At 40.5% G+C, this 72,089-nt stretch overlaps 3 protein-coding genes across 5 annotated transcripts in view; 2 read left to right on the top strand and 1 right to left on the bottom strand.

Moving 5' to 3' along the window:
• Positions 1-1,362, top strand: part of LOC129361190 (uncharacterized) — a 3,784-nt gene extending 2,422 nt beyond the window's left edge. Inside the window, exons 5-6 of the mRNA XM_055031920.1 lie at positions 166-292; positions 600-1,362. Coding sequence (XP_054887895.1) covers positions 166-292; positions 600-753 — 281 coding nt within the window. The 3' untranslated portion in view covers positions 754-1,362. The remainder of the gene's footprint in view (positions 1-165; positions 293-599) is intronic.
• Positions 1,363-12,799: 11,437 nt separating this feature from the next.
• On the top strand, positions 12,800-25,243 carry LOC129361435 (endoribonuclease ZC3H12A-like). Its single transcript, XM_055032278.1, has 6 exons — positions 12,800-12,983; positions 19,028-19,882; positions 21,873-22,012; positions 22,149-22,383; positions 22,633-22,739; positions 23,480-25,243. The coding sequence occupies exons 2-6, from the start codon at positions 19,128-19,130 to the stop codon at positions 24,937-24,939; spliced, it is 2,697 nt and encodes an 898-aa protein (XP_054888253.1). The 5' UTR covers positions 12,800-12,983; positions 19,028-19,127; the 3' UTR covers positions 24,940-25,243.
• Positions 25,244-28,853: 3,610 nt separating this feature from the next.
• LOC129361310 (radixin) lies at positions 28,854-66,062 on the bottom strand. Of its 3 annotated transcripts, XM_055032080.1 has the most exons (16): positions 65,812-66,062; positions 65,568-65,696; positions 56,227-56,324; positions 44,656-44,739; positions 40,758-40,853; positions 39,718-39,840; positions 37,862-38,013; positions 37,195-37,278; positions 36,926-37,072; positions 35,506-35,602; positions 35,243-35,406; positions 34,250-34,380; positions 33,265-33,425; positions 32,475-32,567; positions 31,984-32,193; positions 28,854-29,814 (listed from the first exon to the last, which is right to left on the bottom strand). In XM_055032080.1, the coding sequence occupies exons 3-16, from the start codon at positions 56,236-56,238 to the stop codon at positions 29,650-29,652; spliced, it is 1,719 nt and encodes a 572-aa protein (XP_054888055.1). In that variant the 5' UTR covers positions 56,239-56,324; positions 65,568-65,696; positions 65,812-66,062; the 3' UTR covers positions 28,854-29,649. The 3 variants fall into 3 exon arrangements, with proteins under 3 accessions (XP_054888055.1, XP_054888054.1, XP_054888057.1); XM_055032079.1 differs by lacking the exon at positions 65,568-65,696; XM_055032082.1 differs by lacking the exon at positions 65,568-65,696 and having other exon boundaries at positions 65,918-66,062.
• Positions 66,063-72,089: the final 6,027 nt, after the last annotated feature.

Here is a 72,089-nt window from a genome sequence, read left to right as displayed (position 1 = left end):
AATTATAAATATAAAAATTAGTTGTTTTTTTTGGTGTGAAATGCATTCATCTGGCTGCAGATGAATGCAAATAACTCTTCAGTAGAAGTGAAACATTGCTATGAAACACAGAGACAGTGAATGGAAACTATATTTCAATGTAACAAACCATCATGTGTTCAACAGGCTCCAGCATGAAGCTGAACTGCACTGTTGACTGTGGGATCAATGCAGAACGGGAGTGTGAGGCCACCTGGTTGATCAATGGAAGCCCAGCAAAGCAGATGAACGGATACAACGAAACCACCAAGTTGTAAGTCTGAACATTATGTTAACTATTCTGAGGTAAATTTAGATTATAATTCTGAATTTGAACTTTTTCCACCCGACGCTGTCCGATTTCCTAATGGAATATTTAGTAATAATCTATTAGAAAAGTTGAATGAAGTTATTTAAAATGAAAATTGACATTTAAGTTGGTCTCGTAGCAGTTTTGTGGCATAACAATTTAGTCAAATGCTTACATCAACACACTAATGTTAAAGCAAATCGTTTTTCTCTGTTTGTTTACCAGTGATGTTCCAACGTCTTAATGAAGTACATTTTATTTTTCTTCTCAGAGAGATAGAGGATCCTTCAAAGAAAACCTTCTTCACAGCGACTCTGACCATCGCAAAGGTTTCAGCAGAAGATTTCCAGCATGAGTTTAAGTGTCAGGGTTCAGGCTTTTATACGGCAGCCTTTTCAACTCTGACTCTGAAGAACGATGGTTAGTGTCAGGATGCGTTCCTAAACTTTACAGCCTCTGCTTCTGCAAATGTGATATTTGTAGAAGCAACTGTTAATGTTGCTGGCGATATTACGCTGACCCAAACGAACAACCATCATCATCCTGGCATATCCATGTTTATTTGGTTTGGTTTGTGCATGTTTGATTGCGTACCTTGTGTTACTTATATTAAATTTTTCTTGGCAAATTCTGTTGATTTTTCTGTCGTTAAGTTGTTACCATATAAGTTAATTCCTCTGCGTTTGCTTATTTTTGTTTTGATCTGCATCCTGTAATGGAGGGTTTTCACATGTGGGCCTTAAAATTCATTCAGACAGCTTTTTAGTTCTCATTAGTAGCTTCATCTTTCTTGAGCTAGAAAGATGAAGCTCTAAACTTCTTACACCGGCTCCTTGAAGTGAACACAGCAGATTGTTCACACTGAAGTCACCCAATTCCGATTTCTTTGACGTAGTGCGACCTTTATCCGATCTTTTCATGAAAATCTGTACAGCACAGGTCGGATTCTTTTCGAATGCGACCCAGGCCACTTGCATATCCAATTCATTGCATATCCGAACTGAACGTCACTGATACTCAACAAATCTCACTGTTCTGCGTCCTGATACAAGCACCTTTAGCAACCACGTTTACTTCTACAAACACTTTCAGGTCGTTTGCCTGTTCAGGCTTACAGGTCGTCTATTTGTGGCAGTGAACGGCCCTGGCAAAAAAAAAAAAATCGTAATTGGGTCACTTCAGGCTGCAGTGTGAACGCAGCCAAAATCGCTTTTGTTAGCTTGTAAATCACTTTACAGCTAAGTCCAAGACACACTAAAGATGCGTTACAGAAAACTGCAAAAATGCTGAAACACTGAGTTTCTTTAAATTAAGGATGACATTTTATTTGGTATATTTCTTTTTGATGTATCTTTAATAACTCCTGGGACATCACAAAGTGTAGCCTGGGTTTCAAACTGGCATCACTGTCCCTTCCTTTGCTACGACAACGTAATGCTTTATGCTTGTTTGTTGTTGTATTTTATTTCTAGTCACGTAAAAAACGCTTCTGAATTACTTTGTTGCTGAAAATGCTCCATTTCAAATAAAATTGCCTTCCCTTCCCTTGCATGAATATTATTTCCTTTAAACTTTTGCCAAGTTTTGTACTTTGGGTTTCAGATCTTTATAGTTCAGAAACTATAAAGACGGGAAACTTATCTTCAACATTTGTTTTTTTTGTTTTTCCTTTTGAGTTGTTTATGACTTTACTACCCGGCTCCAGTGGCCCAGGAGGGTCACACAACACAACAGTAAAAACGACAGGAGTTATGCTAAAACTATTAAGTTCCATATTATTATTTGTCCACATTTTGTTGTAAGACATATATGTTAGGTTTTTTTTTCTTCACTAAATCTTGTTCTCTCACTTTGGTGTGGCTGACATTTTTTTAACATTGTGTAAATCAATTGGATATTATTTACATTTGTTAGAACAGCACAAAGGTAAACAAATAGATTTTCCTGATTTCTCAAAATCTTTTTTGTTTTGTTTTATAAAAACAAAAAAAAGGCTTTTCTGATTTCTAGTGGGTGGCCTAGACATGCTGACCCACTGGAGGTATTCTGGTGTCTCTGCGTTGGAAGCCGGTGGCTTAAACTGAACAATAAATTGCTGTTCTTAGATGAGTTTTGTTGCATTTGTCATGAATCCTACTCAAAAACTCATTTGTATTTGTCTTCCAGAGTCCTTCACGCTCATCGTCGTGTTCCTCGTTGTGGGAGTGGGTCTGGTTTTGTTCGCCGCTGTGGTGGTGAAACATTTTGTCACTAAGTTCGCTCATTTGATGAGGCTCTACTGCACTCCAAGAAGACGCAATGAAGGCACAATATGTTAAAGGTTTTGCTTCCTCAGATGAAACCCGTGGGTCACTCTCAATTTAGAAGGAAGGCTAAATAAATGAGCTGCAATCATTTAACGATTCAGAGACATGAACAATGCGAAATAATGTTTTTTCAAATGAGAAAATTGGTGTTTAGTGAGCTCTAATGTCAGCACTTTTCTTCTACCACCATTGAAATAAACAGTACATTGTTGTGGAGCAAGATGACACCTGGGAGCAAAGGCATATAACGACCAATGAAGAATGTGATGTAGAAATTCGCAACCAATCACTGTAAAAGGTGCCACCTGGTGTACGTTCATACTAAACATAGTGCAGTACTTTTAGAACAGGCTATACCATCTTAACGATGGTCTGGACCCTATTCTACTCAGAATCGACTGGATCTGATTTTACCCTGCATTGGAAACATTGGCAGAGTCCAACTCGGCGAATCAGACCCAATCATATTCAACAAACTCCACGCCTCCAATAAATAAATTGATAACGTCCAGAACGTTTGTATGAAGCCAAGAGTGGAACAAGGGACTGATTTTCACCAAGTGATATACATGTCATAATTCTGCACCACATGAAGACAGTTGTGGTAAATCAGTCCAGATGTGAATAAAGGCAACCAGAGTCAACATTTTGGATGGAGTCAACCAATGGAAAGACAACAAAGTCTTTGATTGATTCTTAAAATCAATAATTCTGACATTTGAAGAGCTGTTGGAATTTAAAATGGCTCAAATTATATTTAAGGCATCTAATAAACCACTACCTAACTCGTTTCATGAAAGGGGACGGGGATATAACTTAAGGATTCATAGTTTATGAACAAACAGACTTTTGTATTTCAATTCATGGTGTGAAATTATGGAGCAAGTGAAATGAGGAGGTAAAAAGTCACATTTTAATACAAGATATAGAATCATGGGTGGGAGATAGCGTTATGTGTTTATGTAAATTGAGGCTGTCGCATATGAGTGTGTGTTGGTATGGATGCACATATTTAGACATCTGTAAACCCAGATTGAAAAGGAAAATTTGTCAGCCTGTGTTTATTTGTTATTTTTCTATTTAATAATGCGGATCCATCTGAAAATGTTGTACGAGTTTATGGGGTAGTTGATCGGTTTCTTACTTGTTCCTGCTCCTTTTCGAGCCTGTTGAATATGTGTCTTTCCATTCCTTGTTCATGTGTGTGATTTCTGTGACTTCTGTCATGTTCAAAATAAATAAATTCAAAATTGTGACGATACTGTCTGTTCCCATTGCTCAACTATTCTGTACATGTGGAGGAACCACTGTGGTAGAGGTGTGATTGATTAGTACAATAGAATAGAATAGAATTTATTAATCCCCAAGGGGATTAGCTATTCCAGCTGTGTATTTTTATTATTTAAAATAAAAATATATTTAAAAGATGCTTCATAATATGAATACAAAGCTGCCAGAAAGTGGTGTATTTCTCTGAAATACCGCACATGCGCAGTGCTATCCTCCTCCGCGTCCAGCAGATGGCGGTAAACCTCTTGCATCCACAAATAAACCCTATAAAAGAAATACAGCAGATTTAATAAAAAGTAACAATTCAGTTGAGTCTCATGTAAAATTAACCTACACTTTGATGAACTTCTTGAGTTTATCCCACGCTACCATTTTGAAGCGTGGGATATTGTGCGCTAAATGAGTAAAATACATCAGTGTCATTCACTTAGTGCTAACTAGGCTAACTAGGCTAATTTGGGGCCGTTTCGGAGAGCGTAACATAATGTACAAATCAGACGTGTCGTTACCGTTTGCGGCCGCTAGATGGAGACATTACAGCAGGCTCGGTGAGGAGGTCAGGAGGGGACACTTCCTCCTCTGTCAGCGCGCGCCGTATTTTAGATGTGACACAGCATGAAGAGACAGCTGAGTGTTGTGACTCCAGCCTGTGCAGTCATGGAGGAGAAGTGTAATACATGATGGAGGGTTGAGTCAAGACGCCTGTGAAGGTAGGTGGAGACCCGTTACTAGCAGGTTCATCCAGGACATAGAAAGTGTTTTAAGTTTTCCTGACAGGGGGGCAGTTTCCTCTCCTGTCACTTCACAGTCAGAGCCGACATGATCTTCAATGGGGAAAAAGCCAGAATACAAAATAAAAGAGCCTGCTGGCATTGTCTTCTTTTTAGATTCTAAACAGCACAATAATAAACTGGAGAACAACCAGTAATTAATGAGTGTCTGCTTGAAGACATGCAGGCGACTGGTTACCAAGTGAAGGTTAAAAACAGAAATCCCTTAAAAAGAGTAATGGGTCCCTCTTTCTACCTCATCTGCAATAAAAATAACATATATGCACATTTTGAACCAGCACCAAACATGCTATTTGATATCGTCACATTTCTGCATCAAAATATTTATTATTATCTTATTGTATTGGGCTAATGTCGTTTTTTGCATTTAAATCTGATGGTTTTTATTAGCTGTAAGCGAAAAAATAACAAAAATAAAGGAAAGGCAAATGTCAGCCTGTGTGACATTTGCACATAATTTGTTTCACTTAGTGAACCAAGTGGAATCAATTAACGATATTTTTGTTTGTTTGTTTTGAATGGGTCTGTATTTCACATGGGCCACATTTCTGTGAAGGAGGATTTCTGACCCACTGAACTGCTCTTCTATTTTTAAGCTCATCCTATTGATATGCACATTCTCACCGTTGCCTGGCTGCTAATAAACAAGATCTTTGTGGTTTATGGCCGTCACAAATTTACTATTCTCATGTGATTCTTTTTTCTTTTCCTTTTTATCAATTTAGATATTTTCCCATTACCCAAGATGCAGAGCAACAGTATAATGCGGGGGAAAAAAGAAGATAAAAGTCGAAGCACTGGGGTTACGTGGGTGGCTGTTTATATTGTCAGCTTTTTAATAATAATAAAAAAATCAGCTGAAAATGATTTCTTCACTCATGAATTTGTTAGCTTTTTAATCCTTGCAGTATCATAAAGTGAGTTGTTTTTTTCAAATATGATTTGCTCTTAGGCATAAATTCAGCCTGCTTCTCCTTTTGACTCTGTGCATGCTCTGCACATGTCCCCATGTGCCCTTCTACCTCTCTCTCTCTCTTTTTTTTTTTTTTGCAAGCTGCTGGTCAGACTGAGATGCGTGTGTGTGCGTGTGTCAGTGATCAGCAGGAGCAGCACCATGGCACACTCCTAAAGAAAAGGCGGGGGGATGGAAGGGGCTGAATGACGTTTGGCCTGGCAGCTGGGAGCTGCTCCACGCCATTGTTCCCCTCTGACCCCCTGACCCGGCACTCGCCCCGATGACACTCACACACGCACACGTTCACACACCTGCAGATAGGCAGACACATGACCTCGCAGGCACACACACGCACACAGAAGGATGCAGGAGCATATATGTAAACGTGGATCTGTGCTGAAGTGCACTGGAGACACATATGCACTCTGTGTTCAATGAGCCTGCAGGGAGGGGAAGCCGGAGGGCCGAGGGTCGACCATCTATCATGACTTAATGAGAAAGCTGTGAGCGTAAGTGTGTGTGAGGCTGATGTATTAGATGTAAAATAGAGAAAATTTGGTATTAAAATGACAAAAACTTGATTTTATTACTTTCCATAACTACACTGAAGTCTCTTGATGACAAAAAATAAATATATTTCACTTAGTTTTATTGTTATCCTGCTTAAAACTGGTTTTACTCACTTGCGGGGCATAATGCAGATGAGGTGTTATCAGTCCGGCTGAAAGAATAAGTAATTATGATTTTACTTTTTCAACTACCGGTATATGTGAGGAACTTACTGCATTTAGAAAATATCTGCCTTTTCAAAAAACCCTAACCAGGTTGATTTGGTACTTACTTGCAGTTCGAGGAATCTGAAAGAAAATAAAGCAGCTACCAAACACAGGATGATGCACAAGAGAAATTAGCTTTGACAGGATGCACAAAATTCCGACGTTGGAGTATAAATCAATTTTATCGATTAATCAAATTTTCTTGATATTAAATTATTTGAAAATGTGGTATTTTTCTTTTTTTCCTGAGCTGTCAGCTCACCGTCGCCTACCATCTTGTTTTGCTGCTTGTATTTATTATTAAAATATATTTTTACAGTCGATGTGTTGAGCCGTGCGCCGTCCACGCGGCGCCAGGTCTGAGTATTTGTAGCTCATGAGCGCCGGCCAGAACGACTCAGAAGGTCTTATAGAGCAAGTTATCAAATCCGCGTGAGTGGGCACTGATATAATCTCTGTGTGAGGGTTCGGTTTGGGAGAACACCGCACCGAGGTACGCTTCAAGTACAGGAGGGAAGGGAGAGAAGGCAAAGTTGCAAAATGAAAACAATTTTTTCGAAGATGTTTTCTGTACTTTACTTTTAAGAAAAGAAGAAAAAACCTGAGTAAAATCAGAGATCGGATTAAGTGATGAATGGAGAGTTGAGCAGTAACCAGTTGTTGCATTTACTTGAGTAAAAAAAATAAATACTTCTTGGAGCGGTTTTATTAATGCATTTCACTTTTGGCAAGTAATAATAAGGTATCATCAAATTCTGGATAATCTACCTACTCTGAGCAGCTTCAGAAAATAAAGAATAAACGTGTTTTAACAAAAAAATAAATAAAAATGCACCAGATACCGACCCCCAGCTACAGTTCAATTGTCAAGGTTACAATTCTGGTTTGATGTTCTGATGTTTGTTTCTATCTGCAGAAACATTTTTAATACATTTTATAGGAAAAAATCGTTTTTCTTACCTTAATTTTTTGAATTTGTTATTCATTCTTGTTTTTCTTTTGTTTTTGCAAATAACATCAAACTTTGTTCCTGTCTGACGACAATTTTTTTAAGTAATACCAGCTGTATGCAACTTCAGCCTTTGCATTAAACAACACCAGGGTCAAACTCCGTTCTTCTGCATCTTCACTGTCCTGCAGGACATCTGTCCCAGAAGGCTAAAATGTCTCCTTGGCAGGCCATCGTGATCTTGAAGGACTCCATTTTTATTGTCAAATTTGGATTTAAGTACATGTGAAAACTTGTACTGTGAGGTCAGTAGCTTCATTTGACCAACTCAATGAGCAGAGATTTCTGAAAGAACACTTTGCTTCCTGCATGTTCCAGTCATCTTAATTTGGACATTTCTGCTTCCAGTACAATATTATACACTAAATATTTGATGTTGTAAAATGTTGTGAACAGAGTTCCCTCTGTGATCTTGGGTTGGAAATTTTTATTTTCCTCCCATTCCCTGCCCTGATAAATAAGACGAGAGAACTACGGCTCTTTTACTCTGAAGGCTTCCAAGCGCGTTGCCGTGGAGTTTAATTGGTCTGAGTTATGTGGTAAATCCCAGCAATGTGTCTTTCTTTGTGGAGACGCTGAAACACTCCATCTCCATTACACCAAACACAAGCCTGTAAGAAACAGCAGGTGGTGTGTGTGCGCGTGTGTGCGTGTGTTTGTATGTTTTCATGCTGCCTCCTTATGTGACCCCGAGGCCACCGGCCCTAAAGCCAAACTTTTGTCCCTTCAAAGTCCTAAGTGACCCCGTTCCAGCCCCCTCTACACACACACACACACACACACACACACACACACACACACACACACACACACACACACACACACACACCCTCCTGTGGTCTGGTTGGTTTATTTTCCCTCATCATAGGTAGGAGCATATGTAGAGGCTGTTAGTATAGTATTTTGTGACGTGTGTGTGTGTGTGTGTGGGTGTGTGTGTGTGTGTGTGTGTGTGGCTGACACCAGCTGGACTGCCTCTTGGTCTCCCTGTGTCCAGCCCTCAGGCCTTGTTAAGGGGCCGGTATAATCCCTGATCATCGGCTCCGTGTTTATCCAGTGGGCTGAAAGAAGGCCTGCTGCATCTCCTGACGTTTCACTCAGGGTTGATTTTATCATCAGGTGTTTGTTCTTAGTGACTGTATGAGGTGTTAGACAGCTGGAGAATCATTTGTATCAAAGTATATTCATATCTAAAAATGGCCCAGTCAAAGTCCAGCCCTGCATCTCTTTGGGAATCTGTGTCGAACCACAAAATTGAGATCTACAGATGCTAATGGAGACACTGCAGCAAAAGACAGAGGGGCTCAACAATTTGTTGCTTTTCCTTCCATTTCAGAGTTATGCTCTACTTTGTGTTGGCCCAACACGTACAACCCCAATGCAATATATTAAAGTTTGTGGTTGTAGCTGTGATGTATGTAAACATCGGCTGGGATGTCGCATCAGTTCTGGGACTGTAAATCCAATTTGTCGGTGAGAGGAAGATCAAAGTTCTTCCTCACAAGACAACATCGGTATAAATCTTAAAGACGTAGGCTTTGTGTGGCCGGGAGGGAAAACGCAAAGAGACGGCCAGCCAGCGGGCTAGAAAATTTGTTAGCGAGAACTCACTATGCTGAAGTAAGTGTAAAGAAGTTGGGATTGACATTTTGTTCAACTTCACCTGTTAGAAAACATTTCCATTCAGAACTATTGAATTTAGTAAAGGTTAAAACTTGAATTGCCTACATAATGTTCGACGTCATTACACAGTCTAAAGGTTTCATATATAAATAGGCGAAATATTTTTCAAATCTCTTTGGCGCAGACATAGACAAACAAATTTGGAGTTGAGGTGACGCAGAAAAACAATACCAGGTATTTTTTTCCCCCATCTGCCTCATCGCCATGTTGGAAGGACAGACTTTGTGCAGGTCAAGGGGAAGCTGCTTTTATTTATCCAGCGTAAACAGCAGCTAGCTCCGCGCTGGCCTGGTAAGGTGCAGGCAGGCGGCTGAGAGCGGGACACCTGTTCATCCTGCGACTACAAGCAGATGGTCCACATGGCTCCGGCTCCCCAAGGGGAAAACCTGTCAGCTGAGCCCCAATTAGGGAGTCCGAGTCAGAGAAGAGCTGGGGGTGGAGATGGTGGTGGACGCGAGGCTCCGCAGGAAATTACCCTGATTGGGAAATGATGTGAGAAAGACGTGGATTTAGAGAAACGTTTTGGTTTGGTGTTGATTTTCTCTTTCAGTTTTATGTGTGCACCTGACTCCACTCGCTGGTTTCAGAACACCTCAGGTGTTTCCATTGAGCCATTGATGTGGCTTGAAATCATTGAAAGAAATGCAAGCGAGCGTGCCAGAGAGTTGCTGGACTTTTCTTTCGAGAAACAAATTCTCTGGACCAAAACAAACAAAAAAATATTCAACCACCGTGACCTGGAAAGTAAAGAAGTTCTACTGAGTTAAATTTTATTAAAGCAACTTTAGTAACTAAAGTAACTTTAATTTCTTTTTTTTTTTTAGTTTAGTTTTTACATATTTCTTAAAACTAACTATGTTGTGAGATTATAAGACAGATAATTTACGTCCATCAGAAGCAACCAATCAGAGCTAGGACGAGGGTCTTAGCGCTGTCAATCATCCTCGTGTACACAAGCTCCCCCTTTCTCTGCTAAGTTACAGCTGGTTCAGCTCAGCCTAGGTAGCATAGCCACCGACGAATAAACAGCTGTTGTGTAACGGTAAGTTGTTTCGTTGCTGTTAGCACATTTAGCAGCGCACACACCAGCATCACTGACACGGCTATGGCCCTCCTCCGAGCTCTGATTGGTTGTTTGTGACAGAGAGTGAAGCATTTCTGCAGCGTTCATTTGAATACCAAGCAAACAAACTTAATGAAAGCCTAAATATTGTGTCCATAAATAAATGTGTAAATTTAACAAACATTTGTAAATTTGCACCTTATTCTCTTGTCAGTTATACCCAGCTCATCGCCGTGCTGCAGCTGTGTTTAAGGCAGAAGCAGGTCGAGCCACTTGATGCAGTTAACAGATTTGCATAGTAAACAGATTTGCATAGTAAACCTTCTGGCATTTACCGTGAAAACTTTTGAGTGCTCCGCCACAAAGAAAAAGAAAACAGTAATAATAACCTGTAACCTGGCCCTACATGTGACTGATTTGCATAACCCGGGCTTCCCAGGCAGGAAACACTTGGCAGAGCTGAAAGTTGCCCCACAACAATACAGTTTCAGAACGCAGAGACAATAACAGACTGGCAAGTGAGGAAAACGTCAACGGGGAAGTGAAAAATGCTGAGCAGCTTGTAGGTGGTGTTGGTGCGACCATTTTGTTCAAATGGAAGAGGTGGAGCAGATCGAAGGGAAAGGAGTAAAATAACTGGGAAGCAATGAAAGAAATATGTTGAGTTTAAGGTTAAACCTGATTACTGTTGATGTAGTAAAAACTGTTTTCTATAGAACGTATTATTGACTTAACTGGGCATGTCTGTAAGCACTTCACCCCGAGGCATGTCTTTTTTTTTTTTTTAGATATTTGTTACACTAGTCATGTTGTGACAGTGTGATTTGAGACAGATAATCATAAAAAATACTAATAATTGAGCTCCTCTTCCTTCTCCCAGTGCAAACTGGAAACTAGAGGCGGGTCATAGCGTTGTCCGATACATCATGTACAAGCTGCTCACAATGTGTCAGTTTATCAAATACATAAAAAGGTTTATTACATACTGCAGCTTTAAGAAGACAAAAATGACATCTTAAATTCAATATTACATGAGACCGATGATGCAGAAATAAATGGTCATCTGGAACCAACATACAATGTGAAATAGAATAACTTTGACATTAAATTAAAGTTATTTCTTTTTTAGGCTCGCTGTGCTTGCTAAAATGACGGGGAAAAAATTGTTATCATACAATTATTTTTAAAAGTATATTTCATAAAAATTGTCTTCTTAGTTAATTTGTAAAAACATTTTCAGTGTTAATTTTCTTCCAATGTTGACATGTAACCTGTATGTCAAAAACTGAGAGCAAAGATAGTCAGACATCAAAACTGGTTTAACTTGACAGATTAAAGGTGCAATGTGGAGAATAGCCTGACATCTAGTGGTGAAGCTGAATACTGCAACCAAAGCAAAAAAAATCAATGTTCGAGGAGCATTGATGTATTGGGAACATAGACAATGAAAATATGGTTGACGCTTTAGTCCAATCTGACTATTTCTTTTCTAAAATTGATAGCATATTTTCTTTTTCTTTAGCAAGCTGTACACATTTTATGCATAAATAACTTTTTCCCTTTCAATACTTTTTCCATTTTCTTCCATTGGACGCAGACTCACATCCTAGCATCTAATCTGGAATCAAACACCACATTTAGTATAATTTGCGTCATTATCCGAGTCGACCCCGTCCCACAGACAAAGGAGTTGAAGGCAGCAGCCGTCCTCACTGGACCAGGTGTTCCACAGAGCTCTGAGCTGGGTCCTCAGTATTTTGTTTTTCAACTCATGCTTTCTGCTGTGTACACGCGTCTTTGATGCCTCTAAATAAGGTGCATCTCTGTGCAGCTGCCCGCTGAGGGCTCTCCATTTCACCCCCTCCCCAGCATTGTCAACTCACCCCCTCTAGTCCATTCATGGGTTCAGCCGGCGGTGTGTGTGTGTGTGTGTGTGTGTGTGTGTGTGTGTGTGTGTGTGTGTGTGTGTGTGTGTGTGTGTGTGTGTGTGTGTGTGTGTTTTAGCATTTTTCACCATGTAAGACCCATTTTTCCAAAAACATACTACATTGTATGTTTTGGAAATACAACAAGAAGTGCAGTTTTTGGGTTAAGGGTTAGGTTTAGGACTAAGGTTTCAATTGAGTTTTAGGGTTAGGCCTGTACTGGTAATGGTTTGGTTTAATATAATGGGCTGTAGAGATGAATGGTAGTCAATGCAAAGTCCCTGTGATGATAGAAAGACATGGTGTGTGTGTCTGTGTGTGTGTGTGTGAGGTTAAAAAAGGAGAGAGCCGAAAAGGGGTGGAGCTATTTTACCATATCTTAGTGGTCTCTTTTTATTGGTAGATGGACGGGGGATGTTTGGAGAGTGTTGAGAGGAAGCTTTGCTCAAGTCTTGGAGTGAGAGATGTTAGCTAGTTGTCAGATAAGCTGTCGTGGTTTGGGGAGACGGAGCAGCCTCAGTGCAGGGAGGGGACGGTAGATGAGTTACACTCCATCTGTTGTCAGTCACATTGATGAACCTGCCACTTCAGGACATTTTGCACTGAGTTTCCTGATCAAAAAAAGGAGAATGAAACAGGTTGATCTCAGCTTCATTTTCTCAGGTGGATCCCATTGCACTTTTCTCTTTTAAAAAAAAAAAAGAAGGAAATTGCCAATAACTTTGCATACTGGGCTTATTTCGCCACTATCAATACTGGGAAGTCCCCTTCTTTAGACTGTCAGCCTTGCTCCTGAATTGACCAAAGGTTGCGTTTCGTGACAGAACTTTTCTCCAGTTTGGTTTTGGATCTTAGTGGTAAGTTTGTTTCTCCGATTTTCTTTTGGCTTGACTTTATGCACGTTTTTTGCATGATTTGTTGCAGGTTGCAGCATTTTAATCAATGCACACAAACTGAAACCTCCCTATATTACCAATGCCTTCCACTCCGTGTCACAAATGTGTGTCTATGTATTGCAACACGCTGTTGTGTTGCACCCTATTTTCTATTATTCAATAGACCTTGAAATTGTTGAGAGACACACAGTTTGCTGAACTTAACATTTAAATAAAAACTTATTTGTGGGAGTCTAAACTAGACTTTGTACAATTAAAGTACATAAAAATTGGTAAGAGTTGTATTTAGCTGTGTATTTTATTTCTTTTTGATAGTTTTACTGCAGTTGCACGGTTTTCACAGGACTTTATGTGGGAGAAAATCAGTTTCTGCTCTAAACCTGAAATGAGTTTTTTCTCTACTGTCACATTCTACTTTAAGGTAATTTAATGTTGTTGTCACTCATAATAAATTTTGTTAAATATTGTCACCTTCCTAAAAAGTCAAGTCATTATTTTTTTGCCTCTTAAATCAAATGATTTAGAATGTTTAGAGAAAGAAAAAATGTTGCCAAAAGTGTTTTTTAGGCTAATCTGATTACTTATGGGATTTTTTAATTTTTACCTTAATCAGATGTGGGGTTCACTTTTGAGGATGTCCCATTAGGAAGGTGACAATATCACACACACATTTTGTAAAACTTATTTTAAGCAAGGAAAACTAAACGTCCAAATTTTATGCAGCATCTGTGATTCTGGTTTGAGTTAGAAGTGTAGAGGCAATCTCAGTCAGCAAAACTTCAGGATTTACCCCAACCCCTCCCCACACACCCACCCCGCTCAGAGGCAACAGAACAGACAGACAGTGGTGATATTTATCATGGAAGATGAATCTGCGCACCACCAGTTGCGGGAAAGAAGCAAAGGTGGGTAGAAAAGAAGAAGGAGGAGGATGCTTTTAGGGAGGTCCCTTGTGGCTTCAGTAGGCATCTGTTCCCCCAGCTCCAGCCCGTATACCCCCTCTCTCTTGCCCCCCTGGTCCCTCCATCCAGCCGGTCGCTGACGTGACGGACCGGCTCACGGCCGGGCTTAGCCGGCAAATGGCAGCCGGGCGGCGCTGGGCCCTGAGGGAGCGGTCAGGGTCTGATCTCAGGGGAGCTCATCCACCCCACAAACCCCCCTGGGGAGGCCTAACCCCGGACCAGCGCAGACACAGAGCAGCATGCAGGGCACCGGCAGCGCAGGCAGGGTGGAGGCTGCTGCATCTGCTCACTGTGGAGAAACTTAAGAGAATTTGATCAGAAAAGCTACGTTTTCTGTATTGTCACTTTCCTAAAGTAAAGGCCTAGAAGTGATTTTGGTCAAATAAATAAATTACCACTTCTTTTGGTTAAATAAAAATAGGCTATTATTTTAGGAAGGTGATGATATGATGTTTGTGTTGTAATGTTTTATTTCAGATCTTCATTCATGTCCTATTGGGGACATGAATTAACATGCTAATAATAATTAGCTTAATAATTAGCTAGTTAGTGTGACTGCATTCCACTGCTTCAAGTAATCAAGGTTAAAACAAACAAAAGATGAACAATAAGAAATAAATACATATTAAAAAAACAATTAAATTCCTTAATAAGAAAAGCGATTATCAGGTATCATCATCATAACATAAATGTTCTTGATTATGATGTTGAGCAAGGATTTTTTAAATCAGAATCTTTGAAGGTTCCAGAAGTTCATTCTGCTCAACTAATAAAAACATGCAGTAATTTTGACTCAAATCCATTAATATAATGCAACACAACACAGTTCTGCTAGATTTTTTATTTGTCAGACGTTGACAGCTCAGCACAGAAAGGTTGACATTTTAGGTCTGTTATGAAAATGAGAACCAGATTAAATAAGGAAAGTTACTAATTTGAGAGTCCAATTTTGTTCAAGACAAAATTATACCATCAAATTTCCTATATCTAAATAATAGTCCATTTAGTGAACAACAGGCGTTCACTAAAGCCTGCTCTTTTGGAGCTTTAGCAACATGTGAATCAAAACGTTGTCTTTACATATATGTACAAAATTTAATGTAAAAATAAAATAATTATTAATTTCCAGAATTTCTAAATTTAGGAGCCATAAGAGTCGTTTGTTGTCTTGGTTGTGTTAGTCAACACGTTCACAGTCACAGCAGTTTTTTCGTCTTTTTCTCAGCTTTCATTTTTGCTGACTCCTCAAAGATCTTATCTGCAGCTGATGCATCACCAGCTGTGTTTTGCAAGTATTTGTGTTTGTGTGTGTGTGTTTTTTCTTTTTTTTTTTGGGTGGAGGGTGGTTGGGGGTGATCAGGTTTAAAGCCCGCCTCCCCCCACCGCCACCTCCGTCTGTGCATGCTGCTCCGGCCCGAGAGAACAATAGTGCCGTCACAGGGGGACAGATTGGGTGGCAGCTGCATTGTTAAAGGACAGCAAGCCAGACACACTTCTCCCCCCCGCCCCACCCAACACACACAGGCTCACTCTCGCTCCTTCCCTTTGTACTCCTTTTGTTGTCGGCGGTCTAAATTATTCCGGCTCTCTTGTGGCATTCAGGATGACAAACAGCGCCACGGCAGATTAGACGTCGGGGTCGAGACACGAGGAGGCCCCTGCTTTCCGGTGCCTTAGTCTGCAATTTTAGGTATTACTCATTAGGGCTCAAATGGAACCACAGGCACGCTTTCTGATCTTTTGAACTGGCTCGTATCGGTTGGCGGGCAGACAAAATGTGATATATATGTGTTTATATGACTCATGGCAAAAAGCAAAAAAGAGATAGTTTTGATTTTCTCTTTTTTTTTCTTTAAACTGAGACTCTTCACTGCTGTCGGGTTTGTTGCCGAGTGCTTAACCACACAACTTCCAACCAGAAGCTGCGTTCGCTGAGGCTGATCAGTGTCTGTCTGATCAACTACAGAACCAGGAAAAACACAGAAAATGGCAGCAAACGCTCTCATTCAAAAATGGAAACATTTCATATTTGTAAATATGACCCTGCATGTCAGGTTTTGTACTGATGATAAACTTAGTAAAACTGATGGTATGTCTTTCAGGAACTACTTTGTGCAAACATGGCTTTGTATTGACAAAGCCAGAGATTTGACCAAGTTCAGTTTGAAAGCGTGGCGCATTCAGTTCGCACTTTGATGCAAGAATTCCCACGGTCTCAGTCGGAAAACCAAAAAGAATAATTTATAGAGTCAGATTTGAAAACCTGGAGATCTTCAAGGAGCCCCGAGTTCAAATTCCAAGATGGCCGTTTGACGTATAACATGGTGGTTAATAAAAAAGTTGCAGGTTTATAATCCGTTTCTTGAAACTTCTCAAGCTTTTTCTCAAGAAACTAGTTTCAAATATAATCTGTGAAACTGAAATTGTGAAAAATAAAATAATTATTGCTTTGATAAAAGACATAGTTTTATTATGGTGCATTTTATTTATATTTGGTTGTAAAAATTTGTTACTTCATAGTTAGAAATACAACAGGAATATCACCTGAAGTCAAAATTCCCACATGGGTCTTCGACTCCCATAACCAATATGTTGCAGATATAAACTATTTTTTGACACTGGTCAATGAATCGAAACCCGTAGAAAGAAATACATAGTGGCGTAAGATTATGTGTTATTTCAGAATAAATAAAAATGGTGCAAACTCTCGTATTAGCTTGCATAGCTACTTGCTCAGCTCCTTTCTGCTCCTTCACAATTCACCGTCGAAGCTTCAGAGGAAGTGTGGTAGTTTTCTGAAAATGAACTCGAGCTGCTCCACGTTCTGAAAAGCAGGTCAGGTACGGCTGAACCTCCTCGGGAGGAAAACTGATTTATTGCCTGTGAATACCACCAGATTTGTTTTCTCAACCTTGAGCAAAATGACTAAAATGCAATTTGCAGTCTAAATTTTCACTTCTTGCGGTATTTTCAAGTCGTTTATCAGTCCTACTTTAATTTTTTTTATTTATTTTGCTTTGTCAGCCACCTCTCGTCTCTTCAGTCTCGAGCACATCCGCGAGCGTCTGATACAATCAGAGAAATTTTAAGACAAACCACTGCGATGGTTCGGAAGTACCCTATAAACTCAAGGGTATTTCCAAACAGCAGCAAAAACCTACGCAGCAAACAGGCTTTTTGTTGGTATAAAAAGCGACAGAAAGAAGAAAAAAAAAGGGGGCCACAGTCAAAATAGGCGCAGTTATCGAATGACTCGTCTGCAACCGTCAGCTTCTTTGTGACTGAATCACGACCAACAGACGCAGGTTTGTTAAGCGTGGAGCGAATAAAAGGCTGACCCAAATCCAGGGAATTATAGTAACAGAAAGAGCCATTATTTAAATCCTTAAGGATTTTTTTTTTAAATATGTGGTCTGGACACATGCGAACAAAACACTGTGCTACTTTTTTCCCCAGAGTGCTACAAAGTAGTTCAACAAAGCGGTTGGCTCAAAAAGCAGTTCATAAAACATCCTCTTGTCTTACTATCAGGATAACTCTTGGAGTCCTTGCATTTCTTCACTAACTTATCAAATCATAACTCAGAAAAATCTTTTATTTATGTCAACTTCTTCTTTTCTGCTACTTTGTCATTGCCTGTGTCCCACGTTGGAGGAACGCAGTGAAATAAACTACAATATCAAGATGGAAGTTGCTCAAACTAACATTTACATATGTTGTTGCTTATTAAGAAACCAAAATCACAATTATCGTGACGTGTTGGAGACAAACGGGGGAATCGGGGGATTTTTAGTGAAATCCAACATGCGACGGACAACAGTCTGGAGTTTTATGCAAAGCCACCTTTTGGGTTGACAGAGAATTGTTTGAAAAGAAGAAAACAGTCGATGAGGGACAACCAGAGCAGGATGTGGAGAAACGCTGGATATCAAGTGGCCCAAATAACCACAGGGCATCAGGACAACCGACTCTGAGCGCACAGCCTGTCCAAGCATAAAGCAGTTGGTCTGCAGTCACAGATTAAAGAGACGTTCTTCTGAAGTTTTGGGCCTTATAACAAACCTACGAGTTGCGGTTTTGATTTCAGTCAGATGCAGCTCAACCCTTCGGCTGCTCTGTGGTCTGGATACATTTCAGATTTAAGAATTGAAATGTGAAGCGACGAAGGTGTGCTCAGTTTATTGAGTTAAAGATGAAAACTTGAGCCTGGGCTTTGACACATCAAAGAAACAAATGCTTGAGCCAAATTTGCCGTGGGCTTTTTTTTTTTTTTTTTAATTACTTGCATCACTGACACACATTTGACTTTAGTTCAAAGGTCGATCTTTCTGTCTGGTGGTTTCACTTGTCGACACAGAACATTACTTCATGTCCTTTATGAAAACGAGAACAAGCTGTGACTTAAAGTTGTTTTTGTTTTTTGCTTTCAGAGAAACTATTTGAATAATTTGGAGGTGGAAGATAAATTTTCATGTTTTTTCTTTTTTTCTAATCCTTACAGTGGAGGAGTTTGGTATCGTTACTTTTAATTTCGCTATGTGACTTCATAGTTTTCTACTTAATCGTTCCCAATGATGCCTGAAAAAAATAGTTAGAAAATTACATCTACAGGTTCAGACTGGTTTATTATCATAATTACTAACCTGTCTGTGTTTGTGACACAGGTCTTCAGGAACCCAAAGGGATCAAACAAATCCTTCTTGAAGAACGTCTCATGCTCCCTGCGCTGATTTGACTTCAGATTAAGTTTCCGTTGCCATGTTAGTTTTATACGCCGTCTGAGTTTACGCTGACTTCTTGTTATGACCGGCAGATTACATTTTGTGCTAATCTGTTTGCTTTGGTAGCAGAGCTCATCAGTACAAATTTGACAATGATAAAGAAGATTTAACAGCCAGTAAATGATCACCTGGAATGTTTGCCCTCCTTTTCATTGCAGTTTAAACATGCACAGTTTGCTTTTGCAAGATAGTGTCACACATTCCTGCATTTTCTTTAAAACTAACTGACAATTTGTTTTGTTCCTCCTTGCTTCCCCTGCAGGGCCTGACTGTGAGCAGCTAGATACCAGACACTGGTGTGGACTCGATCCGGTGGCTGGGAGCTCACAGAGGAAGAGGAGCTGGATGTATGAAGAGGCTTCATGGGCCTGAAGGACCATCTGGAGGATGGAACTGGCCACATGCTCAGCCTGGGGCTGGATCTGGACTATCTCCATGTGGATGGTGCTGAGAAGCAGACGCCAACAAACACACTGAAGGCCTCTGACGTCTTGCAGGTCCGAGGCGGCGCCCAAACCCGGAGCGGCTACAGCATCGGCGGGAGCACAAACAGCCTCAGCACAAATCTGAGTTACAGCAGCAGCAGCAGCAGCAATTTTTCAGAGGAGAGCGCCATTTCCGACAATGAGGAAGAGCAGCATCAGGTTGGCTCCGACTCCGGACTCGACATCTCCCACCGAGATCAGCTGGGCTTACCTCGGAGCGCCTCTCTGCAGTGGAAGCAGGTCAGGCTGGACCTGGCGCCACACCTGTCCACAGGAGATCTAACGCGGTCGAAAGAGCTAGCGCCTGCGGGCCTCGCTTCGGACTGCCGCGCCAAGGTCGAGTTCGCTCTGAAGCTGGGCTACGCTGAGGATCTGGTGCTGCTGGTCCTGAGGAAGCTGGGCCCAGACGCACTTATCAACGACATGCTGGGAGAGCTGGTCAAGCTGGGGACAAAGACGGAGATGGAGCAGCAGAAAGGTCCAGCTGTGTCCCAGTCTCCTTCCTCCTCTTTGTCTTCTTTGGCCTCCAGCTCGTCCCTGGAGTCCTGCCGGCTGCCGTCCCCTTCGCCCCTGCTGGAAGACAAAGACAATTTTCGGCCCGTCGTCGTAGACGGCAGCAACGTAGCCATGAGGTGAGGAGCAAAGCTCTTCTTTCTCCGCAAACAGAGGACAGCAGAACAGATTCATTTCAAAAAGGCGATGATCAGGTTTTTTCATAATAGGAGAACCTACTGAATTTTGACATTGGCAAACACTTTTGACATTTTTTTAGGGTTGTGATGTGATCTTAAATCTACATATTTGGATATATTTTCTGATCCGAAATCTTTTACCAAAAGGTGTAGCGCTTCTAGCAGGCTATTTTAAACACTGAATCTACTTTAATATGCATTAATATGCACAGTGGACGACCACAGAAGCTAACATCTACACGACTCTCTGTTGTTGGAGGCTTAGCCAATCAGGAGCAAGGAAAATTAACGGCGCCGATGTTGCGTCAAGCAGCATTAGATTTTTCTTGAATGCTGTCCACTCTAGAAACTTGGCAGAAAAACATTGACAAGAGAAGTAAAACCAAACAGCATAAGGCAGAGGTTCCACCAAATTATCCCCACAAAGGCAAGAAAATAAAAATGATACAAAAAATCTTCTAGATCTTTAGCATAACACTGATTGCAGCAGGAGTATCTTTTTGTATTTTCTAGTCTGTAAAGATTCATAGCTTAAGTCAATGTCTTCCAAGATGGCTGCTAGCATTTCCAAAAACATGCGTCCTCCAAGACACACTGAGCTAAAATGTGCTCAAAAATGTAAAACCAGGTATTTTCCTCTTCTTGTTTTATGACTGTTTATATATTTGCTTTGATTGGAAGAAAACCTGACAGTTTTTTTAGGGTTGTTGATTTTCTCAGCTCTGAAAGTGGACCAAACAAGATCACAGAGTTGAACAGCCGTTTGTCAGCAGTGCTGTCAGGATGAGCAACAGGTGAAGCAGCAAGTTGTTCTGCATGCATGAGAGGAATCCTGCAGAAAATAGAGCAGAGAGGGAGAGCGCATGGCGTCCTGCTGGGGTCACAGAGACACCGAGCCATGGCGTTAGAAGGATTTCAAGCTTTGACATCAGAGATATATTCAGAAATAATGCATTTGTATATGTATTGTATTTCTTTCTGTCTTTAGTTTGCTTGATAATACAGTTGCTAGTGAACTAAGGAAGACTCATTTTTCCAGATGTACTGGAGTTTGTTTGAGTTCAGATTTGCTTTCACACCTGATAAACATATCAGGAAACAAAATCTGGAATGTTTAAAGCAAACCAAACAGCTCTGGTTGGTCTTTTGGGACATGAATGCAAGACTTGAGATTCTTGTCATCTTATTCTCCTCTTGATGATGCATGCTGAGTTTTCAACAGGAGACTGACTTTGACAACAGAAACATCAGTCACACCTTTAAGACAACCTGGATAGTCAATTTTCAACCTTGGCAAATTATATCAGTCTTACTGAAAAGCAAGCAGAAAACATTTTTGCGTGCAAGTGGTGGGAGGTCAGCGTTCCTTCATACAACGGGAACATTCTTTAAGATTCCGATGCACATTCAGTTTCCATGATTCTTTTTTACAATAACCGTTTTTGATGTGTTTTTTGCCAAAATTTCCCTATGCCGTGTAAGCTAGTTGAAGTGATGGATGAAGCAAAATTTACCATAGGACTAATCAACCACTTATTGTCTGTATGTGTTTAATGTTTTTCTTTCAGGACAATAGGTTCAGGGAATTTCCTGGTGTTTAGACTCCAGATGGCTGATGTTTCAGTTTCAATAGTTTCATACACAGCCAATTGCAGTGGAGAAACAACCAATTTTCAATTCACTCCTGAGGCACTGTTCCTGTGTTAATCACAACTGCATTGTGGGAGAGGTAAAATGTCAGTGACTGATTGCTAGTTATGCTAAACTGAAAAGACTGAAGTTCAGTCTTTTCAGACCTTCTGTCATGGTAAAATGTAATCTTCCAGTTTAATAGTTTATTATACGCAGACATGGCTGAAAGTCAGCTGAACTGTCAAACTGTAGAGTGACAACAACTAAATAAACCTTTTATCTCTTTCTGCCAATGCAGTCATGGAAATAAGGAAGTGTTCTCGTGCCAAGGGATCCAGCTGGCTGTTGATTGGTTCTTGGATCGAGGTCACCGTGACATCACGGTCTTTGTCCCCGCCTGGAGAAAGGAGCAGTCGCGACCTGATGCTCTCATCACCGGTAACGACAACCCCCGCTTTGAAGGCACAGTGCATGTGCCTTCACTGCTGGAGGGAAACTTCACCCTCCATGAGACAAAGGCAAGTGCTCACCAACGTCTTCCTCTACCACTTTGTCCTCCGTTCTCTTTTTGTAGATCAGGAGATCCTGAGGCGACTAGAGAAAGACAAGATACTGGTTTTCACTCCATCTCGGCGTGTGCAGGGGCGACGTGTGGTTTGCTATGATGACAGATTCATCATCAAACTGGCATACGAATCCGATGGCATAATCGTGTCCAATGACAACTACAGAGACCTGGCCAACGAGAAGCCAGAGTGGAAGAAGTTCATTGATGAGCGCCTGCTGATGTACTCCTTTGTCAATGACAAGTAAGCATCTATTGGCAAATCCTGTCAGTGAAACCAACAAAAACAACATGTGGGACGTTCCTTGGATAAAGTTTCCATGTCAGCAGGAATAGTGAGGGCTATTAAACTGACGGGATGGCAAGAGGAACTTGTTCACAACAGAGTGCACTCAACTTTTGGATAATGAGATTTTGATTCTTTTGATTGCAAAACAAAAAAGGTGTTTGAACTATTTTAACTTCAATCTAATTTCATGAATTGTGCAACTAGATTCATGCCTCCAGATGATCCTCTTGGACGCCATGGACCAAGCCTGGAAAACTTCCTGAGGAAAAGGCCTATTGCCCCTGAACCCAGGAAGCAGCCCTGTCCTTATGGTATTGTATATACATATATGTGGATTTCATATTTTGTTTTGTTTGTTTGTTATTTTTGTCATCAGACTGTTGGTCAGATGTTTGGTCCACTTCTAGAATTGAACTGAGAAAGTCAACAACCCCCCAAAAAAGTTGCCAGGTCTTGTAGCATTTCTCTTGCAATCAAAGCAAACAGCCGTGACTTTCATAGATGGTATGTTAAAATACCACAAACTGTTTTAAAAAAATGACCAAATAAAAAGCTAAATTATGCAAGGGGAAATGTTGAAAAATAGAAGAATGCAATAACCTAAAGTCTCGAAGGTGGACGGCTTTAAACTAATACTTTGTTGATTAGACGCCGACATTCAGGCCTTTTATTTGCGCCTTTGTATGCTGGTGATTAACGCAGAGTGTGGAGAGAGGTTACAAAGGGTAAAAAGAATTTTATTGTTCAAAGGTATCAATCAGGGGAATGATGCAAGAAGATTCCTAGCATTCCAGATACGCTAGGAAGGGAGCCGTGAAGAAAGTCCACACTTACTGGGTCAAAACAAAAATAGGAAGTGATTTTCCCTTATTGATCAAAAAGAAGGGATTAAAATGGCCAGTCAGAAACGTGGCCAGTCAGAAACGTGGCCGTAACATTACAAGAGCTGCAGCAACAACAAATACTTTTGATGCATGTTAACAAGAAGCACTGATACTTTTCAGATTCTAGTAAACTAATGAGGAAAATATATCTATTCTTTGTTCCCCAGGGAAGAAATGCACATATGGCCACAAGTGTAAATTTTACCACCCAGAAAGAGGCAGTCAGCCCCAGCGCTCGGTGGCCGATGAGCTCCGTGCCAGTGCCAGGATTTCGTCTGTATCTTCCAGAGGCCTGCTGGGACATACAAAGATGGTGAAGAGCCAAAGTAGCAGTCAACCAGAAGAGACGCCTGAAGCCGAACCGGGACAGGGCAGTAAACTACCAAACCAGAGTCCTCGGAGTGCGCCCTCTGACCTCGCTGAGGACAGACTCCAAAGTTATTCCAAACCAGAAGCGTACAAGGGAAGCCACGTCAACAGGGGACATACTTCATCAGGGTTGACTTTCTCATTAGGACATCTGGACAGCTGTGCGCAACTCAAGGAGAGCAGTGGAGCCTGCAGTTTGGGTTTAGTAGAAAGTTACAACAGATGTGATTCTCCGGAGGTGGGCTGCAGGTCTCTGGTAAAGGCCTATTCAAGCCTCTGTCTTGTGGTGCCACAGACCACAGAAAGTCTCTTAACTGCTGATCTGCAAGCAGGTTCTCTGCCATCCGAATGCAGCATCGATGGCAGCATTAGCTCAGATTCTTTTTCCCCCGACTCTATGTCAGACAACAGCCCCGAGTGCCAACATCACCTTCCTCACTACCATCATCACTATAGTGGCTCGTATGGTTATGTGGCAAGCCGGGTTTCCCCGGGGATGGGCCAGCATTCCCCTTATGGCTACTCTGTTACTCAAAGACCACAGAGAGCTCAGGGGTCTGTCTCTGAGGAACTTCCTTGTTCAGTTAGCTCTCACGCATCTCCACACCATCGCAAGACCCCTTCGGCAAACATCGTACCACAGCATCAGCATCTACTGTTAGGCAACTATCCGGGGGAACAACCACCTCATCTACCTCAAACATCTGCTGCTCGTCCTGATTCCCAGAACTCGCCCTTCAGTCCAAACACGTTGACTTCGTGGGAAGGTGACCTCCAGGACCCCACAATGTACAAAGGATCACCAGTTAATTGTAGAAGAAACTACTCAGGGTCAACCCAACACCCTCAGCATAAGACGCACTGGGATTCCCACCACGAGGCATCAACCAGGCCCTGCTATGATCTGTTCTCCTATAAAAGCTTTCCCCCACTTCACGGTAAAGGTTGGCACACCCCCTGGGGTCAGCAACTCCCATCGTCCCCCCACGGTCCATCAGCTTCAAGCGTCCCACCGGCCCCACAGCAGTCCCTCAGGTCCATCGCCACTCACAGGAGCCACCTGCAGAACGAGTGCCACTACTCAGGGCATCTTTCCTCGGGTCAGTACCAGGACCTAAGGGAGAGGGTTTTCGTCAACTTATGCGCCATCTTCCCACCAGATTTGGTGAGGAAGGTGATGGCCAAAAACCCTCACATGACGGATGCTCAAGAGCTTGCAGCCTCAATTTTGATGGAGAAATTGCAGCATGTTTCTTAAAACTGTTCAGGTTTGTTTCTTAAAATCAAGTCAGCAATGAAAGGCTGCAATAGCTTTGGGGAAGCTGTTCATCTAATGGTATCTTTGCAAATAGAAGTCCTAAAACGACCATATCTTTGAATAAATGCGTCTTTTATTTCAGCACTTAAAACGGGAAACGTTTGGGATTAAAACGGTTTTTATAATAGTTCATGATGGGCAGCTTATGGGGACCTTTGAATGGGGATATTTCTTCGTATTTATTTGTTTTATTTATATATTTTTGAAATTCAGTTTTTGGCACTTTCTGTTATTGTGTGTCTTATTTTTGTCTTAGCTTTTTCTATAGGGGCAATCACATCACGTCTCTCTTGAGCCGTCAACACAGCCTGCGCAAAATAATATATTTATTTCTCTTATCTTTCTTGTTTGCTTTGGAAACACAGTTCCAATGCAAAAAATCGTCTTTCAGCTTCAGCCGATGCAGCTCGTCAGCCTGCGCCGACAGGTGCCACATCGGTTGTTGTGAGATGTTGTGGATTTCCCCCCGCAGGGAAGTGAAACTGTAATGGCACCCACAAAAGATAGCAAAAACTCCACTTGAAAACCCCAAGCTGTTTTTCTCACCACTGAGAAAAAGCCATTTCCTCTGCTCCGACTCCCCTGTCGACTCACTTCCTACTTCATCACGTCTTAGCACAGATTTTGTTTTCCTAAAACCACAAAACATCCTCCCTCTTTTCTTCACAGCAGAAGAATGAACCGTTTCAAAGAGTAGGCCAAAATGTTCACACTGGATCAAGATTTTTTTTATTATTATTGTTATTTAAGATATGTTAATTTATTGCCTTTTACTCAACGAAAACACAAGGACTGTCTGTTTAATCTACCAGAGAGGTGGAATAGCTTCTAACCATCTGACAACTTTCAGTATCGACTGTGTGAAGAAAACCTGCAGATGATTTGACCAGACAAGCAGCTTCCAGACAATGGAAGCCAACAGTCGCAGTGGTTTGGTTTTGCATATCATGACATGAAAATCATTTGGCTCACCAGGTTTTATGATTACTTCAATCTGACCTCCAGGGCAAAAACCACACAACAGACTCAGGCTACTTCGACTTCCAGAGATGAAGTAGAAAAGCCGAGCTCAAAAGAAACAAAGTGAAAACGATTGAAAAGCTTTTAGGATCATTTTACTCAGCAACAGAAAAAAATTGCAGCCGTTTTCCATGAGGCTGTTCCAGTGATATTTGTTGTTTTGAAGGCATTTAGACACAAATTTTCTTCATAACAGATTCAGTTCGTTGAAACTTGGCCCACTGAGGTTCCACCACGGCGTTTCAGTCTGCAACTTTTTCAGCGATTCCGTTGTAATTTCCAACTTTTGGGGGATAATTGTATTGATGTCTACAAGTACATTTATTTTTTATTTTTTATTTTTTTTTTTTTGTGCAAACTTGTGTGACATCTTTCCTTTAAACCTTAGAAATGAAAGAGGGAATACTGGTCACCATACGTTTGAGCTCTACACAATTATATTGGAAACAATAATTTCATATATATATATATAAGAATATATATATATATATATATATATATATATTCTTACAACACCATTTATAAAACAATAATGATGACATTGTTTTTATTTTTCTAAATGTTCTGCTGTTTAATTCATTATACTGTCATTAATTAATTAATTGTATTAATCCTGTCAACCTTCCTTGATTCTACAGTTAAGCCCAAAATTATTCATCACTCCGACAGGTACTGACTCAAAATTAACAAAGTTTTTATTTAAAAAAACAACAACAAAAAAAACAAAACAAAAAACAGTCCAAGTCTATTTTTTCTACTTTTTAAGATTTTTCTACTTTTACTTGCATTCTATTAAGAAATTGCATGCAAAGTTATTTATACCCCGTCTTAAAAACGTCTGTCTTTGTTGGCATTACAGCAAAACAAATGATGAATCACTGTGAAGAATTTAGTCTTCGAGATGAGAAGGCCTCCTCAACTTCATCCTAAACATTCAAATTATCACGTCCACTAGAAGACAGACACGTCGGTCGGAGTAAATCCAAATCTGCGTTGGGTTTGAATTTTTTGGGCTCAACTGGAACTGGTGTGAAAACAACACAGTGGCTCCCAGTCTCCTCCTAAGTGTTGCATACGCTTCCTCTGTTGCCATCGTTGAGTGGCCTGTTTGTTTGTCTTAAAATTGTATGATGTAACTTAAAACTGGAATTGTTCAAAGTAATATTATTCGGGTTTATGTATCCAGAAGTTGGGTTACTTTAATTCTTGAGGAACTTTCTGGAAGAACTCATGCCTGCTCGGCATAATTTATAGTAGCTGAATGAAACCTCTCTTTGTTGATACAAATTGTATCCTTAAATCTTTTAAAACAAAGTCATTGTTTTATACAAAAGTGTTTGAACAAAAGGGTTTCGAGCTGAATATTTTAGATGGGGTGGCCGACGTTTGCCACCTGCAGCACCGAGGCTCTTATTGGAGAAGGATTTTTACTCCTTCCTTTTCTCTTGCGACTTCACGGTAGTGCAAGAAATGTTCTTTTGGGAGCAGATTGTTATACGATGTAGTTTGAAATAAAGAAATGATCTCTACTGCAAGAGTTGGCGTAAGTTGTTCACAGAGCCGTTTTATTCTCCCTCGTCATATCGAGGTTACCTGAAGCACTGCTAAGTCAGGGCAGAGCAGGTCTAAACTCATACGGCTAAATCAATATTTTTGAGAAGATGTGATTATCAACGGGTTTTGAAAATGTCATTAGTAGGACCTGGAATCTGTTGAAAACATGATCGTCCAACACTCCTGCAAAGTCGAACCCCTAACGGGCCACGTCACCGACTGAACAAAGGTGTTAGCAAAGCATCACAAGTTGCTCCACTAAGGCGCATCCTCTAATTAGCATTACAGATGTCTTCAAGTTTGTATGTTTTTATTACTTTTGTCCATTTCAAGTCACTTCACGGACCATTGAGGGGTACCAACAATTTTTTCCCAACTATCTGTCTATAGTTTAAAATATGCTCCAATGCTGGATCCTGAGGCTCCAAAGGGTTTTTCTGTGCTTACAGGTAGGTCATAATAACGATCAATGACGCTGGATAAAAATGGCGGTTTTACAGATTATACAAAAACAAAATAAAAGGAATGGAAAAAACTATATTAAATTAGCGAATGTTGCAATTGTAAAATGTCTGCAGCAACCCCAAAAATGACTGGTTTAAAAAAACAGAAGAAAAAAAGAAAAGTCAACTTTTTCTGAAGTTCTAGTGCTAAAGGTTGGTTCATTTCACTTGCACAGTGGCTGCATTTGCTTTTGTCTTTGAAAAAATATATAGAGTATTTAACTCCACATATGAGATAATTAATATGAGAGATTTGATATGAACATGAATTCATGTGACTTAACCGAGACCAATAAAGACCTGATGGCACTTCAATATGTTCACGAACTTTTCACATTGCTGAGATTTTAAACCATTTTTAATAACATTTTTCTAGGCTTTTTTTTTTAAGTAGCACAATTTTAACCAAATCTATATTTAAAAAAAAAAAGAAAAATGATTTGAGTTTGAAGAAATGGATTCGGAAGATTTCTTTGCTGCGGCTGGCATTATTAAACATCTAAAATCATACATAACCAATAATTATTTTCTCACTTTATTAAAAAAAAAAATTACAATGCACTATATCCGTCATATTTGACCAGTATGCAAATTAATAATAGATAACATAAAAGACAAACTGGCTTAAAGCAGCTACTCCAGGCTTATCTCTTTGACTTTTCATCAATACTGTGCACCAGAACCGGGTCGTGCTTTCACTCTCCCCAAACAAACAAAGACAAAAAAAAATAAATCAGCTCCATGAACTTCTGTTGAGGACTAAACTCCTGCTGCATATTTGGAAATATAAAGTTATTCTTTATTATAATGGGGCAAAAATACATATTTGAACAAAAGTCTCTTTGGACGTAGAGAAATGAAAAACGAGCAGATCTGGGTGGCAAACTCTTATTTTCCGAACGCGTTAACGCAACAATGGCAGACAGGCGACTGTCCGCGAAGAACCTGGAATCTGAAACCGGAAAAGAAACGGTCAAATAAGGCAATTAAAGAAACAAAGAAAAGAAATCCAAGTTATGTTAAAGACGAAAGAAGTAAAAGCACATAATTAAAGCGTACCACCGTCGTCAGCGAGCTACAGCTACAAATGGCCTTTTTCTCTTTTTGTTTTAGTTTACTTAGTAAAAACACATCCATTCTCAGTCCAGTCTCAAGTTTTACCAGGGCGGAGTCTTGCAATTAAGTTACGACACATGCAAGCGTTAAAATAACCAGCGATGTGCAAGAGGAGGACATCTGCTGATTGACATTTTTTTTTTTTTTTTTTTCTCAGCTGAATAAAAAAAAAAAAGGAGAAAAAAAAGTGCTTTGTTAGGTTGAGGGCGGAGCCCCTCGCAGCAGACAGGAGTGCAATGGGCCAGCTGCCTGCAGGCAGAGCTTTAATGAGGCTGAACTCGCGAGAAAGCCACGCAGCTGCCGCTTTTCCTCCTGGGTCGAAACGAGCAAAGAGAAGAAACAAAAAAAGAAAACGGGAAAAAGAAAAGATCCCGGAGCGGCAAGAGCAGGCTTTTGGGCCTTGAAACGAGTAAAGTGAGGCGTTGACATGGCAATGAGACCGACCGTCGCGCTGTGTTCACATGGACTCGAACTCGTCGATGCGCTGCTTGGTGTTGCCCTGGCGGATCTGGCGCAGCGTCTTGTACTTGTCTCTGCCCGCCCGGACGTTCTCGGCGTGCAGCATGTCGTTCTGGGTCTTCTTGGTGTCGTCCCGGGCCTCCGCCAACTCTGAGCTCAGAGCCTGGAGGGAGGGAAGGAGGGACACACTGTCTCACAATCCATCACAGACATGAACCGGCCAATTTCAAACTCAGAGAAATAAACCAAAAGCAGACAGACAGACAGAGAGACAGAGAGACAGACAGCATCACAGACGAGTAACGCGTTTAGATGTGTTGGGTTTGCTTCCAATTCAATGAAGCTTTGACATTTTCTAGAGATGCGACTCGACTGGCGAATGCAAATTAGACCAGACAGCTCTAACACTCTTCAGAGTGGAAGTTTTTATTGCATGAAGACGTGGTGTTTTTTTTTTTTTTTTTTTGCATCAGCAAAGTTTTTAAAAATTAAGTCAAAGGAAGCGCACCGCGTTCAAGGCGTAAATTTAATTTTCCATCCTTCAAGTCAGACTTTTATGTTTTGTCTCACTCACATTTTTTCAAACTAGAAAGAGAATAAACTCTAAGCCGACACTCTATATCCTCACTCTGCGGTCTTTTGAATTCGTTCCAAATCTCTTTCCATCTAGTGATAAAATCGAAAACTGCCGCCAAGACGTGCTGCTCTGGTAGAATTTTATTATGATGTTTTGTGGCGCCGTTGTGATGATAAAAATGACGATTAAAAATGCATGACATGTTTTTCAGCTAACTGTGTAACTGTCACTCGGCGTTTATTGTGAAAGAAAAACAAAATATTGCTCTTGAAAAACATTTAAATTTACAAAAGACTTCTTCATTTCAGTGATATAAACCATTCAGTGATCACATTCAGTCACATTTTAAAAATGTAAAAAAAAAAAAAGTTTCTATGTGCATTCATTTTCGACGCTACGGTCAGTTTCGTTTTATTTGTAAGCACATCAATCTTTGACAACACGATTAAAAGAAAAATGAAAAAAGTGTATCTGCCTGATGTTAACCACATGGCTGATTTAAGACCATTATCTCTTTGGGTTCTTTGTAAAGTGGCAGAAAAGCGAAACAGAAGCACAATTTGCAGGTTGGACAAACGGGAACTTTGAAAGCAGAAGTGAGCGAGCGCGGATTTCCCAGTCAGATTAAGTGACGGCCACAACTGGAGGTTGATAACAGGAACAAAAGTAGGATTGTGCTAACGGCCCAGAAATCTGAAAAATTTTGCTGCGTTTGTGTCAAGCGAATTTTGAGCAAACATTTGAAATGTCGCAGAAACAAATCAAAATCAGGTTGTTGTAGTTATGAATATTGGGTGGTGATGCAGGAATGCACAATTACAAGCAGCTTTGAGAAACTTGGCAGCAGCGTCGTGTTTTCGGTCACAAGACTCAAGAAATAAGACGAGAACTAAATTAGGAGTAACTTTTCATCAAGATGTGAGGCTTGTTGTAAGTAAATAATACCTTAATATTGTTTTTAAAAACTTCTTGTTCCAGCAGCAGGTTATTTCAGTTGGAATGAGACATTTTTTCCCATTTTTAAGTGAAATAATTGCCACAGAAACCGGTGTTCTTCCATCAACGTTGAGGAATTATCGACTTGAAAGAAGCTCCTATAAGTTGCTCAGAATATACTTGCAGATCAAGTCAGCGTGGAAGGGAAGTCACCGCTGTGAAAATAAAATGTGGGACTTTCAGCACTTCTTATAGCTTTGGGCTAAATTTCTATCGATGGGGTCGGAGGGAGATCGTGTCTGTAGACAGCATATGAATGAGTCAAAGTTTCCGGGCGTAAAGACTCTTGAGAAAGGACGTTTTTAAACAGGAAAAGTGGAATCGTATGGCCTGCAAGGAGTCACATGTGAACGGAGTCAGTTTTGAAACGATGAGAGTTTACGCATTGAAAACTATTTTCTGCGCAATTTCTTCACAGTAGAAAGAAAACTTGAATGGGTTTTTATTATCTTGGTTCTTGTTATCGCGATAGCACTTCAAAATATTGTGATCAAACTAGAAATCCACTTTGTCAGTCAATCTGCTCTCGTTTGACTTTATGATGTGACAATATGGCTGAAAAACGTGTCACGATGTCAGAAGTCCACATTTTTTTTTTTGTTTTTTTAGATTTTTCTTAAATTAAGTGCACTAATATACTTGCATTAGAAACTAGACAAAAAAAAAACTTGGTATGATTTTGTGTTTTTGCCTTTTGATGCACAGCACACCTTCAGGGCGTATTCTCTTCTTCGTCTTTTTAAGAACGTGTGCGCGTACCTGCAGCTGTTTCTTCACGCGGTCGTTCTTCTGTGCCTCGGTGATGCGCTCCTCTTCGCTGCGCTGGCTGCTGACGCCGTCGCTGACCAGCTCGGCCTCGGCCTCCGAGTTCAGCTCGTCGTGCTCGTCGTGCTCGGGCGCCGGCGGAGACGTGATGGCCGTCTTCAGCTCCTCCCTCGTCTTCTCCAGGTCTTCTTGGGCTGAAATGGCCTGGGAGGTTGCGGCGGGGGGAAACGCAGGAGGGGAAAGACAAAAGGAAAAATATAAAAAGACACACTTGGGTTTTAATTTTATGCACCATTTAGGAGTTCTTAATAATCCCTGGATAATTCTAGGTTCTTTATATAAACAAAAACAACAACAAAAAAATGCTAAAGAAGGAAAAAAATGGCTGCAAATAAGGAGAGAAGACCATCTAGGATCTGAAGGGAAGATTTCCAACCTCTCACTTAATGAGTCAATAAACATAAACAGACCACAGGTTTCATTACTTTGTGTTGCCACTCTGATGCTTCCTCCTCCTTTTTCCTTTTTGCCTCCTCAAGCAGAGCGATTTTGGCAGTGAACTCTGCTAACTCGGCAGCCTGCATGAAAGACACCAGTCATCAGTCACTGCTCAAGTCAAGGACAGTTTAATAACAATAACTGACTTTAAAAAAAATGGAAAATTTTATATATATCTATATCTATATCTATATCTATATCTATATGCATATAGATATAGATATAGATATAGATATATAGATATATAGATATATATATATAAAGTTTGAACCAGATATTTATATACATGGCATGAAAAGAAAACATCATTTTCTCACTGTGTGAAGTTAAATCAATTCTTAGTTACAATTACCTGAATTATTTCTATTTTCTAAATGCTAGAAAACTTGGCAGGAATGTTTTTTTACAGACTATTTTTTTGTTGCATTCAAAAATGTACATACATTTGGTCAGTATCATGGTAAACTGCCTTTTAAAATGTAAGACTTAGGCCTGTAAGCGGTTAAAATAAATAAATAAATAAATATCTCTTTTATAGAGGATATTTTTTCTAACAGATTATTTCTGTTAGGACACAGAAATAATCTGGGTGACTCTCACTGACCTAAAACAAGAAGTTTGAGAAAACAAAAGTGAACGAGTCTTGTTGTTTGCTTGTTGTTCCACATAACGTGTCATGATGCATCAACGTGTGGGAAAACGAAAGCTAGAGATGAACAGCAACCAAAAAGGGGGACGCAGCAGATGAGAGTCAACGAGTCAAAAATAGAAACCCACCAGTTGCTCCTGGGTCTTCATTTGGTCGGCGGCCTGCTGAGCCAGCGCCGCCTTGGCCTCCTCGGCCGCCTGCCTCTCCCGGTCCAGCCGCTCGGCCTCTTCCTTCGCCCGCTTTCGCTCCTGCTCCAGCTCCAGCGCCCGGCGCGTCTGCTCCTCCAGCTCTGTGGGGACGTTCAAAGTGAAACGGCCGATCGACTGAGCTTTTCATTCCTGCACCGTTGACTTTCTATTCGTTTGGTTTTTCCATTTTACTTCTAAAAGATAGACTGAGAGAAATTGTCATCCAGGTTTTTTTTTTCCTTTTCTTTTTTGCTTTAAATCGCAATCAAGTTGAAGAAGCAAACAAAAAAAGTAAGTTGTAACAAGGAGCTTCGTTATTTATCTGCTGTATGCAAATAGACATTTTATTAGTTGATGATATGCTTGCATAACTTTTAATGAGTAGGAATAAATTATAAACAAATGTCATTAATCAGCATTAATTGTTTAAATCTTTAGTAATTATCTGATGCACGTTTTGCCTTCTGCTTGATGTGGGGCAGAACGTTTCTGTGCAGGTGAACCAATCAGCTGTCGGCGTTCTTTAGGGAGACGGAAGGAGGTTTAGCTCTTCCATTCGAAACTTTAACATAGGAAACAAAAATTCCTCCTACAAAAATACATTTATATGTGTGATACAAATCTTACTTTTATTGTCAAAACAAATTGAGGCCAATAAATATTGAAATGCGTCTACCCGATGTCCAGTTTCATTCATGTCATCACATATGTGAATGGCAGGAATGTAGAAAATTATACTAATAATAAAAGTATGAAGCAGAGGCTGTTAGAGAAGATTAATCAATGAAATGGTAAATATGAATATATTTTATACGAGCTACTGAAAAGTGGTTGTGGGAACAAACTGAGATCATCTCAGAATCTGTCATTTATTCACCATCATGACGATAACTGATGGAGAGGAGCAGGACGCTTCCGCTCGTACCTTTCTGGGCCCGCTGCGTCTGCTCTTCGATCTGCCTCAGCCTCTCGATCAGCTCGGCCTTTTCTCTCTCTATTCGCTCCTTCTCTTTCTCTGCCAGCTCGCGCTTTTTCTTCTCGTTCTCCAGCTGCGCTCTGTCAGAAAAATACAACAAAAAAATTTGTTTAAAAAAAAAAAACATCACAGTCACACATCAAGTTGGCTGTCAAGTTATTTAACACGCATCTGTATTTTGTTTTGAGTTGAGTTTTGTTGAGTAAAGCCTGAAGACGACAACATAGGAAAGATTGAGAATTATCGTGGAAATTCATGCAAAAATCAACAAATCTTATAGCCTGATTTTTCTCAAAAATTGCCAAAAACTTTCTTACTTATAGTGAACAGCTGCCTCAGCCCTAACTGATCTGCGATCTATACAAAAAGTCGCATTTACCATCATAAATAAGTAGAATAAATATTTTCAAATTAGAACCACAGACACTTTGATTTTCATTGCAAAAAAATGACAAAAAGTATCACAAAATCCTGGAGGGACTGAAAAGATGTTCACTAATATTATTTAATTTTAAGAATTTGTTGATATTTTAACAGTTTCTGATCAGGTTTCATCAATCCATTCTGGCACAACCGGCCCTTCAAGGGCATTCATGATCTTGATTTGGCCCAAAACCAAAATGAGTTTGACACCGCCACGCTGGGGTATCGAAGGCCACATAAACGGTTATGGCGGGCTGCATTTAGCCCACAAGACTCGAGTTTGGCACATGTGATGTTGTTGGTCCTGCTGCTAATGATTTACTTTGTGTGTAATTTATTGGACTTATTCTGTAACATCCAACTACAACAGCGACTTCAGTTTTCTTTCTGACACAACACCGCCCCCTACTGCCCATCGGGAGTTTTGAAAGAAAACAAATAATTACTCATCAATCCAGCAGAGGAAGTAAAAGCTGAGCTTCAGGATGAAATGAGTGGTGATTAGAGGCTGCACCGTACCTCTCCATCTGCTTGTGGTGCTTCTCCTCTCTCGCCTGGGCCTTCATCTGCTGCACCTCGATGGTGTCCGGCTTCCTCCTCCTCATGTACAACTCGTGGTTTCCCATACACAACGCCAGGATGCGCTTGTTGATCCGCAACCGAGGGGCGTAGAACACAAAGTCCTGCAGGGAGGAGGGGGAGCACGGCACGGGTCACGCCTTCAATGATTGCTGCATTCAACAAAAGGACATATTTATTTCCGTTCAGTCGGCTGGGCTTACCGGAGCTTTCTTGTCAATGGGTTTGATGACAAACTTCTTGTCGTTGAAGGAAATGTTTCTAATCTCGCTCCAAGGGAAGCCGATCTTGGGAGACAATCTGAGGAGAAGTGGGGCGAACATTCAGGATGGAAACCGTGATTTGCTCACAACGTTTACAGGTGATTCTCTTTCAAATGCTGGGTGTCAGTTTCCTCAACACTTTCACAGCTGATTGTTTTCACCAGCATCCAGCTTTCAATGACGCCAGGAGCTTGACACGCAAGATCAAAATTTGAGCTGATTTCATCGTCCACATTATGAAGGGAGTAAATGAATCCAGCGTGACCGAGCTGCTGTGGTTTCACTCTCCTCCTCTTTCAGTTTCCTACACGGCCGTGCAAAAGTACAAAAACTCTGCAGTTTCCCACGTTCAGCCCAGCACAGTTACGTAACGAGAGGAAAGGGGTTTGTTTTTCCTCAACAGATCACAAATATATAAAAATGGGTTAAAATAAAAGCATTTTTTTCTCAGCTTTCAGTGGAATTTGTTGGACAAATTTCTTGAACAAGCAGCTTCATTGAAACCACAAGAGAGAAGTTCACTTTAAAACAGTGTTCAGGAACAGTAACCTTAAAAAGACACTAGCATTTTGATATTAGCCTCTCAAAGTAGGATTCCCTTTATATTTGTTTTTACTGCATTTCTTATTTTTAATTTATCACATTGCTTTAATGGTATTTTGGCACCTTGTGTTTTTATGGAAAGTTGCTTTTTTTTTGCTAATTCTTGTGAATTTACGTTAATATTTTACATCCATGAACAGAAAACTTATTTTGCAATAGAAGAAAGGGAAATAATCACAACCTCTGCAAAGAAGAGAGTGAAAAAGCAGCAAAAGGCTCTAGAAAGAATCAAATGAACTACTTTTGATTTCCTCAACATATTTTAACTTCAGCAGCGCATTTTCATTTTTAATTTCTCAAAAAAAAAGAAGAAAAGACTGGTGCCTTTTTAAAGTGTAAGGGTGCTTTATGTTTAAAGCAAGAATGTCCAAACCTTTGGGCACATGAACCAGTCAAAAGGAATGGAGGGCCAAAATGAAATGTGACAGAAATAGTAATAATCTGAGTAATAAACTCAGCGTTTAACACTTTAAACCCATAAATTAGTCAGAATTGATGGATGTGAAAATAATAAATACAAAACGTAATGTTTTTGTGTCTGAGAAAATTTAGCCAAACAGTCATTTTTGTAATAAAAATCAGGATTTAGGTCAAACTCTTTGAAAACATTTAGCTAAGTTGAATAAATGTTGCAAATCTGAATCATCCCTGAACTAAAGCCAGGGGCCGAACTTTGATTTAAAGCAAAGAACCTGCGAGCCAGACCGACTAGACCTAATGATGTGTTTGAGATTTTGTCTTTATATTTTTTTTTTACTTGTCTTCGTGCTCGTATATGTTGAGGCCCAGCGCGTCCACGCCCAGCCACAGCTCTGTGCCCTTTTTGTTCTTGATTTCAAAGTAGTTGACGCCGTACATCTCCAGGTCCTGAGCGATCTTCAGGTACTCCATCATGGCGTCCTCCCTGCACAGGTGCACAAGCACACGGTGAACGCTACACACGTTTAAAACCTTGACATTCAGTAGAAAGAGCACTAGAATAAACAACGGTAATTTTAAAAAAAAGACAAACATTAAAAGACTCACCTGAGCATTCCTCTGTGCTCCTCGTGCCACGTCTGTATTCTGTCCTCCCACTGCTCCTTTGTTAACTTGTGTTGCTCCAAAACTCTGCAGATTTTTACGACATGAAGACCGTCAGCCAACATTTATTTGTTACAAATTAGGAAGCATCCAGAGAGCAAGAGAACTGAACAAACAGTCATATTACACTTGGCATTCTGCAAGCAAATAGCTTTAATAAAACTAGGAATACGTCAAAATATCCGTCCCGCTTGTTTTTGTCCTGCTAAATGTTTGTTTTGAGGACTAAAGGACAGATTCTGCCTGTAATGGCATAATAACTCAAGAACGCATCGTCAAATGAGCTTTACATTGTAATAAACATTTAACACTGAAGCTGGAAGGCATTTCATCCAGCATCCAAAATAAATGATCAAAACAGAAGCAACAAATTATGGAGATGCTGGAAATAAAAACTACCCTTAAAAGAATGGCAGGTTGAGGCCAAAGCACCACAATGAAGACTTTTATCATCCTGATTTTGGTAGAAAGAAAAATAGAAAAACAATAAGTCACGCAAATGGGAATTGTTTTTGTTTGTTTTGATTGATCATAGGACTGACTGATCTATTGTTCAGTTTTGCTGTGAAAAAAAAAAAAACAGCAGAAAAAAAAGGCATCTCTGCTGTACCTCTGTGGCAGCAGCCGGTCGTTTGCCAGGTAGCCAGGCTTGTGGACGTCTTTGCCGTAATCCCCGTACTTGGCTTGGACCGCATAGGAGGCCAGTAAGACGGCCGTTTCCGGAGGACAGTAGTTCTCGTCATTCAAAATGGCCTCTTTCACCTGTAGAGGGAAAACACAAGTTTAAAGGTCGAATCAGATCCTGGATGCGGTTTGTTGAGCTTTGCGGAGACGTTGCGATTTTAACCAATGTTTTAAAACATCCGTGAGAAACAAAGACAAATGAGACGGTATGAAAATCTGCTGAGATTGCAAGTCGCTCGTCTCCCACTAGAGGGAGCTGTTGCACTGACCTGCAGTTCTGATCGCTCAGCACAGCAATGTGACGTTTGTCACAGAGGTACAGTGAATATGCAGATACAGAAAAACAAAAATAAATCTGTAAAGCAGCTTTGGAAGAACCTCATTTTGGAGTTCTGAGATTGTTTTTCTGAAAATGTAACATTTTATTCTGAATTATGACAGAGCTGCACTGCTACAGAGCGTTAGCGAGACATTTAGGCCAACACAATGGATGTGGAAACTGGGTGTGCCCCCTTCAGCTCAACTGGGGTGAGTTCTCACCCGAAAGAGTTCTGAAAAATAACATCAAGATTAAATCAGGCAAACATTTGATGCATACCAACCTGCCCTTTGCTAGTTACCTGCTGAGAAACGAGAATTACCCAGGAATGCTTGGGCAATGTGCAAAGAGGCCTTTAATATTGGTCAATTCTGATTGGATAACAAGGAGAAATGTGCAGTTTATTTTTTTATCCGTTATTGTCCTGATTAAAATAAAAAAAATAAAAAATCAAGTGTCTGCCTTCTTTGATCACTTCTTCACCGTTCTGTTCAAAAGATTGTTTGGGGGAACAGATTCAACATCTACCGAGAGTTAAAGGTTCAACTGCGTCAACTTTCTGTGCAAACAGCAGAAGCAGAAGAGCGGCTCTGGGTGACGGGGTTTAACTCGCTCGCTCCTAATCCAGCTCATAATCATATTTCCAAGTGGTTGCAGTTAATCGCGTGCTGATAAAACTCCCTGTTCCTTGTTAAAGTGCTTCATAAACTTAACTTGTTGAATTAAACAGCTTTATTTTAGTGACATTTCAGAAAACGGTGCAGCCGGACATCCAGGGTTTTTATGGTTCTTTTAAGTTCAACGTTGTCGTAAAATGTTTGAGGAAACCTAGATTGGCCTCATCTACAGAATAAGTTGCTCCGTACAGATCATCTGGGCAGAACCTTTATTCTTTTTTTTTTTTTACTTGTCTGGTATCCAAGAACCATCAGATAAAAACTCTGCAGTCGTAACAAGCGATGAAGGCTGCACTGCATTTTAACGCTTTGTTCTTGAAGGATGAAACGTCCAAGCCAAAAAACACTCAATTTCTTTCTACCTCTTGTAAAAGAATAGATTTATTTGTGCCTACTGAGTCTGCGCTGACCTTAACTCCAAAGTGAAATGGCTACCTGAAGCACATAATCTGAAACAGACTCATGATTTCCAGCTCGGGCAGAAATCTAAAAAGATCGAGTGGAAAATCGAGGAACACAAAACAAACATCCCGCATTAAGTAGTAGTGTGGGATTCCATGAAACATTTGTTTTACTAAACAGAGAATCAGGTCGAGTGGAATGACTTTCATGCTAACTGCGTTAGGGATCTCCATCGGCGACAAGCTGCCAAACAACCTGATCGCTCCACGTCGGATCAGCCGCCGCATTAACTGGTCTGTTTCCACACGGCGCGCCGCTTTTATGAAACAAACCAGTCAGACTAAATCTGCTTTGTGGTTACGTCACCATGCGAGACGAACGCACCTGAAGGAAGAAGAGCTTCTGCGTGATCTCCTGGATGAGCTCCTCAGAAACGTCTTCCGGGAAGAACTTCGCTCTGAACTTGAACTGGAGAGGATTCTCCTTTTTAACGTCCTGCTGGGTCACCTGAGCGGGGAGACGGGGGAACGTTTTTGTTATTATTCCACACGATGACCCATCAATTATATAATTCACTCGAAATGAGATTGATGAGGCTAGCAGGGTTTTCTTTTAAGACTTTTTTCTTAAAAAGTCTCTAAACGAAGTGACTGCTGATAATCAGGGAGTCTTCAACAAGAATCTGAAACTCAGGGTTTCCCTCAGTGTGCTGTAAGCCTGGCGGGCCACCAGGCTTACAGATTTTGCAATGTTAACTTATTTTATTTTGTTTTTAATGACTGCCTTTTTTAGGACTTTATAGTTGGTGTTTAGGTACTAACTTATCTTCCAATAATGCATAGCTATCAAGTGACATTTTCACATTTTCTGTCAACTTTAAACATTTTTTAACTTAAAAACATGGCCGGGATCTGGACGGATGACGGCCCTGGCAGCACCGAGCTCAGCATGTTTTCTGGGGGAAACTCTGCGAAACATTAAACATAATTGAAAGCCAAACTATATTAATGAGCTACTTTGTTGTTTAAATGCAAAATACATCATTATTAGTGTTGTTCTCACAGACTTTCAGTAAAAATACATTCAACTTAACCTTCCTCAGGTATCTTTCTTTCACCTTTTCTCTCCCTCTACTTCAGAATATTGTCTAGTTCTACTTCACTCCTGAGAGCAGTGCAGCGAACAGCAGCCAGCTTTTTGTGACGTTTAAATTCATTCCAAACTCTGATGATGGTTAATATAAGTGTCCAAACATAGACCACATATATTTCTATATGTATAAATCTCATAGACTTTACAGTGTTTTAACGTGAATACAAAAAACAAACTTGATTCTGAAGGTGTGGCGGCTTTTATTTTGCTGCTATCAGTTCCACGTGGAGGAAATCCTGGGTGGATTTCGGTACCTGGGAGGGTTTGCTCACCTTCTTGTTGAGTTTGAGCCACGTCACGTAGCCTTTGCTGTCTGTGTACTGCAGGCCGAAGAACCAGACTTCCCTCAAACCCACAGTCTTCACCACCTGAAACGAGAAAAAGGCTTTTAGTTGCACTTCCAGGCACATGGAGCGGGTGGCATCGAGCCAAATGGGTTTCCCTAAGAGAGACTCTTTATTCTAACAATGCAGCATGCAGAAAGTATCATTCAGTCCTTCTGTTGTTTTCTTCAAAGTAATAAGAATATCTTTGATTTAATATATTTATTAAGATTAAATCAGTCCAAAAATAATTGCCCTCTTGAGGCACTTGATGTGTAAAATTCTGCTCCAATTAGGGTTGGGAGATAAATCTTTGTTTTGTTCATTCAAAATTTGATTTCCAAATTTTTTTCTTTAAAAAAAATAAATAAACAACATAAAATCTTTAAAATGTGTCTTATTTCACTCATTCCTCCTGCAACTTGATCAGCAATGAAAGAAGTTTATATATATATAAAAAAAAGAGTTTATTTTTCAACCAATCCACTCACTGGGCAAAATCCCAATTTTCAAAAAATAAATCTTCAAAAACAGAAAATTTGACTAAATCAATAAAATTGATTTATCATACCTATCCAAATTCAATCTGGTGTAGTTTAATATCAGCATATTTATATGCCTTTGTCTCATTACAACCAAAACTGAATGTATTTAATTGTAATTTTATGTGACGATACAGAGTATCACCCAATTGCTTAGAAGGACATTTTTCAAATGTTTTAGCAAATTTAAATCTGCAAAGTGTGGCATGCAATTGTATTCAGTCCCCTTGAGTTATCATTTTGTAGAACTGCCATTTTCTGCAACAGCAGCTGTTGTTGCGAGGCTCAGAGACTTTGACTGGGACATTTGGACAGTTTCTTGGCCTCAGTGGGGACGGAGGGTTTGAGGTTACGGGCAGTGTGAAGCTTTTTGCCACACAGCATTTTGCATGCAGACCAAAGAGTTAAAGTTTGGTCTGATCAGACCATTGGGTCATACGTCTGCTCCTCTGTGCAGCAAACTGCAGACAGGATCTCCTCTGAGCCCCTAAATGCTTCTGATTAATACTAAAAAGAGCCAGAATTCTCATTTCACTTGTGCTACTTTGTGTTTGTCACAAAAAACCCTAAAATAAATACACGAGATTGTTGCTGCAACATGAATAAACATGGGAAATGTTAACGTTTACCACGGAGTCAGATTCATATCAAACGCATTTTAGTTACAGACATTGCTGTGGATATAAATTAAACACCCCGTCTGTCGAGAGAATGATGCAAAATACAACAAAAGAAAAAAAAAAAGAAAAAATTAAATTCTGGCGCCATAAAGTTTTTTAAGAGTTGAAACGCTACATGTGATCTCACTGGTGACTAATCCGACGTTCCTTTTTCATCTTTTATTTTATCTTTTGATGTTTTTTTGAGTACACTCTGCATGTTCAAAACACAGCATCTCAACCTCAACCCGTTTCCCAGAGGGGATTTGGACACTCTAATGCTAAAGTGAATTTACAGTCAATACATCAGCCCTCGCTGCCTGTAATTAACTCTGCTTCAGGCGTCACAGAGGCAAGCTCACATAAACAAATTAAAAACCCATGTGGATCAAATGATCACACGAACACGCAATTTACTCAAACGGCCCATTAAAACGCTCTTCAGCAGGGGCGTCTGGGAGAACGAGTAATTTGCTGAATGAATAATTCGCTCGGTCCTACGTGCAGCTCGGCGCATGAAATATCGTCCGGAACGCCTCAAAATGTCAACGAATGCATTCAGGATGAGAAAGGACGGGCTGGTCGTGGACCCGGGAGGAGGAAAAGAACACTGTGTAATTGTCACTGATTAAAGAGTTTGTGTTCAGCTTAGCTGAGGTGTGTTAGACTTAAAGGCCTTTTTCGTCTCTTGGAGTGTGTGTCTGCACGAGCTCATGGCCGCTTGCATTTCACCCTGCCGTCGACGGACTCCCTTCTCATTCATGTGAACGTTTTAATATGACACTGCTACTGTGCAAAACTGAAGCTCAGTTCTGGGAATAGTTTTCCTTTCTTTACCCTACATTATCTCCACAGAAAGAATGGGTCAGGTTAAGATATGTGGGAAAATAAAGACTTTTTGGGGGGTTTTTTGGTGCTTTGGCCTTTCATCCATATGAGATCACCTTTTTATGCCGTTAAAAACTGTTATTTGTAAAACTTGCAGCCAAAGTAGAGACTTGAGGAAACTGTGTTTGTGTTATTAGTGTTATAGTCGATGACAAATATATTCACATGCTCGCTTTGACACGTTTCCCAATTGTGTCTTATTAACTTTATATACTAATATACCATTTAAAAAGTAGTTCCACCAATATATCTATAAATATATATGTTCACAACCTCCTAGTGCCATGATCACTCCCTAATGAAAAGTTGTGGGTGTTTTGAAGCAATCCGATTGGCTGGCAGGTTTTCGCTCTGCGCTGCACTGCACTGCCCCCAATGGGTTTGGCATGTTCAAAACACTCAGGAGCAAATTTGTGTGGGTATATGTGGATGAAAACTTTTCTGAAACACATCCTGTGTGTACAATATTGTTTAAAAAATATGGAGGAAGTACTAGTTTCTGCAGAGAAATGCCTGTGTGTAGAAGACCAATCAGCTTTGGTGGGGAAGCAGGGTGCTAAGCATTTATTACTGGTTAACTTTTCTAATCATCTCCTACTTTAAGCTACTCTTCTGCAGTTCAAAGGTGATAACTTTAAAATGACAGTTCAGGATTAATCTGTATTTTGACTCAGAGAATCATCTCTAAGCACCGACAAGAATGAAAAACAGAGGCCACTTTCCGCTCCGCTCGTGTCAGGTTGACGTCTGTAAATGTTACAAACTTCCTCCTCGTCATTTAAAGTGATTAACATTTTGTTTCAAAGTGTAACCGTCACGCCATGTGACAGGAAAACCAGGTTGAAAGCCCAACCTCTGCTCTTGTCCACGCTCAGCTCCAAAAATGAGAAATGTTTGGGTTTTTGCTACAGCAGCACCTTTCCAAACAGTTTAGAGTAACTTTATTAACATAATGTACATCCTCTAGATGTAAGAATTCATAAAAGTAGGTTAGTTCATTAACAACGGCACTTAAAAATGTTTGACAAAGACAAATCCCTATTTTCATCAAACAAATTAAAAGAAAACATTTTCGCTGTTTCTGGCTTCACGTAAAAAAACTAAAGCAGAATTCAGAAAAGAGCAGAGAACAAAAAAAAAAAAAAAAACAAAGAAATGCCTCTTGTTCTCTGTCTTCCTTCCTCCATGTCACCACAACCCCAACAACCCTGCACAGTCTGACATGAAACGGCACTGAAAGCTGCCCTTTTACTTCCCAGACTTACACACACGCACACACACACAGGCGGGCACAATACACACAATACTTCCACCCATCCTCTGTCTTCTAAAAGGTCCCAATTAAAATAAAAGGATCTTTTGTGTACAGATCTAAAACCAGCCGAGCACCGACTGGTACAACCACATGACAACCAACAATTAGAGCCGCACAATATCTGTGAGGTGCAACAATATGGCAAAGGACTTGATAATGAGATATTTCTTTAAGTATAAAGGATTACTCAGACTCTGCATGCCAGCAGAGGTCAAGCTGACATTGCCTGAGACGCTAAAGGTCACAGAGAGTATTAGAAGAGTGGAAAATGTGGATTTATCACAGCTGATAAAACCAGATTATTCCACAATAATATACAATAATGCTGTGCTTCCTGTTGTTAAGACTTTATTCAGAGGTCTAATTCTACTCAGATACATATCTCTTTGATGCTTTCAAAGATATGAATGTTTTTTTTCCTTTGTAAAGTAAAACCCTCTTACCTGGTCAAACAGCTGTTTTCCTGTTGTGTTCGGCTGGATGGCAAACTCCAGCTCAGCGTCCATGGTGGTGACGCGCACGTTAATCTGGAAGACAAAATAAGTCACAAAAATAAATAAATTGCAGTGTTAAATATCGTCAACACACTGACTAATAAAAACATTTTTCTGCTTGAACTAAACATTGCCGCAAGTCTCTGGATTTTGAAAATTCCCAAATGTGAGTCCAGCCATCCAGCAATCAAAACAACATCTCCGACATTTTGCCCAGTTCTGCTGGCCCTCAGGGCTGTGTGTTTGGCCCTCTGTTGTTCACACCGATAACGTGAAGCCTGTGAGGCCAGTTTGTATTCTCAAATATTAATGAACATACACTGGTACTGGTAGACATTGTAAACTTCCAACATAAAATAATAACTAAAAACAAACAAATAAAAAGGGAATAAAACACACACAACCAAAACCGCAAATAAAATCGATTATGAAGTCTAAACGAAAATGATCCTTCATCAGAACGGAAATTATTGCATTCATTTTAATTTATCACTGCTTATTGCGACAGGCTTATGTCTGGCTGCACTCAATGGTGAGGGGAGCTATATCTGACTTAATTTGCTCAGAAAAGCATAACTGTGGCTCCCCTAAAGTGAAAATAGAAAGTTTAGGGTTAAATCAGTGTAAGGTTGAACTGTGTGTCACAAACGAGGGACATTAAAGTGAGGGAAACTACAATCCAAAGCAAAAACAAACAAACTGAATCTCGAACTTTGTGTCAGCTGGTGGGGCAGCCACAGTCATTTCTGTGCGTGTCCTCGCGTCCGACTTCTTCTATAAATATGCTCCAGCCATAGCGAACACGTGCACAAACAGAGCCAGCACCCATAAATGGAGGCGCATGTTTACGCTGTTCCTCTCTGCCAGCCAGCAGAGGGGAAGTCGCTTTGCTCTAATGAGGAAAAGTCATTAGGAGGATTCCAGGCAGAAACACCTGCAGTCATTTTCCCCTGGTTACCAGTAGCTAAAGAATATCATTTTAAAAGATGTTTCTTCTGGAAATGTGAGACAATTTTACAACTGATCGTCTTGAAGATGAATGAAAACAAAAAATAATGTGAAAATCTATTAGTTTAGCACATTTATTGATCCAGTAAAGAAGTATGACACGGTCCATGTTTATGTTTGAGAACTCCACAACCTGAAAGTGCAATACTGATGTAGACTATACTGTCGCGATTGCAGCGAATTACCAAAATCGTTTCTATTTGCTAAATGCCGCAATAATCAGAAGAACGTGAGAAATGTATTCAAAATCAGACGTCTGGCAGTTTGAAGTGACCCGAAACGAGACAGAAGTCTGATCTGATTTAACTTCACAGGTGGCTTAATCCTGTGCAAAGAAATCAAGATGAAAACGTTTCACCGACCGTAACAGAAAAACTCCTGTTTGCTAAACCAATTCAGCACGCTGCCGTGAATACTCGTGAGATTAAGAGAACAGTGCACTTCACCGAGTGGTAGTCCAAGTTTGCTCAAAATTCATAAGAATTATGCGCAGTCCACACTTAGTAGCATAGCTGGTAATACAGACAGTGGCCTTTTGTTCCCATGAAAACTCTTTAATATCACTAAAAACGATTTAGAAATACTAAGACCACGGCAGAGATTCGAGAAATCTCTGTTTTTGCACGTGAGAAAACATTGAAAAAAAACATAATTTGGTAGCTTGGCGTGTATAAAATAAACAGCAGCAGGATTTTTATAGCAGGTCAGGTTTCAGTTTTGAATTTCTGTCTATTTCAGCCAGTTTTTACCCAAAAAGATGTCTCATTCTGAATTATTTATGAAGCAGGGTTTTGTTGACACTGGCAACAGTGAGGCAGAGTACAGCTGCAACAACAAAAATGTTCACAGGCGGAGGCATGGTCAGGTGGGAAGAGCCACAAATCAGCATCTGCTGACAGTTAAAAGCTGAGTTATGAAAAGTATTACAACTCTGTTGTGGGATTTCTCTGTTGAACTGAGCTCTGTAATTTATATGCAATCACACGCTTGACGTGTTCATCTGAGCGTTGCATATTACGCCGGACTGTTCCATGTTTTTCTGTGCTGCAGTACGCGAGCCCACCTCTGCAGCACGGCTGATCAGAACCGTCCTCAAGTAACCCCGGCACAGAGCAGAAGACCCAGAGAGACACAAGGGAGCTGAGCAAAGCAGCAAAGACGAATCCAGCAGCCGTGGGCATAAAACTGCTGAGGAAGTGTGCAAGTGTGCTCTTGATTTAACGCAAACAGTCTAAAAACAAGAAGATTCAAATACTTCCAAGGACAAAAACCACAGCGTGTTGAAAGAGAGTTAGGTTTTAGGGTTAAGATAAAGTTTTGGGTTTCGTTTCAGCTCTGCATTGGGATTATTTTTGGCCTGAGCTCGAGGCTAGGTATTATTTACTCCGCGATGGAAACACCCCCCTCTCCGTCCCCACCGAGATAGCAGGACGGGGTTTATGCGCGCTCTGCTGTTGAGGGAGACGGACGGAGACAGATAGCGGCTGTGGTGAATGCGCCACATCAATCTCAGGTTAAGTGGCAGCCAGAAAACACAAGGAGCGCGGTCCGTGCAGTGACCTGACAAAGATACGACGTGCACACCAACAAAGCAGCAGAAATTGTTGCAGAGGACACACACACTCCGTCACTTCCTGCTTTCACCAAAGGAAAGGAGGCACAACGGATGATTTTCTCTAGAAGATGAAGGTGTGTGTGTGTGCTTCTACTCAGTCCTAGATGAGTACGAGGATGTGTTTGTGCCGCAGCTGTCAGGAAAGTATGGGAACGCAAGCATATGGTGGTGGCAGCAGCAGTGTGTGTGTGTGTGTGTGTGTGTGTGTGTGTGTGTGTGTGTGTGTGTGTGTGTGTGTGTGTGTGTGTGTGTGTGTGTGTGTGTGTGTGTGTGTGTGTGTGTGTGTGTGTGTGTCAGCCGCAACGCCGAGCTCCTGAAGCCTGACTGATAACGTCTCCATAGCAACGTCCTTGGGCCTGATTTTAGTGTAATTTTCTAAAAAGCCTTGCGGCTTCGTAGAGAGGGATTTTAACACTCTGCAGGGGATTGACTGCTCAGGCTGAACAATGCGAGTTTAAAAGGTCACGATGGGGTCAACAGTAAACAACAGAACGGCAGAAGGGAGAGGGAAGCTGTTTCCTTTATGCTTTCACCACAAAAAGGCCTGTCACAAACATTTCATATAATCACATGATAAATTTTTAAAAACTCCATTTTAATTTGGTTGATTTAACGTTTTTCTCTTTCTACCAAAAACAAAATGATAAAAGTCTTCAGTCTGGTGCTTTGGTCTCAACTAGACCCTTATTTTAAAGATAATTTTGTTGATAATTCATTTTATTTGTCGTGTCTGTTGTTTTTATGTTTTTGGATATTTCAAACGCCTTCTGGCTCCTGTGTTTAAATGTTCACTAGAATAGAAAGTTCATGAATCTTTGAGGATATTTTCTTCCCATTATTACTGCTACGCTAATTGAAAATGCTCTCAAAACAACAATATTGTCGTTTGTCACAATTCGTTCTGGGACAATTTATCGTCCAGAAAAATTTGCCACTGCAGGAAGGCTCACATACTTGCATGTTTTAGCATGCAAGTAAGTGAGCGAGTTTGTGAGACAGATAAGGAAGCAGAGCAACGTCTTCTCCCTGATAACCGAATACGTTGACAGATAAAGTCGGTAGTTTCAGCCTTCGCACAGACCGCAATCCAGAATGTCACTGCTACTGATAAAACCTTCCCTGCTCATGTGTCAGAGATGGACATATTCTGTCCATCTCTAAATCCTGTGATATCGGCCAAAACCATCGATTTAACCTCTTTTATTTTGGCTCCTCGTACAAATGAAGCAAAGGCCAGTGATGCAAACACTGAAATATGTTTCAAGCTATAAAAGTAGAAGGAGACGCTTAAAGAAAAACTAACTCAAAACTGGTTAAGGACAACTGTTGCACATGTGAAAGAAATTTCTATCTGCAGATATTGTTTGTAAAGTGAGACAGTAAACTGTGTTACACCATTAAGGATCTACTACAGAGATCCAATGAGAGCCAGAGCGCTCCGCTCATATGCAAATAATCAACACCACTGAGTCATTCGGGAACCAAGAGCACTTTCACTCCATTCAGGTCTGAACAGAAATGTGGTGAATAAGCTGTTACTACTAAACGCCACAAGTGTTGCGATGCTAAACAGATGGAAAACACAAGAAAACACCAGGAGGAACCATTGACTGCAGTGACTGGGCCATGTGGTTTCCTGATTGAAACTGTACCGCTACCGTTAGCAGGCGACCGTTAGCGTCCAAACCAAGCAGGCTGACTGTCTGGGCCCATAGGAGATACTATTATTGATTAGGGATGTCCCAATATGATGGGCTTTGACAAGTGCTCATCCCACTTCCCAGGAGATTTGCACTCGACTCTCCCTGAAGATGCAACAAGTGACAAGATCATAAAACAAAAGCTAATAACAGAAGTTACTCTACTGGGAGCAAAATCAGAAATCTGAGGCATTTTAAACTATCAGCAGTTTAAAATAATTAAAGTATTTACTACAACATGCTAAGCCCAGTGGTTGGTTGCCAGAGCAGAAATTCAACCAGCAGCCCGTCATATTTTTGAGTTAAAAATGTTTAAAGTTGACAGGAAAATTTAAAATATCACTTGATAGTTATGTGTTCCTGGAAGATTGGAAGATTAACACCAACTATGAAGTCTTAAAAAATGCAAACATTTTAAAAAGACTTAAATAAATAATCAATGTTAGCCTGGAGGGGGCAGAAGAAAAGCCTGGTGGCCTGATCAAAAAGAAAAGCATAAACAGTACTGAAGGTCCGTTTCTCTCTCGTCTTCCAGGTCTATATATGACTTGTGATACTTCCAGTTAAATCAACATGTGAATCTGCAACGAGGAAACAAAAATCGTTCTGACCGCGCTTCTATTCAGCCACAGATTGTACATCCGAGGCAGCAGCTGGAGGTCTTTTTTGGGCGGGGGGTAAGGAGAGGGCGTTTGATCAAGAGCAATTTCTCCGTCCTTCAGAACCCGCCAGCGCCAAGCGACCCAGCGGGGAGGCCTGTCGTCACCGATTGTTCCCGCCTTCAGTTTGCCGTTTAAGATTGCAGCTGGTTAACGCCACGGAACAAAGCGGGCCGTGCGTTTGTAGCCGTCTGTGTTTGCCACCGTCCTTGAGTAACTCTGCGTTATGTACAAGTAGTGACAGCTAAATACCAGGCCAGTGTGTACAGGCGGAGGCCGCCCACGCGCCACGGCCCACCTGTTGACTGTGTTTGAGACTGAATGAGAGAAGACATGATTAAAAGCTGCTGAGCTGCTTTATGCAGGATTTAAGACCAAACCAGGTCATGTCGTCGTCTTGACCTCGTCTGTTAGCGGCTTTTCATTTTCACTTCCACAATGATGTTTGCTTTTTACACCTTGATCCCTTATTTACGCTTCCACACTTGAATTTCACCTTTCCACTCCCACTTTCTAATTAACTCCTGGTTTTATATTATTTGTTGTGCTGAAGGAGGCTTTAACCGTGCACAAACAATAGTTTGTAAGTTGAACGATTCAGGAAGTATCACAAATGTATGGAGATGAGACTGATCCATCAACATGCCAGGTCCATCGGTCGATCCTGGAGTTGAAGAATTTTAAAGAATTTGCAAACGGCTCTGCTGTGTGGGCGGTTCTGGACGGGCAGAAAACACATTTTATGCAGAAATCAAAAGTGATGAGAACATAATCGATGCTGGTATTTCTTTTCTCCCAGAAATGTGGGACGAGAATGCATTTGTTTTGAACACTGAATTAAATAAAATAAAAATTTTGACTACATTTACCCTCCAATTAAACTTCTGCTCCAAAAAGCATTTGAATATATAGCGCAAGATGTAAACTATCATATCTAAACATATAACTGCTGCCGATAAAGGGCATCGATTTGTGCTACTTTAATACTTTAAGTGCCAACAGGATGTTCAGTCTGTTGAACAGACGTTACCAGACGCAAATGCAAAACGTCAGAGAGAGTTGGAAGCTTTGTAAAAAATAAAAAGGAATTATTGAAAAAAGGAGAAAGAAGTCAGCAACATCCAGCTTTACATCAACAGACAAACTAAGATATTCAATAAAACTGCAATTGGATGGGGGTTTTTTAAACACAAGTTGCCATAGCAATAAAACCGAATGTAATTCACATGAGAAGGAGAGAGCATGGTTTATATGTATACACTGTGTTGTCTTTATGACCAGCAGGCAGTAGAAAGAAAAGACAAAAAGAAGTAAAAATTAGCTTTTCCAACACTTGTTTGTCGGCACATTTTGCAAAGTCAGGATATATTTTTTTGTTTCCCCACATTGGCTCCCTGTAGCTCAGAGAAAAGACTTTAAAATATTGTAAGTTTATAAATCACTAAACAGCTTGAACCGAAAATACATTAGAAACCTGTTGTTGAATTAACGTTCCAGACATTTCAGGTCTTCTGGTTCTGCATCCCCAGAACCAAACATGAAGAAGTAACATTCAGCTTCTATGCGCCACAAATCTGGAACAAACTGCCAGAGAACTGTAAAACTGCCGAAACACTGAGCTCCTTTAAATCAAAGCTAAAAACCAAACTGGTTGCTTTTGAACCATAATAAATGGAAAATTGACAAACGTATTTGACGTGGGTTTGATGGTGGCATTCGTCAAAATGTGTCGTCTGTAATGGTTTTCTCGATTGTTGACTGCAGGTCATGTTGTTGATAGAGAAGCTTGCCTCCATTTATAAAAGTACTACAATCTAACGCAACACTGAAGAAGTGAAACTGCATTGCGGCTACAACTGGCCAACTCAAATATTTGTTAATTTATTAATGTTGTCAACATCCTCAAATGTAGCTTAAAATTTTTTTTTTAAATTGTGAAGAATTTTTCCAGTTAAAATTAAAATCGCAGGTCATTTTATGCTCCTCAAGTTGGCACAAAACTCGACAAAGACTCTGTCTGGAGTCAGATGGAGTGAAGCAGCACAACAGAACCAGCTAAGTCATCTCAAAGGCCGAGGTTCTGATACTCCGTTAGAGGAATTTATTGGGCTGCTATAAAACATTCCACAAGAGAGTGTAGTGATATTTAGAAAAGCGGGTAAGCTTCCCAGTGAATTTCACACCCTCCCTGGATTTAGTGACTTGGATAATTCCTATTATATTGATGAAAATGGACCTCTGAAATATTTAAACCCTCCAGCAAAGCCCCAGGGCTGCAAACCTCCCCCACCCTCCGACTCTCACTTCCACAAAGCCCTGGCTCTCGGGGACAGCATCGCTAGCAGAGGCAGCATGTGCGTAACGCAGCAATAAAATTAATAATGCACAAAGTCTCATCACCTCTCACACCCGCCTTTAAAAGGTCTTGTAAAACAACCAAAAGAAAAGCTGGACAAAACACGCATAAATTAAGGCACTCAAGATGTCAAATAAATGCTATTAGCATAAACACACAACCACAACGCAGATCTTTAGTCATCCAGATTGCATGAAAACGTTTGTATTGATTGTCAACACAATAAATAAATAAATAAATAGAAAATATGCAAATACACTTAAACCACGCAAACACAGGAATGGTTGATCTGCTGCAGGACCCAGATGACTTTATTATCTGGTCTAAAGTCATTTTTAATACAGAAAATTGGCTCTGAAAAGACAAAGTCAGATGCTCATAAGAGCAACAACAATGCAAATGGTGGCCTTTAATTCTAGGTTTGAATTAAACATAATTCATGAGGCACAAAGTATGGGGAAAATGTCGATACAAGTGAATGGCAATGGAAGTAAGACTTTTTAAAATCAATATTAAGAGATGAGCGACTTAAAACTATTACAATTATTTAACTTGTATCAACAATTTTTTCCCCGTATTACAAGCGACAAACTTTGACAGAGGAGCAAGTACTTTTTGAAATCTAAGTTAAGGAACTATTGACTTAAAACAAGTCTATGTCTTGCTGAAAATGTATTTGTAAGTTAGTTTTCTCATATTTCAAGATGTTTGCGGTAGAATCCAGACCAAAAATACTTTGTAAAATCTGGTGTTTTCTGCCGTGTATAACATAAAAGTTGAAGGAAAAAAATCAGCTTAAAAGACTCAAGTGGCTTCATCAAGGTTTCCTGAAATAAATGGGTGTTTTTTGTCTAAAAACTGGTCAGTCTTCTACTCTCACGTCAGCCTCGTCTGTTTATTTTTAGCCACCGACAGAAGCGGGGCAACAATGTGATGCAAGGTAAAAGACTTTAAGCCGAGTCCTCTTCATTCAATTTAATTGCCGCTTCTTTGTAAAAACAGGCCTTTCCTGGTTACTTACATAAAACCGGGTTTGTGCAACCCCCCACTCATGAAAGAGGTGAGCGCGGCACACAAGAGCACCATTAAAACGCAGCTTCAGGGCAGGTGAAGGTGCAGAGCAAATTCAATTTTAAAGGCTTGCCCGCCAGTACTTTCTTTTTTTAGTGGTTTTATGTGGCAGGCAGAAGGTTTTTATAGAACTCAATAAAATAAAAAAACAACAATTGCTGCAGCTCTTATTTGCCGTTCGTCCTCTATAAGTTTATGGAGGAAAGTTGGTTCTTGATTACAATGCAAGAGCAGAGTGACGTCTAAAAAAACCAAACAAGATTCATTAATGAAACAGTAAAAGCAGCTGATGAGTTTACTTTCCTGCTGTAAAGTTTAATGTCAAAGGGCGGCTTAATGTAACCGGAGTGGGGTTTCCCCCCCGAGGGCAGCAGGGGTATCGTTTTTCTGGACTGGCTACAGACAAAGTGCTTGTCACTCAGTCCTTCCCAAATCCTCTTTTACCCTTTGTGCACTTTTATTTTCTATGTTTAGATGATCTAAGCCTGAGCTCTTCGTTTCAACTTTCTCTTTCGCTCTCGGCGCTTTTAAGCCTCGTCAGTCCCGCTGTCGTTTCCAGGATCTCCACGAAACAATCATTGGAAGAGAAAGCAGGCGATCGCCTCCCATGAAATCCACCACGGTGCAAAATAACAGACGCACCGGTGCCGCTTGGGTTACGTTCACGCTGCACGTTCTGGCTGTTTGGCAAGTTGGTTCTGTGTCAAAACATTTTCAACGGAGACAAGACATGAGGTTATTGGAGAGCACAGTGTGCTTTTGGTCTCTCATCTTTAAAAACTAGTTTTATACACGTGGAGCAGAATATTAAGGTGTTGTTGCTAGTGAGCATTTCTCTGTCGCTGTTAAGACAAAACAATAAATCAGCTGCAGTTGTCATGCCAGGCCACTGTGTGGCACTGCAATTTGGCATGTCGTCAAAACGTAGATGTGCTTTAACCCTCCACCTCACGCTGTACATGTGCTGCACATGCACTGCACATGTGCTTTTCCAGGCCTGTGGAGAACTTCACAGCAAAGTTTCACTGGTTTAAAAATAAAGTCTCTGATTACTGGAGACGTGCAAACGAGCGGCAACAAAAAATTTTTCAGTTTCACTGAAAACCAGGCCTAAGAACATCCCACAGAAACTCCAGTTAACACTACATTTTAAAATGAGCATTGAAAGTAGCAAAAACCCCATTTTGAATGACAAATGTATCGATTTTGAATAACGCTTCACCTTTGATTCCCTGCTGCTTTGTTCCATCTTGATCACATATCACTGGACTCTGTGCAGAAACTGTTCCTGGCCAAATTCCCCATTACCAAGATTAATGAGCCGCTCACCTAACAATCACTCACAGACTCTGTAACTACATGAGGAGCCAGCATGTAGCGAGAGGATAAATAAAAAGTCAGAACAAGCCATAAACAACGATCACAGTTTTCACTGATGTCTAGTCGATATCTTCTGTTAGAAAGGCTGTTCTGCATGAGAGAAAGGAGAATGGAAAATACATTTATCTTTGAAATGAGTCTCGCATGAAAGACATAAAAATGCCAACCGATTAATTTGTACCCTAGTAGAAATACCGCTGGGGTTTCAATATTTCTTTAGTTCAGGGATGGACATTTATTGTGTCATCTATCGTGATACATATATCGCAACAAGAGTTTTAATTTATCGTTGTCGCAAAGTCCAATTATTGATGTTTTAACCCCATAAAATTGTCCATATTGTCGGGAAACAGGATTGTTAGTTTTACAGTTTTCTCAAATGCTTTTTCAACGAGAGCAAGCATCAACAAATATTAGTAAGTTTGCAAAAATGATTAAGTGCAGGTGATATGCGCACGTTTTGGGACTCAAAAAAAAAAAGGGGTGCACCACAATGTTTTACAAGAGCAGAATTTGGGCTGCAATTTCTGGGACAGCAAACATCTCACTTTTATCACAACAATATTACAAAACATCGTGATGAAACCTTTAAGTCCGTATCGCCTACTTTAGCTCCTAGCTGATCCAGCTCTGTCGCAGCAACATGAAAGCTTCCTGTGTGCCTCAATGTAAAAATAGAGCTGAGAAAGCCTCTTTGTGAAAATCTTTAGAAACAAAGTGTCCGACTGTCGTACTTCTCAGTGAATCTGTGTGTTTTCCCAAAACGATGTGCTCTCATGTTACATTTTGTGCCCGCCTGCTGGAAAGGCTCAGACCAGCATGAAACTAAAAGCTGCATGGTTGTTATGAATGGAGATAAACTAGAAGTCTCAATTACCCCACAGCTTCATGTGGGATCAGGAATAAACAAGAGAGCATCTTCGGCACGCAGCTCATAAAAGCAGGTCTAAAAATGTGCGTTTCAATAAATTTCACTCCTACAAGGCTTTTTGTTGTTGTTGAAAAGTGGAATTGCAAAGCTTGCATGTACCGATAGTTCCTCTTTGCTTTCCATTCACGATGTAGAAAGCAATCAGGAATTCACAGATGGTAGATTTCTTCTTTAAAACATCCCAAATATCAATAGTTACCTCCCCTCCCTCATATCAGCTCTGGAACGTCTCTGGACCACAGATGAAAAGCTAAAGACTAGGACTGCACTGCAAAAAAATAAATCTTTTGTTCTAGTTTCTAGCACAGATGTCTTAGTACACTTAAAATAAGACAAAACTAAAAAGTAATTTCTCAGTTACTTTTAGTAACTGACTTATTGATATATGTCAATAATTACTTACTATTGATGAACAATACTAGTTCCACCATCAGATTATTTCACTTGTAACATAGAAAACCTTTTTGTTATAAATGAAAAAACCTTCCAGTGGAACTAAGAATTGTTCATCAATATTGGAGGAATTAGTGTCTTAAAACAAACTCCTATATCTTGCTAAAAAGCGTCTTAAGTTAGGTTTGTGATTCTGTGTTTTTGCGGCACATGGCAGAACAACCTCCCTGTAATTAGTAGGAATCGAAGAAGAACAACTTCCTTCCTGAGAAGACTTAATATAGCACAATGTGTGGAGGTGGGCTAAACATGCACCACAAGCAGCACTTTGCATGTCGGCAGAGAACAGGACAAACTGTGAAACACCAATTAATCTGCGCTGTAATGCCAGCACATCGGGTACTAACCGGTTTGGGCATCTTTCTCTCTCCTCCCGTTCCCCGTTGCTGATGAAACTGAAAGAAGTCGTCCTCCGTCTTCCTGATGCACTCTGGGGCACCGCCGCCTAAAACAAATAAAAACCCAGAGATGTTTAGAAACAATCTAATGAATCAATTAATTTACATTTCTTCTGATTAGGTCTATTTTTAGGATTTTTCCTGCTTGTTTACTGAAAGCCTGCTGGTCCAGCAGATATGATTCCTCCAGCAATGACTCAGTGATGCATTGAATCGCCTAACAAAAAACGGTTGGAGATATTAGTGGAGGCCAGTGGGAACAGCAGCAGCTGAGTTGTGAAGAGGTAGGCCACGCAAAATCCCAGAGCAGTCAGCAGATGCTGAGGTGAGCAGAGTAGAGAGGACAGCTTGTACGGAGCGTAACGGGACGGGTTTCCGTGGCCTTGCATCAACCGTACCGGACGGAGCTTCATGAAACGTAGCATCGAATGACTGAGCACCACTTATCACCAAACATGAAATCGCTCCACAATAACACGACGTCTTACGACCCGATATGACAACATGTTGTTCGAGAAGGCTGGTGGCGTTCTGTAAATACCACAAAACCATGAACACGTCAACTTGGGGCGTTCTGAGTCATTCAGATTCTGAAAGTTTGGATTCTAAGCTTTCCAATGACTCCAAATGCGTGGAAATCACAAAAGAAGTCGTTTCTTTACTACAAGTGTTGTGTGCTTTAATAACATTCAGCCCCATTTCAGATGATACATCATTTTTGACCAAATGGAGAATGGCCAAAAATTCTATGAAAAGCCTTAAAAACTTTGTGGAAACCCTTCTGAGAAGAGCTAAAGTAGTTTGAGCTGGAAAGTGAAGGTCAATATCATATTTAAGCCTATGGATTAAGTGTGTGTGTGTTTGATGATCTTATAAGGTCACGTGTAACTGCTTGAAATTAAATATTTAGCAAACTTTTAAAAAATATATATACCTGAACTTTTCTTGCTTAATTGAAATTTTTAAAATCAAAAATTGGTCAGATTTCCCCGGATGTTCAAAACCTGCCTTTTTTTTGTGTGTGTGTCTGCAGATTTCGCAGCATATCCACGTAACACACAGATGCTGCTCTAGCTCCACTACCCTGGCTGCAGCAGGAAACGTCCAAACAGAGAACGCCACGGAGACGCACGGCCACTAAAAAGTTGTGATAATGGTCAACGGAAAAAAAAACCAGGAGAAAAGTGGCCAAGTGGCAGCTGAGCAAAATCCTCACCTGTGGCAACAAAAAGCACACAGCAACACGGGGAGAAAGAAAAACTTCTGCTTCTCTGCTCCGATTTTCCCTTCGAGTACAGTTTTGTCTCGACCTTCGAGACACTCAAGATGGTGGGAATGTAAAATAAAGAGATGAGTTGGTAAGTGTCCCAAAGGTGCCAGATCTCTGTGATGTGCTGGGCCAGAAATAGACGTCTCTCAAGTGTCAGCGCGGAGAATTAAACCAGGCTCAGTGAAAGCTTCGAGGACAGTCGCAGGATACAGCCTGGAGACGAGCTTGAACAGTTTAACATCAGAGACGGCAGGAAACTCTGCAATGATGTCAAACAAATGCTGCTCTGTGAAAAATCCGTCGTCCTCCTTCAACCCTTTCACACTTTGTAGCAATGCAACCATAAATTGTCCCAGCAATTATTTTGTGATAAATTATAATGATGTTGTTCTGAGACCATTTGCAGTTTGCATCTTGATAATGGTGTGATAATGCAAGTTTTCTCTCTCAAGACCAACAAACTTTAAATTTGGAAAGAAAACTCCACACCGGAGTTGGAAGAACCAAAATAAAACACAACAACCAAAAACAATAAACGGAAATAGTAATAAAAAATAAATAAAAAAATCACTTGCAACAAAATTGCCCTTCAAAAAATATGAGCTCACTTTCGATTCGTTGATTATTGCGACAAGCTTAATTTTATGCAATAATCCAACACAATTGTGAAGGTTTTCTACACAATAAGAGTCTGACCTCTGCAAAAATCCCTCAGGTTGGCACATCACAACAAAATACATTTTCTCATCCTGCCACAAATTTCCGCGCTGGATTTGTAGAGTGTTCAGTTGTCCTGATTCTCCCACCTGAGCTTTCAGTCTCTGCAGATCTTCCATTTCCCACGAGTGTTTTGGCTGATGATGCTGTTTGTTCTCTAATGCACCCTGAGAAACCCCCTAAGGCCTTCGCAGCACAGCTGGGATTGTTATTGGTATTAATTTAGACACAGATGGACTCCATTTACTGACTAGACGTCTTCTGAAGGCAGCTGGTTGGGCAGCAGATGCTCAGTAGTGGAAATATTTGATTTCAATCACTTCTAAATTCTGTAAAACTTGAAAAAGTTTTGTTTTCCCACTTCTCAAGCAAACTTTAAGTGAAGAACTGCCACCAATTTATCTTAGCCTTTGTTTAATCGGAGAAAAAAAAAGATTAGCGCATTCTGCACATTTAAACCTTTTTATACAATGTTAGAAATACATAAAAAGCTAAAATGTCCTTTTTAAATTAGAAAAGTAATATTAGCATTAGCTTAGCATTCCTTTGGCTTGAAGGTTTGTTGCAAAGGATAAATACTTCTAATATCAACATATGAAAAGTTCAGTCCTATGCTGGACTATTTGTTAGCAAAAAGGTTTTAAACAGGAGAGTCTTTATTTTATTCTATTTATTTATTTATTTATTACAGTAATTTGAACTATGTGAAAAAGCCACTACTTGAGTTCTGAGTACAACATATTTTCATGATGTTATTTAATCTTAAATGCAAAATGTAAATATTTTTGTACAGTTTTGGCTTAATTGCTGCTCTGAGTATTTGTCCCAATTGACAACTGATCAATTAACAGATCAGTTGGCGGTCTTGTGGACCATGAGTCTGTTGAATAAAGTAAATAAAGTAAATTATTCCAATAACAGATTCATTGCGATTAATCGTTTTGCGGCCATTTAGGTGGAGCATGGATATTATTGCTTCTATTCATTTTGCAAAATGCAAAAATATTTGCATTTTCCAGATTTATGCCATACCTGCCTGTCAAACAGACCTTTAACTTGATGTTAACCTCATCAGAAAATCCACTGCTTTCAATGTTGCTTTGCATTTCCCTCAACTGTCCTGAATGTTTTCCTGATTCTGCTCCAGGTTTTGCACATATTTGAAAAGCACTAAATATTCTTTAAGCTAACAAACTTTTACCATCATGAACCTTATGAATAAGCTCTCTACATCATGTTCGATAACTTCTGCCAAACGGACGTCCAAACCCCCCAGGCCCTTGCGGACTGGGTTTGGCCTGGTCTCAGTCATTTACAACGGTATTAACGGCCATAAGCTAAACTCGTTAAGCAGCAGTCAAACTGACTGCAGAGACAGTCGTAGTCCCTGTGATGCTGCAGGAGAATATTCCAGATGTTCCACACCAGGGCCTTAACTAATCATTTTAGTTGCTGCAAGTATTGCAAGCCAAAAAGGAGAAAGAATATTGAAATAAATTAGCTATCTGTATCTGATTTTGCGGTGCATACAGTAGAACTTGTTCACTTAAACTACCGTGTGCTCTTCCCATCAATTATTCTGTCATGAGCTAATGGACAATCTGCAGTGTAAGCTTGTGGAAATAATGAGCTTTGGAGCACAGCTGTAATGTGTTGGGCATTGTTTCTTCCTTCCACCGATCAATCAACTATTATTTATCTCTACCACTGAGGTGTTTTCATTAATGCCATCTTTCCATCGTTTTGGGACAATGCAGCCTTGACGGGCTTCCACCATGACTAGCACATTGTTCTGGTCAGAAGCTGAAAGAAACATTTTGATGAATTTGGCATAAATGTGTTTGCAATATATTCACCAAGAACTCATGGAGGATTTTCTGATTGCATACACGAGAGATTCCAGGTTACGCTGACAACACTCTTCAGAGAGGAAGTCACTGATGATGGTATCAAAGAGCTTCAAAGGATGCTTGTGTTTAGAACCAGAGATGTTTAAAATGAAGTCAGAGGAAGCAGGGATGTGCAAGAAGCTATTAGAAAACATATTTTCTATGACAGCTCGTCAGGCGGATACAGAGAGCGCAAGGTCGTCTGATTCCTTCACCATTTTTGTTTTTTAAGTTTTGGTCATTTCGTTCAGGTAGGAAACTGAACCTTCGAGTTGTATCAGTTTTGCGGATGTTTCGTCAAACTGGCAATGAGATGCCTAATGTATCACACTATAAACTGTAATCCCAACACAGTGGACCCCACAGTCGTCCGTCAATAGCTGAAACCCACAAGGACAATAGTCATAAAGGTATTGCAAATACACGTCTTCCTGAAGTCATTCAGGCCAAGTGCAACTTGACACTCTGCTGATCTCTGCAGATAACATTGTTGCCGTTTGAAACTTTGAGTCTTTGTCTGTCCTTGAACATGATGCCTTTAGAAATGAAGTTTCCTTGTGGAAAGGCGAGGAAAGGCCTGCACGCCCTGGGGAATACACACGATGAATATGTATTGTAAAGACATGGTTTCCAAATGAGATCATTTAAAATAAATGGAATGGGGGTTTTTTCAGCCCCAAAAATAGCTAAAAACATTATTCTCCAAACATAAACAACTTATTACCATTAATGGCAAGGAGGCAAATTAAGAAGAATTTGAAATCTACTAAAAGGATATTTTTGACTGTAGGTCAGAAACATACAAGATCCGTGGATCAGGAGGTGATCTCAAATCCTTTCTCAGTGTGTCTCTACCTTGTACCATCAAGCAGGTCATCTTTTAAAAACTTTACAGCCTTGTATCATTCAAATTATATGTTTTATTAAGTCCTAAAAGCTGCACAATATGACTCGTGTCTGGAAATAAAAATGCAAACATTTTGACCATCTCCATTTAGCTACACAAAGCAACTGTATGCAGAGGAAGTGAAATATTTCCCCAAGTCCTTTAAGAAATGGCTTAAATCCAAAGTACACTTCTTGAAAACGGCCGGTGTGACAGCTACGAGTGCATAACCAAAATGCTCCTTTTCCTACTTATTTCATCTCATCAGTTACCAAAGAGAGAAAGAAAGGAAGAGGAATGAATGGATTACCCGAACGAAAGAGACCATGTGGGGGAGGCCATAAGTATTCAAAGCTTTACTTGACCCATATACCTGCAGCCAGGAGGGAACAGAAAGGTGAAAGAATTCAAACTTATTCTAATGCAAACCAAGACACAGAGATCTGGTGAGCCAAGACAGAGTAGAAAAAAAATCTAGAAAAATAAATTACTAGATTAACTATAATATTTAGCTTCTATGCATCTTCAGGAAAACTATCAGAATTAGTCCAATTTGCAGAGAAAAAAAGTAAACATCCATCGACAACCACACACATTAGGTCACTAATGACAAAGTTAGAGAGAGCAGACTTGGTCCTTGTGTTAGTGCACCTTCTTACAAACCTGGACATACAAGCCCTCAGGGTGTGTGTGTGTGTGTGCGTGTGTGTGTGTGTGTTTGCTCATTCAGTGAAGCCAGAAGGTTATTCCCAGTAGATCGAGCTTCCAGGTTACCATTCATGTAGAAAGAAACTCTGCGCCCTGAGCACACTACACCCTTTCATCCTGTTTTCTAAAAGCGAACACTGCAACATTTTACACTTCATGCAGGCTCCTCTCCTCTGCTCCCTCTCTTCTCTCACAGAACCATCTCAAGTTTTAAGAAACTGCGATCTGAATGTCCTCGTGTAATATGACTAATGCGAAACTCTAATCGCGTTGTTACTCACATTGTCAAATCATGAACGTCGCTCGAGAGTAGATTCTGCAATGCCAAGATTGGGATCAAGCAACGACGACATGTTGTTTAGAGGAGATGATGCAGGGCATTTAGTCGAGAAAAGAAGGAGTAGAGCGAGGCCCTCTGAGGAACCCACACCAAACTAATACAAGAATGAGCTTCCTGCTGGTTTTTCCACCGTCTGCACTGTGCAACTGTGCAGAGTTCTTATTTCTGCTGATGTGGCGGTAGAAGTGTGGGAATGGTGGGTTATTAATGCATTTATGACAAAGTATGAATGCACTCATTCAATATACCACGGATATGAGGAATCATTTTAACCGACTAGTTTGCAGATTCCCTTGCAATCCCAAACTTCTACCCGATCAGCTCCTAGCAGCTATTCTAATCAATATTTTGCTGTAGCACTGTGACAAGGAAAGTGATTACAAGAATTATCTCGTTTTTAGGTAATTGAATAGCTGTGACACCATGACACGGCAAATCATAGCCGTGTCCTGGGTATAATTTGCCTTTTGCAGTTCAGCAATTTGTATCACTAAACTGCAAACATTAACTGCATTTAATTATACGAAACTCTTATTGAACCAACAGCGGAGAAAATAATGAAAACTTTGATGATACAAACAGTTTGAGGGGGAAAATCGATCAGCGTGAATTGGAATTTATTGCGTCAACGATCAATCAAAACTCTTACGATAAACGTGTCACAATAAATAAATGATATGATAAATGTGTCATCAGGAATAAACAATACGATAAATGTAACACAATGAATGATAATGGATACAATGAATGTGTCACAACAAATAAACAATATGTCCACCTCAACTGTGCAGCACTTTTTCTCGGCTCTGTGGAAATAAAAAGATCAAAACACTGTTGTGACGACGTCAGTTTTTGATTTCTGTTTTAGATAAATCCAATTTGATTATCTTGTCAATTCTTACTTTCAAAATGTACTTGTAAATACCATTAACTCATGGTATTAACAATCATGATCAGACAGAAAGGTGAGCCGGGTCATCTGCTCACAAAACAATAATGTAATGATAAAAAGAAATCTGTCCAACAGGACTGTTTCTCGTGTATTTAGGGACTCTGAAGTACATCTGGCAGCACATTCACAAATGCCCACAGTCAACATCCAACAGCTGCTGAAGCAGCAGGACGCCTTCCTCACCGTTACGCTCGGCACCTTTAGTTGTGGCACTGAGGATCCCACCAATTCCTTACAGTGTGAATGGAGCAAAGTGTTTGTTCAGCAGCACAAACATCCTAAACAGGACGGGACCTCCAAGAGCCCAGACTTAAACACTGGGGCAAATGTCACACTGTAACCCTTTATGTTTCCATGGCACTCAATAACTCACTGAGTCACCTTCACACATTTTAAGTCACAAAAACAAAAATGAAAAAGGAGGAAGAGGAAACAGCCAAAAACTAATTAGAAGCTCATTCAAAACTAAAACATGAATCATTAGTTGTGAAATGCTTCGTGGGAGGAAAATTATCCCACCGTGTTCAGGCACTGCACTTTAGTTGTCCGAAGGATCAACTTATGAAGAAACACCAGAACAATAGAAAGATCAGAGACGAACCTTCACACACTTGGGAGTAAAACCGACACTGAGATCAGATTCAGACGGAGCAGCTTGTGTGTGAAGGCTAAAATCAGTCAGCTTCTCATCCTCAATCTGAGACACATTCTATCACTTCCTTCCAGATCCTGCAATGGCATCTGTCGTAAAGGATGCGAACCAACCAGGCTCGTTATATGAGCAAGTCTGATCCATCCGTTCCCCGCCTCGCTACTTACTAAACCTAAACGATGTGCCGCAAACACACTGGGAACGGAAACCAGGGCCCACTTTCAGGAGTCTCGAAGTCTGGGCCTCGACGGATCAATGAGACAAGTGGTCATAATGTTATGCCTGATTAGGGTTTCAGAATGCTAATGTGGGTTTGATAGATTTTTTTATTGATGTCATTGTCCATTACCACTGATTGTGTTTCTAAACCAAGAGGCCTTCTTGAAACGCTTCGGGCTGAAATGATTAATCCAATTAATCGTGATCAATCAATTATTGACATATCTGTCAACTAATTTAGTCAATCGATTAATCGTTAATGGGAGCATTCTACTTTTAGCTTCATCCGATTCAAAGTACTATTTAAAAATAACAATATAAATCAAGCTCCTTTTGCTATCCAGTTATTAATAGGCTAATCCCAAAAAAAATAAATAAAGTCAACAGATCAGCGATACACTGTACTGAAGCAAAGTCAAGCAATCAGAAAGTCTTTTAAAATGTCGACGCTAAAAGTATTGTTTTAGCTGCAAATGCATCCTTTACTACAAATGATACAGCATTCACTGAAAGAAGGCAACTTTAGGCAATAAAATGTTTTTCTAATATAAAAATTTTTTTAATTTATTTGCATATCTTAATGTATTTCTAACACTGGATTTTTAAAACAAAAACAAATAAAAAAGGTTATTTTCAGATCAATCAACTATGCATAACAATAATAGTTAGTTGTAGCCCTACATTATGTGTTATGGGACAATGTTGCAGAAAAGGGTTTTAGAAAACCTTGGAAATCTTCACTTTGAGGTTTTGGGTTCAAAATAAGAAAAAGATTATAATAATGGATGTGCAGAGAAAAGTGGGTAAAATTCTACTTCCCCGCTCTTAACCTGCATGATTATTCAACAGGACGCACACACGCAAAAAAATACAAAAAACTAATAGCCCAGCAGACAGAAATCCAAAACCAGCTGTCAAAGGTCGCCTATCTCATGTCATCATGCTCCGAGCCTCTTTCTCAAATGAGTTGTAATTTGGTCCCAGCGGGGGGCGGCGGGAGAACGACGTGAGCTGCGCGGACATGGACCAATAGAACGCTTCACGCGCACGAATGCGGCCAATCAGCGGCCGCTAATTTCCTGCGCGCCGTCGGCGGAGCGTCGCAGCGCCGCAGATGGACCGCTAACATGTGCGGGAGGTTTACGTCCGGGAAGCTTCACTGGTCTCCGGGTAGGTTTCCATGACGGGCAGCAAACAACTGGGCTTTATTAGAAAAAAAAAAAAACAGGCCCGCAGTGTGGGAGAGACTCACCGCCTCGACACGTTGGAAACTTTTGAAAGTTTGGGCTTTGAGCCGACCCGACAAATTACTCCGCTAACAGCGGAATGTGACGCGGTCCAAACACACTTAACAAACACACCGCGTCTCTCCAAAACACACAACGAAACGAGCAGAGCAAACCGCAGAGTTCCCCGTTTCAAAGCTCGGCTCGTTCAGGCTCGTTTAGAGAGGCACAGGAACCGGGAGCGCAGACCGACCGGAACCGATGCTGCGACCCTGTTCCGTTTGATGTGAATGAAGCTGAGCGAGTCTCTCTTCCCAGTCACTCGGGGACCCGCATCTTATTACCAAGGCTGCGCTGTTGCGTAACGTTTACTGACATACGGCACCGGAGAGACAAGCGACACCAGCCGGTGTCAGCCGCCTCCGACTCACCCGTCCTTCCGTTAGACAGCCGGTTCGATACCGCGGCGAGACGGACACCGCCGTCCCGAGCACGCCGCCCCTAAGCCCGACTGTCCCTCCGTCAGGCGGCTACGTGCTGTGAAACAACTTGTTACCGGCCTGCCGAGATAAAAAAAAAAAAAAAAAAACTCCGCTCTCAGTCAGCAAACAAATCCCCAGTCATATTAGCGGCTTAAAGGTGAGGCGGCGCGGAGACGAAGCCGATGAAACTCACCTCCAACGCCAGGCGGCTCCTCTGAGGATGCGCCGCGCTGTCACCTCCTCCCGCTGGCGGCGCCTGCTTTATATATCCACGGCGGGGTAAAAATAGAGCGTCTCACCTTCCCGGCCGACCCCTCTGCGCTTGTTTGCCGGACGCGGAGCGCACTACGGAGGGGCTGCGGTTCCTCTCGCCCGTTTCCCACGACGGCAGAGGAGGCAGTCAATATGGCTGACGGACTCACCGTGCCGAGGCGTGGTGAGCTGAGCCTTGCAGATTCACCCCCTCTCCACCCCTCCTCTCTCCTCACCCGGTGGCTCCAGCTGCAGTGCTGCTGGCTGCGGGGTGCAAACCAAACTTTCTTGCAGCCCTGCAGGCCCTTCTGGTGCATTTGCTGGGTCACGTTGTATTTCGAGAGGTTTTATGAAACATGTAAAGATTTGTTGCGTGATCCTGTGGGTTATGTGATTGGCCTACTACAGGTTATAGAGAAGTAGGATGACTCTTTAAAGAAAGACTGTTCCAAAACATCTGAGTGTGACCATTATGTTGCAAACGCTTAATGTTCTTCACATTTTGTAACGTCACTTAAGCTTACTCTATTATGATTATGATGTCTTTGGGGGGGGAAATATCTAAAAAGTGTGGAGTGCTTTTGTATTCAGGCCCTGTGAGGCGGTACTTAGTAGAACCACATTTCACTGCGGTTACAGCTCAGCAAACGTTTAAAAATCGACCCAGAGATCTCTCAGCCCCGTCTGGCAGCCCACAGTTTGGCTGACGGACTGGCCCACCAGGTCATGTTTGCACATTTACAGTTAACAATAGTTACCCCACTGTTGCCAATTCAGCAACTTTCTAGCTATACTGAGCAATTTATCAGAAAAAAAAAGAAAAGGAAATTGGTATCAGCTAAAATCGGACTCGGGTCAGGTCAGACCTTTTAAAAGATCGGTGATCGAACAGAAAACTGCAACCGGTGCAGCCCTAATTCTCGTTGTTTTGAGTCTGAACATTTCAGCAGGACTGGCCTAAACTTTGACTGGACCATTTCTATGTTTTCCATTCAAACCATTACGTTTTAGCTATCGGAAAACAGTTCAGAGCTATAAAGTGAATGTAAAGATATAAACACAAAGAATACACCGTCTCAAAACCCCCTTACCCCAAAAATGTGTTTTGTTAAGTTATGGATCATATTCTAAATATTGGACAAATCAAGTCGCCAATTTCCTCCTGAGCTGCTGTGATGATGACTACAACATTTTGTCTCATAAACACACGACAAAACTGGCTCATCATCTCCTGAAAGAGCTCTCCATTCATATGGCCGCCCGCGTTAGCGAGGGCTTTCTGAAAACAGTCGTGTGGTGGAGCGGAGCCCGCGGTTGTGAAGAGGAGAGATGCATCATATGCGGGCTGTGAGTCACCGGCATGCAGCCTGCCCCAACCTGAACCCGTGACAACCAGCACCAACGCAGAGATGATAGCCCAGGGTCTCTAAAATGTGGCCAGAGGTTTTCTAATCTTTGTTTTTTCATTATTTTTCTGTCTCTCTCTTTTGAACATCTGCTCAAAGGACTGTATCATCCTGCGCCTCTCAAGCATATGGTGAGAAGAAACTAAATCCGGCTGGCCGAGTTCAGACACCAGGTTACAGTATAGAAAAAAAAAAGATTGATTTCTTTGCATCTCTGATCCACATGAAAACCACAAAGTGCAAGGTATTATTTTTTTGGTAACGTTAGGTGATAAACCAACACAAACTGGTTTATGGTTGTGAAAAACGTCCAGTGTGTGTTTGTGTTTGCCCCCTTCGACTCTGACTCGTCCACAGCTCCACAAGCCTGTGGACTGATCCTCTCGCAGGTTCCAGATGCTCACATGAGTGAACGCAGCAGAAAGCATTGGCCTCTGTTTCCTGGTTCGGGTCCTCCCTGCCGTCTGTGTGAAAACATCCAATATCTCTTGACGCTGTTGACGTTCTTCCCGCGCAACGCTCTCTGTCCTGCCAAGGCCACTCGCTTTCTGCTGTGTGCTTTTCACTCTTCAGTTTTTGGGAAGTGATGTCGTACATTAGATGGGATCACAGTAATCAAAAACTCATTTTTAAAATTGTAATTTTTTATATTTTATACAAATTCCACCATTTTCATATGATGAGGTTGTTTTATAACTATTAAATCAACTTTTTTTTTTAATGATTAGTTTGAAGATTATAAGTTCAGTTGTTCAAGTATATTGGTTCATGCAAAAACAGCATTCAAAGGTCACAAAATTATCTATCTATCTATCTATCTATCTATCTATCTATCTATCTATCTATCTATCTATCTATCTACAGATACATATGTCAGAATTTAGATGCACAGTGATTAAAAAATATGTAAATCTGAGATATTTAGCTGAAGTTTTAACTTTTTCTCTTTTATTTTTCACATATAAAAGATAAGGAAAAACAATCAACCAAGACGTTTTCTGCTGTGCAACACTGACATCTTCTGGTCATTCACCGTATCGCAGCTTGTTTGTCAGTCTCCATGGCAACCTGAGAGGTGGCAGGCGGACAAACCCGCGTCTTTGTTTCATCCGCATCAAACAGGAAGAAAGAAACGAAGACTCCAGGTATTTACCGAAAAAAATGAAAGAGAGGAAATAAGATTATAGCTTAACAAGTGTGTCATTAAAAAAATTTTTTTTAAAAATCTCTTTGCAACTTTATGTCAATCTAACACAGAAAATACTAAAATACACGAAACTTTGTATGATATATATATATATATATATATATTATATATATATATATATATATATATATATATATAATATATTATATATATGTATATATATATATATATATATATATATATATATATATATATATAATTTATAACAATGGTCTGGAAAAACACATAACATGGCCCCTTTAAAAATTCATTTTTGCATTTAGAGTAATTCCTTATATTGTTCAACTGTTAGGCTTTGGGTAGCCTTAGATTACATTGCAAAAAATAATAATAATAATAATGGAGGAACTGGGTTCCTGTCTAAGAAAGAAATTCAAATAATTGTTTCTACATCAGAAACAAACATCAGCAGCAGGAGATTCAAACTCTTAAAAGAAAGCTGTTGTTGTTTTCTAGCTGTTTTTACAGTGTCCACAAGAGGGCAGCAGACCCCCGCTTCCTCCATCACCCAAGCGCAGCTGCAGCTTTTATTTCATCCCGGCGTTTGGCTCGCGGCGTTTTCCATCCACCGAGCTCGTGAAGTTTCAAGCAAACACGTGTGCAGTTGATGGTGACGTCGGCGTCAACGCCGCTCTTTAGCAGTTCCTTAAAAGTACAGCGCAGTTGACGACGACCTGTGTTTACACTGGGAGCTGTGAGAGAAAAAAAATCTCTGCGACCACAAACTATAACAGTCATTTGTTACGGTCTTCTTTAAACCTCCGAGTTGTTAACATTTACATTCTTGTTTCTCTGTTTAGAAATTTGATCTGGACTAGGTAAAAAAATAAAATAAAAATACGTCGCTTTATGGAATTGGCGTGAAAAATCCCACGCAATTATCTCATCCAATCAGACAGCGCAGATGGAGTTTTCCCATTTTCCCACAACGCTCCTGGGCGAATGACAGGTGTCCCAATTGTCCTCTGTTTCTGTTGTGTTTAGGTCTTGAGAGGCAGAAGTTAAAGAAATTTCACATTGTGGTGATGTGTCCCAGTGAAACCATGATAAATCATTTTTTGAAAGATTCCCACATATAACTTTACAATAGGTGTGTACAACACAGATAAAAAGCAAAAAGAAATGCAAGAAGGGAAAATGTAAAAACATGAGAAAAGCTCTAGTTCAGCTTTCCAGTTAATTTATTTTCACTACGCACTACGCAGATTTGGCTAACTTTGTTTATGCGTTCTCCTTATAGTTTCCATTTTCCCCATATGTATTACTTAGCTCAAGCCACAGTTTGCAGAGCAAAGAATTCAAATGTTTTGCTTGTGTGAAAGTATCAGTTGCAGAGCGAGTGACAAACTCAAGGTCCGGGGACCAAATCCGGCCCGCCGTGGCTTTCTATGTGGTCCTCCACACTGCAGACTCCAAATTCCCAAGTTTTTCACAAATCCATGACAGCTGAAATTCACGTAAACTCAACGGAGCGCCGTGGTGAAGCATCAATGTAAATTGATTGCATATTTTCCACAAAAGTGATCCAAAGCATTGGGTTTAAGTAACTCTCACCTGTAGGTAAAAGTATACTTGAACGTCAAGCTGAACGATGTCAAGTTATAGTATGTGATCGATATGGAGAAGAACAAAAAGTCAAATGCAGCGACACACAAAAAATGTAACGATTGCAAAATTTTTTGCAAATGCGTCTAAAATAGCCACTCAAAATTTGTGACTTTCATATCAAAACATGACAAAACAACTGCAAAATCCCAGAGGGATTGTGTTCAATATCATTTCACATTCAGAAGTACAGCTGCACTTGATAGCTGCTTGAAGGGTTTTATCAATACACTCTGGCTCAACCGGCTGGTCGGAACATTCATGGTCTTGATGTGACCCAAAATGAAAATGAGTTTGAGGCATTTGTTAGTTAATTGCAGTAAAAAAAAAAAAAAAAAAAGGAGACCGTCTTGAATAAATGGAGAAAATACGGGACAACAGAGACTCTACAGAACTGAATATTTCCCCAGAATTACCGAAAAGACCTGAACACAACCCCGGTAGACAGAGGTGTGCACAGATAAACACTAGGTGGTGCTAAAGCACTGGCACTTTTTTTTGTCTGGACAAAAAAAAAAGTGCCCATCTGAAGTATTCATTTATTTATTTGTATTTTTTAACAGTGTAATGCGTGGCCTGGGCTTACTTCTTGTGCCTGTTTTTATTTATACTTGAGCAGCACAAAGACATGTTTGTGCACGCAGAAATTACATAAGTCAACTCGCTCCTATTCATTTGTTTTGTATTTTCTTCTGCTCACTTCCAGAAGCTGGGACAATGATTTGTTTTATTCCTTCCAGGGTTTCACCTTTTCTTGATCACGTTGTCTTACCGACACGGTTTTGTGGCTTTTGCACGCGGCCGACGAAAGGCAGATCCTCATTATGGAATCTGTTGCTCTTATTTCCGCCTCAGTGCTACATAATGCTGCCTTTTGAGATGTAAAAGAGGGACAGAAATCAAAGTGATCCCATGAGCGTGTGTTTTGTGTTTCTCCAGCGGGTTGCCCGCCGCCGGGGACGGAGATTCGTCTCCTCCGCCAAAATTACAATAAATGAATACCATTTTAATTTTAGATCCGGCTTTACAAAGCATTCACTGGGTTTCTTTGTTTGTTGTTTTTGTTTTCACTTCACTTTGACTCGTTTGTGCCTCTGCCAAAATTCTGCTTCTTTTAACCAATGATTATTATTATGCTAAACTGATTTAAAAATCCTCCAAATACTACAAATTGTCTGCAAACCAGGTGACTTTTACCACTTAGCCATTGCTTCTCAATGTTATTTGACAGAAAAGAATTAAAATGATACCATGTTCAAATGTCAGAGTATATGAAGAATTTAATCCAGAAGAGAGTTATGATTATATTTATAGATTTTCAGAGTCCACACAGAGTGAAACAAACTGAAAGGAGTATGTGGCTGTTGCAGTAAGTAAATTAAAACGAGTGAAATCAATCATCTATCCACCCAATAAACGAAGAAATAAACCAACCGACTAACCAAACAGCCACCTAATCAATTACTATCCATACAAACCAGCCAAACATTCACCAAGTCATTCATTCTACCAACTAAGCAGTCACTCCACTTTTCATTCAGCCTGTCAATCATCCAACCAAACGTCCAATTAGCTAGCTGGCAGCTAATCAACCAACCACAAGGTCCACCAACACACCCATCAGCAAACAGGTTTGTTTGTTGTCCATTATTTCACCCATTTGTTAAGCATTTTTGTACGTAATGATCCATTCGTTTTCTGTACACCATTGGTTCCCCTGCGGGTTCTGGAGGGGTTCTGGTGCCCATTTCCAGCGAGACATTTCAGGCAAAAAGCTGGGCAGGTCGCCAGTCCATTGCAGCGCAATGGACACAGAGACAGGCAACCATGCACACACACAACTCAGCAGAATTCAGTCACAACCTGACGGTCATGCTTTTGGACCGGAGAACATGCAAACTTTCAACTTCCATGGGCTGGGAATCAAACCCAGGACCTCCTTGCTGCGAGGCAACAGTGCTACCAACTGCACAGCCTGGATGTAATGATCTACTGTTTATA

Source organism: Poeciliopsis prolifica, unplaced genomic scaffold, assembly GCF_027474105.1.
Source record: "Poeciliopsis prolifica strain line A6 unplaced genomic scaffold, Auburn_PproV2 SCAFFOLD007, whole genome shotgun sequence".
NCBI lineage: Eukaryota > Metazoa > Chordata > Actinopteri > Cyprinodontiformes > Poeciliidae > Poeciliopsis > Poeciliopsis prolifica.
Note: the sequence above shows the minus strand (reverse complement) of the source record. Positions and strands in the feature narration are given on the sequence as shown.

Excerpts from the sequence above, each read along its gene's own strand:
- LOC129361435 (XM_055032278.1), top strand. The coding sequence starts at position 19,128 with ATGGGCCTGAAGGACCATCTGGAGGATGGAACTGGCCACATGCTCAGC. Across the intron at positions 19,883-21,872 it reads GGCAGCAACGTAGCCATGAG|TCATGGAAATAAGGAAGTGT; the intron begins GTGAGGAGCAAA and ends CTGCCAATGCAG. Across the intron at positions 22,013-22,148 it reads ACCTGATGCTCTCATCACCG|ATCAGGAGATCCTGAGGCGA; the intron begins GTAACGACAACC and ends CTCTTTTTGTAG.
- LOC129361310 (XM_055032080.1), bottom strand. Across the intron at positions 37,279-37,861 it reads GACCGGCTGCTGCCACAGAG|AGTTTTGGAGCAACACAAGT; the intron begins GTACAGCAGAGA and ends AAAAATCTGCAG. Across the intron at positions 35,407-35,505 it reads CCATTGACAAGAAAGCTCCG|GACTTTGTGTTCTACGCCCC; the intron begins GTAAGCCCAGCC and ends TCCTCCCTGCAG.